Genomic DNA, 72,089 nt, shown 5'->3' with positions numbered 1-72,089 from the left:
TGTTTCTAATAATTTCAAAAAGAAAAAGGAAAGAAAATGTCTAATAGCATTCAAAATAATTATGATGTCCTGTTTACCATTTGCACAAAATCCTAATGTTACTGGTTAGTAGTTATCTATGTATGTCTCTGTTTCTTGTGCCACCAATGTTCAGCATTATACATGAATTTCCAGCTTCATAAAAAGACATTGGTGCCCATATTCTTCTCTCTAGTTTTCCTCTCCCTCCCACGGTCCTTCTTCTGTCAACTACCCTTTTAAATAATCAAGATTACCAATTTGAACTCTATTCTCACAAAACAAAAGGCAACTTTTGTGTTGTTAAGCCTGTACAAGTACTCAAGTTATGTTCTAGAAATATTTTTACTTCTTTACTAATCTAAATTATATAAACTCAGGGTCAGAGGATGGTTTCTTTTTTCTCTAGGTCAAATGGATTCTCTTTTATTACAATTTAGAATTTTCTTGACACCATTATGCATTTGAGTTTGCTACAAATTTAGCTATCTTGTTTTTATAAATTTTCATTAAGTTTATAAATGACACTTCTCTCCTCTCCCTCCTCCCGCTCCCCTACACCTCTGCTTTTTCTTAAAGCCCCACCTTCCACAAATCCTTTCTATCATATTGTCTATTAGAATGTACATGTTTTCCATCAAGAGCACCTTTTTAACAGAGATGAATCTTCCCCAAATATCCTTCCTTTCTAGAAACTATCTTCCTGCTCCTACTGGAATTACTTATTTTCTAGGCCTTCACTAAATATGTAATTATGGGAATACTAGGACTCCCCTTTACTGTTCTTCTGTGTGTCATCTACTTTTTCCTAAATTTCACATCTTCCTCTTTCTTAATTCCCTCTCATTTTGTTAAAAGAAATCAATTTCTACAAATTCGATGTTAAGATTTGAATGCCTTAAGTTACCTTAGTTTTATCAACACAATTGATAGTTTGGCTGGGAATAGAAATGCTCATAAGGCAATTTTCAACTACTCCTGACAAGCCCTGTCTTGATCAGATGAAAATGCTTTCTATTCGTGCAAAATGTTTTAGGTAACCAAAATCAGACAGTGATGGTCCACTCATAACCTCGAGCATCCCTTCGAACTAGACACTCAATGAATGGTGACCAGTCATCTGACCCAAAGGATGTAGGTTCTCACTAGGGACTGCAGCCAGTGTGGACCATTCTGTGCTGCCAGTTTTCAGGCAAAAGCTGATATTTGTAATGAAAGGCTTTCCCTCTTCTACCCCTTCCTCTCCTTTTTAGAGTTTTCTTCATTTCATTCTGAAATGATCTCTCTAGGAAAAACTAGCTCTGCAAGCTTGCAGGCATATGTTTTCACCTATTCTTTGGCTAAAAAGACTTCATCCTTTAAATTTTATAGTCTTTATCGATGCTTCCAAAGTGAGTGACTCATGCAAATCTGAACAGAACTGAGGGGAAGGAAAATAAGACCCTCAGGGTGGAAGTGAGTAAAAAGGGTTCAATGCTAGAATTGTTCTCATCTCTTAATTTTTTTTTTTTTCTTTTAACCAGGGATTGAACTCAGGGGTACTCAACCACTGAGCCACATCCCCAACCATAGTTTGTGTTTTATTTAGAGACAGGGTCTCACTGAGTTGCTTAGTGCCTTGCTGTCACTGAGGCTGGCTTTGAACTAACAGTCCTCCTTTCTCAGTCTTCCAAGCTGCTGGGATTACAGGTGTGTGTCACTGTGCCCAGTTCATCTCTTCGTTTCTGAAAACTGTGGTAAAATATACAAAACATTTTGTTTTTTATTCCTTTTTTTTTTAATTGTTGGTAGACCTTTTATTTTATTCATTTATTTCTATGTGGTGCTGACAATCGAACCCAGTGCCTCACACATGCCAGGCAAGTGCTCTACCACTGAGCCACAACCCCAGCCCTTGTTTTTTATTTCTTATATTATTTCCCCCCATTTCTTTATTTTTTGTCTTACTGTCTAAGAAATGACCTTGACTTTTCCATTCTTTATTTTTCCTATTATTAAGCAATAATTTCTAATGATTCTTTCTGATTTTTGCTTGCTCCTTTTTAATAGTATCTTATTCTTGGATTATGTATATCTCATCTTTGAATATTTTAACTATGATTGCGTTGTTTTTCAAGTTGTTTGTTTTTCTGATGAGTTATCTTGATTTTTCTTTCTTATTGCTGTTTTTTTTTTTTCTATGCCTGGCACTCCTAAAATTGTCTACTCATATGTAAGAAGGAGCATAGCTTTTTCTGCTATAACGTAGACTCTTCTGGTTGCGACTGCATGGGGTAGGGCAGGTAAGGCTGTGGCTGATAGACTTCACTCCCAGGTGAAAGGGGAAGGGGTTGGCCGGCAGGCTGTGCATCCTCTCAAGCTTCAGAATGAAAAGGACTTTATTCAAGACCATGCTGGTTACACTGGAAATCTAGCCTTTGCCGGTTTGTTCCCGTGCTGTTGGATGGTTCAAAGGATTGGAGGTTGAAAATGAAGTATATACATTTAGAATTTTTCCAGTATTGATGCTTTGTTTTAAATGAGTGAGCCTCAAACTATTTTCATTCTTTTAATGGAAGTGAAGACACAATAAGTATTTTTAAGGGAGCTCAGTCTTAGATAAAAGATAAAACATACTGCATGAAACGTTTTAGACTTTATCATATATTGATAATGACAGACATGAAGGTTGAAGTTTTATTTAGACCATCAAACTGGTAATTTGGTTACGTTATTACAGACTTCTTTTAAATTTTGAATGTGAATTTACTTGCAATAGGAAACATCTCACAACTATAATATATGAATGCAGAAATGGATTTAATGCTATCACTGATTTTCCAAAGAAGGGTTCACCTGTATATTATCCTTTTATTGCTGTGCAGGTAAGCATTTTGCAAACAACTAAGGTCAAATTCTGAAGTTTTTATCACCTTCTACCTATGGGATGTTGTTTCATTATATGGTATAGCTAGACCTTTTTATAGCTCAAAATTTACACCTATCACCACCACCACAATAGTCAGTGTAGTCTTGGTAACTCCAATAATTTTATGGTTCTGTTTAAAAAATGAATAAAGTCTTATATATTCAAATGACAAAATATTTCGTAGTCTTTCCACTTTTTCTCCCTTTCTCCTATCCTAGAAGTTTAATAATATTCTGAAAATATCCACTGAATTCAATTTTTCAAAAGAATGATTACAGGAATCCTAAAACCTATCTAGCATCATTGTGCTTCTGGATTGTGAGGTAGAAGACTTCAGGATGTGTTTTGTGACTTAAAATTGGTAAATTTTCTTGCCTGTTAGAGTTCTTCTACCTACTTCCTAGGTTTTCATTTGGGTGCATCCTGAAGCATATCCCATCCTTCCTTCCTCTTGGTTACTGTGCAACCTGAGGAGCAACTTATCTGGTTTCTATAGGTCCTTAGAGTTATCTCTTTCTTGGTCAGAACTGGAACACCAATCAATATAGACAGCTATGTTCCACAATTCCAGCCTTTTCCAGCAGAATCATAAGTCTCCTCTGTCTTTCTCATCCAGGTTGGACCCCTAGTTTTTCGAGATGGCAGAAACCCATGCTAGAATTCTCTGTGACATTAAATTGCTGTGAGGTCCCACAAATACTGCACAAGGAGAGCTATGGTCACTCCAGAAGTCCACTTTCTCTCTCCAGCTTGAATTCATGCTGGGCTCCTGTGTTTTTGCAGAAACCCTAATGAAGGCCCTACAGTCAAGAGTTGCAGGCTCTGCTTCACATGAGACCCATTAGCTTAGAGCAGGGAGGATCAAAGATCTGGAGGGAGTGGGGCCTGGGTCCTCCAGGGAGGTTCATACCCCTTTCTGCCTTCCATCTCCCATATCTCTTTTGGAATCTAAGGAGTGACCAGCTGTGGTTTTTGTTTGTTTGCTTTGTTTTCTTTCTTTTTTGTTGCTTTTAATTCTGGGTGGTAGCATCATTCCAGGGTAAAGCTTTCAGAAGAAACTGAGTCCCTGGCTCCCAGGAGTAAATTGCCTTTATGGACATACAAAATGTTTGTTCTCCTTTTCCTTCTGCTTTGCTACAATTTTATTGAAAATGAATAAATTATGTGCAAAGTTAGGCACATTCATGCACTAAATATTCAATCTAACAGGTAAAAACATTTTAATACAACACAATTTGAGATAAAAATGCTGTAGTTGGTCTCTTTTCTGTGGCCCCCAAGACAGGCCCCAGAGAGCCCGCTTGCCTTCTGCTCTCCCTGGGAGAGCTATACCCCCACTCTTCACTCCTCATCTGTTCTGCCCCCTTCGTTTAATACATGAGCATTCACTTACTGGATTATTGGCAATGGATGAATGGTAACCAGAGAAGATGAACAAGAAAAATCAGAAGGATAGCATCTCAAAATTTACCCTAATGTCCTTGCAAAGGCATTTGAAGATGGCTCAGCCTGATCTGAGCCAAATCCAAGCTAAGGAAGAGGTGGAGTGGGAATTTATTACTGTTTTCTGAAATACACGCTGGAGTCCCTTGCACATTAGAAGACATGTTAACACTGTACTCAAATATTTTGCCCACCCATAGGGAGCTTTAGAAAGGATGCTTTCAAGAAACTGAAATAAGGGAACTGACACACAGTTAAAGTATGAAATCAACGAGGAATAGTACAGAACAGAATGCAGAACATGGAAGATATAAAGCCACTTTAAAGAAAATTCTCTGGGGAGAACCTGTAAGTTGGTAACTTGACTGATATTCAATTGTATCTAAAGAAATAACATGAAAACCAGGAGCATGATGATCAGCATGGAAACACAGAAAATCGAGGCACTAGACCAGTTAGCAGGGCCTCAAAGCATCATCTAGGGGAGAAGGAATAGTTCCATCTGTTGGCTGGACCATTCCCTGTGTGTAGGTGGAAGCATCAGGCTATCTCAGTCGATGCCATCAGGCATTGGATTTATCTGAAGAACTCTCTTTGTTCTGGCTTCCTGCTCTCCAGGCAATCTCTGCTTATTATCTAGCTTCCTCCATAGTTCTGCCTACGGAGATGGATCTGTTACAAGGTATTCCATTCCTTACAATAGTGCTTTTTTTCCCCCCATCATAAATGAACAACATGGCATTTTGACCACTGTGTTATCTGGCTTCTACTGTAGGATTGCTAACTAAGAAGAAAGACTGGTTAAACATATATAGTGTACATGTATCCATGAGAGGTGCTTCTCACTGTGAGTGAGTAATTTGGCAGTCGGTTTTGGGGCTTCCTGGATGTGAGTCTGTCCTGGAGGAGATTAGTACACTCAGGTTGCACTTGGGTTTCTGTGCCTGGAAGGGCGGAGGTCTGATCTGGAATGTGGGAAGTTCTCTTACTAAGGACATGGCCCACTGAGCCTTGTTTCCTATGTGATAAACACATATGCTTCTAGCTGCTGTTATTTTACCATTTTTAGGCAAAGATGAAATGCTCCATTCATAACACAAGACAGTGTTGCTGTGCCCAGACTGTTCAACAGCAACATTTAGGCTTCGAAACAGAAGAGGGTCATCGTTTCCCTTTATTTAGCCTTTTAAAGTTTTACCCCAAACTCAGTATAAAATAAACAATAAGTCTGAAATTTTTAACCTAATTAAAATCCTGGGGCAGATGCATTTTTACTAGGGTTACTAATTAAGCAGGGGGAGGAGGAAGGCAAATGAATTATTTCAACCCCGAACTCAAACACTTTTTCTTCCCCTACACTCAGAGGCAAGGTGTGATTTGTACTTAGAGATGAGAAGGATTTCATCCTGTTTGGATTATGCTGGGATGCTTTTGAAAGACTCTCAGAAGAAAGCAAGAGTGGTGGAAAAGTAAATTCCCTATTTACTTTTATTTTTTGTGCAGCGAGGGGTTTACATATTTATAAACTCTTAGAACCATGCTCCAAGAAAGCGGGATTCTAATCTGAGGTAAGCAGAAGCAGGAACTTTTCAAACGGAACTGTGGGGTTGCCTGTGAGGGGATCCTATCTCGAGAGAATGGCTGCTGTTTCCATGGCAATTGCAGATTCACCTGCACACCACAGCACTCTGCTCCTTTGTTCAGAGCAAATTCCCATTAAGCCACAGCCAGCATTATTAGCAAGGCAGAGGTATTTAAGTGAGCCTGTTGCCACCATTCTTCCTACAGACCTTTTGTTCTGTAATGGATCTGCAGCTCCCTGGTGCCTGGTTGTTAACACAATAGCAAGAGGGTGCTTGGGGAAAGAAAAAAATCCCCGCCTAAAATGTTTGTGATCTAATCTGGACCAATTTTTTTCTGAGAAAGAGTTAAGATCTTTAATTTTCAAATCCAATGATTCCTAAACCCTGGTATGCCTCAGAATCCTTTAAATCTTCAAAATGCAGATTCCTAGGTCCTACCTCCAGAAAAATCTAATTTAATAGGTGTCTCGGTCCATTCTGTGTTACTATAACTGAATTCCACGGACTGGACAATTTCTAAGGAATAATGGTTTATTCAACTTATGGTTTGGGAGACTGGGTGGTCCAAGGTCAAGGGGCCACATCTGGTGAGAACTTTTTTTGCTGGTGGGGATTTTCTGTAGAGTCCCAAGGCAGCTCAGGGCATCAAATGGCAAGAGGGGTGCAAGCAAGCCAGAGAGTGCTCACCTTTATTAAAAGTCACTCTTGGGACAACCCACTAATATGTGAATGAGTTAATCCAATCATGAGGGAAGAGCCCCCACAGCTCAATCAACTTCCAAAGATCCCATCTCTCAAATACCAGTAATATTTTACATTGGGGATTATTTATAAGATGAAATTTGAGGAAACCATAGCAGTAGGTTCGAGATGGGGCCTACAAATGAATTTTTAACAGGTACCTTAGCAGATGATGGCAAGACCATACTTCTGAGAATCCCTGCTTTGGGTATTGGCCAAATTTCCAAAAGAGGGCGGAATTAGTGTCCTCTTCATGGAAGATCATGTTTCAAAGAGAGCAATTGAATCTCAGAGAATTTCTCTGGCAATGAATCTGCTGTGAATATGTTCAGGAGGATGCACATCCCCCCCCAACCCCCAGCTCCAGGCCTATTTCAGAGGTGACTCCTGTGTGCATGCTTCAAAGCGCTGCAGGTGGTACTCATGTTTTTATTCAAATGCAGTTTCTCTTTGGAGAACTGAGTAGATCTGAATAAAAGTCCTATTTTTGGAAAGGTGAAGTGATGCACTGATGGATATCTACAATGTAAAAACTCTTCCCTAAGGGAAAGCATCCTCAATTATTTAACTTTCTTATAGCAGGGGGCTCAGGAAGAACCCCAAATCACAGAGGACGGCCCATAACCACTCAGATTGCTGAGGTGTTGAGGCTTTTGTCATTTTCACAAAATAGGAATGAAAAAACTGGTTTCCACTGCAATAGGTAGAGAGTTGTTGGCAACATTTTCTGGGTCCTGACTCGAACCAACAACTGCAGGGACAGCTTTGTAAACAAATCACAATTTTGATCTGAGCACAGAAGTGCTGGGCTATTATTTCTGTCAAATGAACTACATAGAGTTGTTCTATTAAGAAGAGCAGTGAAGGAAAGTAGTAAACATGATAGTGAAGCCTGCAAGTTTTGGAACCAGCTGTCTGACCACTAATCCACGCTCCCCACATACTCCACAGGCTCCTCTTCTGCCACGTGGGAAATGACAGCTACACCATGTGGTATTGGAGAGAATCAGATGAGGTTATGCATGTTAAACCTTTAGTGAAAGGCACCTAGAAAGCAAGTTTGCCATTCTAAAAAGACTACTAAATTGGCTGACCACTTAATCTACATGTTTGGCTTTATTTGGAAGGTTAGGGAGACAATGCTTTTGCCCTTTGGACTGGAAGAGTGTGCTTTCTGGTTGCCATCTTGCGTCCATAGGATGATGTTGAAATTACCCATCATGAATCCCTTCATTGAACAAGTAAGAGCACACCAGTAGGGGTGGATTTGGTGCTAGCCATTCCTGCTTCCTACTGACCAGGACCCTTCTTTCCTGCACACCTGGGTTCCAGGATCAGATTCTTCTCACCAGATCTTGTGTCTTGCTCTTTTAATGTCCAGAACTTCTTCTCAAGCTATGCTCACTGTCTGAAACAGAGGGAGGCCACTCTAGGAATACAATGATTCCTCAATAGAATTATTTCCTCCTAGGCAGTTGAACAAAGAAAAAAGTTTTGGAATAAACCAGGAGAAACCCTGCTCTCTTTGATGCCTTCGGCTCCCTTACCTCTTCATGTGTCTTTCCTTTCTCAGACATTTATGGAGTACCTATCCTGTGTGCTGAGGTGCTTCAAAGAAAAGAAAGAAGAAGCTGAAAGAAGAAAACAATAGAACAGAGAGTTGGGGTGGTTGGGAAGGGGCCGCTGTGACTGAGAAAAGGCTGCCTCTTTGTATGAGGACTGCAAATAAGGTGGTGTTCTCAGTAAGGAGCCAGACGTGGGTTGGGATGAGAGGTAAAAAGAATTTGGAAAAGGCTGAGATGATGGTAGTGGTGTTGAGGTCAGAGCAGGCGTCCCAGAGGGCTCACAGGAGTGCATCTATGGACTGGGTGTCTGGTGGATTAGGGACATTCAAAACACAGTGCAAATCCATCAGTTCATTCTGTCACTCTCCAAGTGTTTACAGAGGATTACAACATGTCAGGTATTGTTCTGGGTGCTGGAGTTACATCAGACACCAAAATAAAGATTTCCACTCAATGGAGTTTATGTTAGCTGGGAGAACCAGAAAACAGGTAAAAAAGTAAGGACCAAGTAAATTATTTCCTATGTTAGAAGGTGTTACGTGCTATGGAAAAAAAAAAGATAAGACAAGGTAGAGCAGGGTGAGGGGAGAATCAGGAATGCCAAGTATGGGACTCTGTGTGTGTGTGTGTGTGTGTGTGTGTGTGTGTGTGTGTGTAATTTAAAATACTGATAAGCATAGGCTGTGTTAGAAGGGGAGATTGAAAGAGATGAAGGTTTTAGCCTTATAGGTGACTGGGGAAAGGGTCCAAGCAGACCGACCAGGCCCAATAAGTGGATATAGGCTCCAGGATCACTTCTAAGTAGCTCCGTCTTTGTGAATTCTATTATTTCTAATCTGAAAAACTAGCTTCATATGATGGTTGTGAGGCTCCTAGAACATAATGTATTCATTAAAGGTTATTGTAAATTTTATAATGCAAAAAAAAATTTGGGATATCACTGCGGAATGGCCTCAAGTTCCTCTTTCCTCTTGAGGGCTTGGACATCTCACGGGTGGATGGGAGCCCATCTCTGTCCTGGGGGTTTGTGAGGCTCAAGGATGTGGAGTCAGTAGCAAATGTGTTGGTGAGCAAAGCTTGTAAACACAATGCTGCTGAACAGGATGGTGGGCACTGAGAGAAATTTCATTCCAACAAAGGGAAGAAGGAAAGAAAACAAATGGGCCCTGCATTGCTAAATTCAATGGAGTCCTGGTTCCTTTTTGGGTTCCAGGTGGGAGAGCCAGAGACCAGGGAAAGCAGAAGCTGGTGGGGGGTCACATGTTGGTGCACAGGGGGCTCTAGGAGACCAGGGACTGGAGAGCCTTATCAGGACGGGACAGATGGCAATGTGGTGCTAAGGGCTGCAGCTTGAGTGGCAGGAGGGAACACAAGGCAGGACCCAGCCTCCTCTGAGACCCTCTGAACAAGTCATCTGTCTTTGTGCCCCCAAGGGAGTCCCCAGAGGATTCCCTAGAGTTCCCTAGGAGACTGAGGTGCTTACCTAGATCAGCACAAAAACCTCCCCAGATTCCCACAACCTCGCCATCCTTGCTAAGGCCAGTGAAGGAAAGCATCTTCTCACCACACCCAAAGGCAGAGGTGGGTGGAGTGTGCAGCGGACCCTGCAGCAGGCCATTTTCCACAAGTAATGCCGTTAGTGGGGAAGCAGGGAGCTGAGGAACTTCAGCAGAAGGAAGCAGATGAGGCATGCAGGAGTCTAGTCTGTTGATGGACTCGGAGGAAAGAGGACAAAGAGAGAGGTGCAGGCCTGGGCAGAGGTCCGCCATCATCATGGCCCCAGCTGAGCCATGGCCCTAGCCATGCCAGGAAGAAGGTGGTATGCTCCTTGGGTGAAGACACCGGGGTGAAGATGGCCGAGGCCCCCAACTCATACTGACCTAAACCTCACGTGTGCTTCAGCAGGAGGGGATGTGGGCTCCGTGGAAATTCTATACTGATAGTAACCCTTTGTTTACCTCTTTTCTGTTTACGACATACTTTATCTCATAACTCTTCTGATTCTCACAACAACCTTGGAAAGCAAGTGGAGCCCGTATCATCGAGTCCATTTGGTAGAGAAGAAAACTGGAGTTCTTAAAAGTGAAATGAATCATCAAAGAGTCTGGATTTGTAAGTGGCAGAACTAGGAGTCGAACCTGCATGCTCTGACTTAGTGTTTGGTGTGGGCTCATGTTTCATGTTTACTACTCTCTCCAGGGCTTTGGACTGGGGCCTACCAGTTCTGCAATGATGCCATCCCTCCAGTCTGACGCCCCTTCTTCTAGCCCTGCGAGACGAGTTCACAGTGTGAGTGCTGGAGAGTCCTGGCTCCTCTGGTGAGCCCGGGTCTGGCTGGTGTATGAACTTGAGCTCCTGCTTTTGCTCCATGCGTTGTATATATTTAGTCATGTTTGACATGATTTACGTTAGTGCGAGTTCAGGCTGTTAGCCTTTTTCCTCTCATTGTTTCTTTCATTTTCACTCAGGCTTGGATCAGGTGATTTGTCTTCTCTTCATCTTCGAATACACAGGCCTTCTCTCCTTGCCACCCCGACGACCACAGAAGATGCTATCCTTTGGAAAACCCTCTCTCTTTCCCTTGGAAGGGGCATTCAGCTTAGGGATGGACTGTTGCCCTTGGAAAAGAAATCACAGTTCTCTGAGATTTTTGACCCTTTCTCCTTTCTAAGCTGCATATTTGTTTTATTTTTCCTTTCCTTGTCTCAGTTTTTCCGTTTCCCTCCTGCCTTGACTTAAGACTTCCCCTGCTTAGGTTGCCTGAAATTTTCCTGCTGCTCTGAATCTTTCCTCATTTAATTATTTCCACCAACAGTCATAGTAACATTTTGTTCTGGTTAAAAAAAGAAAACTAGGGACCATCATTTATAACATGCAGCTCCCTTTGGGGCTAACACTGTAGGCAGAGGCCCCATCAGCTGAAGCCTGCGTTTCACGGCACTTCCGTCTTTGCAGAGTGTGTGCACTCGATTGTCACAGTGATGCAAAGCTGGCACAGAGGGAATTATCCTCCCCATTTTGCAGAGGAGGAAATGCAGGATCACAGAGTTTGGCTCATCAAAGGTCATTTGCCTTCAACTTTTGGCCTTGAACTATGATTCTGAATTTTTCATAAGAAAACCCACTGTTTAGAGTAGATTATAACAGTTCGTATTTGAGCCTTGATATTGAATTGATATTGAATGTGTCTAGGAGAGATCAGCCTGGCTTCTAACACAATTCATATCTCAGTGACTGCTCACTTGGTCCAAGAGCTGACAAGTCCTGGGAACTGAAGGTTAACAAGCTCAGCCTTGTCTGTATTCTGGGAGTGATCAGATATTGATTCCTGACTTGTTCTACCCAAGCTATAGAGTGACACATTTTTTTTTTTTGCGGTGCTGGGAATCAAACCCAGGGCCTTGTGCTTGCAAGGTAAGCAGTCTACTGACTGAGCTATATCCCCAGCCCAGAGTGACACATTTTTAAAGAAAAATTAATCATATTGCCGTCAAATTTTGTGGGTCTAAGAGCTAGCTACCTTCTATGCCTCCACTCTCATCCATTAAGTCTTGACTTGTATTTGCCCTGAGAGAGCCAACCCACTTTTGTTTTTTATGGGACATCTTGCTGTCACTTCCATGTTCCAATCACCACTCTTAGGGTCAAGAGAGGCCTTTTCACTTCCAGTTAAGCTTGATGTTTCCCCCTCTCTTTGCTCAAAGTATCCTCCTCTTTTGGGAATCTCATCGACACCCATGAACTCATCATGTTTTGCATCAGAGTAGACACACTTGCCTTCTGCTTTATGTTAACGTGGGGTTCCTGCATATTTGTTTTATTTTTTCTTTCCTCATCTCAGTTTTTCCAAGTTTCATGTATCCATGAAAAATCAGAGAAATTTTAATCCCATTTTAATTTAATAATGCTTTCTTTCAGTGGGGTGATGGTGGTGTCTAATCTTGCAGACAGAAGGAGCCTAACACAGGGATGGGTAGCTTCTTTATCTCAAGAAACATATCCTCCCACCCTACCAGAAATGTTTGCTTCACTTTTCTTATATTGCTTAAAATACATGGATTTCATACTCTACCTTGAAAAATGTGAAAATAGCTAAATTGATTATTTTTTCATTAATTCAGCAAATATTAGTTGAGCATTCCCTTTGTGCCAGATTCTGTGCTGTGTGCTTTGGGTATGCCAAGGCAAGGATATACAAGGTCCTCTGGAAGCTGGTAGGCTTATGCAGAAGCTGGATGAGTGAACAAACTGCTACAATAGTGTGAAAAATTCTATGTTGGAACATTCTAGAAGGGGGCATTCCAATCCCCTGGCAGTAGCCACAACTCCCAACCTCTATAATTCCAAATGGTTGAGTCTCCCCACCATGACTCCACCTCTTCCTGGGCTCTGACGTCACTGTTTCCTCCCCGTGTCTCTTTGGCCCTACCTGGTGATGGTTTCCAACTTTTGCTGGTCTGTGGGTACTTCATCTTCCCTGGTTGAGCCACTTAATCCTTCCTACACATCCAAAAGTGGTTCTTTCATTCAAGTGTCTTCATATGAACTCTCTTGTGTGAGTTCTATTACAGCCAGGCACCAAAACACGCAGGAGTTTTGCACAAGCAAGGAATCTGATGTTGATAGTTAATTAAATTGGTACAGGGTGTGAGGTGGACGGAGAGCAGATGAATGGCAGGGGTGGGGCCAGTGAAGACAATTCATGAATGTTGTAGATTCAGGTTTTCGTTTTGGAAGTTCTGATTGTTTCTGAATGATTTTAAGCAGGAAAGAGATATATTTGGATTTTTATATTAGAAAAAGAGACTATTTGCCACTGTGTTTAGACTGCATTGTCTAGGTGGTGTGGAAGGGGTTAAGACAGAGAGATTAGTTAGGAGATACTCAGAAGCACAAGGTAATGAAGTTGAATCAGCTAACTGTACACCTTAGAAGGCTTCCTACACCTGCAAACCATTGGTTCCTATCTTTTCAAAAGTCTAGTAGTTTTTCTTTAATTTTGGGAAATTGCCCAGTATCCAGACAAAACACACACACACACACACACACACACACACACACACACACTTCTTATAACATATTAGAGTTAGTTTGTTTGGCTATTTCTATATTTAGTTTATCTGCAACTGAAGAATTCTGATGCCAGATTCAAGTAAGAAATGAATAGGGTCCTGATGGGGTGGATGTAGTTCATAGATGCTTAGAAATAAGTGCAACTGGCTGAACTTGGTGCTTGCAACATTGCGTGTGGCTAGGGCAGACAGCGGAGTCAAGAATGACTCTTGGTTTGCCGTTTGGGAGATGATGCACCCTTCACCCGAATGAAAGATATGGAAGGAGGATCGCATTTCCCACTCCCACTGTGGGGGAAGGATGAGTAACTCAGTTTTGACAAGCTGAGTTGGAAGAGTGTATGGAAATGTCCAAGAGACACTCCAGCTATGTGGCTCTGGAATTTAGGGGAAATATCTGGCTGGAGATAGAGATTTGGGAGGCATCGGCTTATCAGTAGCCGTGAAAACTGTGGGAGGAGGTGAGGTCACTCGGGAAGAGTATGTGACGTGAAAACAGAAGAGGGAAGTGCTGAGAGAAGGCAAAGGAGTCCACCTGGGTGAGGAACTGGATAACAGAAAGCAGGGAGGGTAAAGGATCCTACCGGTCAGTTGAGCAGAGTCCAGGGTGGAGAGGAGTGAAGGAACACAAAGCAGGTTTGATGGGCGGGGGAGAGTGGGTGGGATTCAAAAGGAGATGTGCCAGTCTGGTTGAATGGTGACTCTATTGTCATCTGGAAGAAGAGGATGCGGTGGGGGTCCTGGAGTTCAACATTTCAGAGATGGAACAACTCAGGGAAGTAATTAATTAAACTCAAGTTGTGGACATGCAGGTCAAGGTACTGCGACAAAGGGGGCTGATCATGGAGATTAAAGCCCTCCAGTGGGAAGTGGTGACCCAAGTGACCGAGTGTGTGGTGAATGTGTAGTGAGGTCAGAGGTGAGAACGACAATGAGAGACTAACGGATGCATTCATGGGTTGGAAGTGGAAACAGGAGAATTCTGCCTTCCTGCAATACCCACATCAGAGCAGCGTCTGTTCCAAAGGACTCAGGAAGTGAGCCTCCTGCCCTGCCAGGAGAGTAGAGCACAGGGAAGTTCTTTGAATGGGTTGAGAATGAGATGCAGTTTGTTTACAACCAAACGAGGAATTGAAGTGACAATGACACTTAGGAAGGAGGAAAATATAAGGAAATTGGATCTTGAGAGTAGAATATGGAAAGAGATAAACGATTGGAGTTGTCTGGGAGATTGGAATGGTCCCAGGTTAACAGGTAACAGCTTCTGCAACACTGACAGAAGCTGGGTTAATCCTGTGCTCAGTCTTGGTCATTACCCACACGGTGGCCTTTGTTTTTCTCTGTCCTTCCACAGGACAACAGTGAAATCAACTGGGCTGCAAGAAACGAATGCAAACATTTGTTTGCTCTCAAGGGAGTGATTTTCACTGTAATCTAAAGAGGCAAATTTCTAATAGGAATATTCTCCAAGAGTGTTGCATTAAGTGGTAATCTGAATTTTAATACCATAAGCATTTTAAACAGTAAGCAATTCTCAATTTTTCCCCCACTTTCTGTAATCTAGTGCTGAGGTCAAATGCAAATGTGCTTTGGTAAAAACGATTTTCTAAAGTATATATATTTATACATAGTAATGATTTGTTTCAAAAAGATACATTGTATCAATGTGGTTAGAGAATCTATCGGAAGATCAGCAAGGAACATTCTTTCTTGCTAAACAATTAGGAAAGACTTAAAATAGTTATCAAAGTTGTCAAGTCAGGAACGTTTTTGTGCAATATACAAAAGGTTCATTAGCCTACTCACGATGATTTTGACATTGTCTTCTCTTTTTGTCAACTAGACCTACTCCTGTAACACCAGGTGAAAAGAATTTTAAAAAATCCTTTTTTGGAGCTTGGTGCAGTGGCACAAGTCTGTAATCCTAGCATTTTGGGAGGCCGAGGCAGGAGGATGGCAAGTGTGAGGCCAGCCTCAGCAACTTGGTGAGAACTTGTTTCAAAACAAAAAAAGGGCTGAGGATGTATCGCAGTGGTAAAGTGCCTCTGGGTTCAATCCCCGTATCAAAAAACAAAAAAAAACAAAAAAACAAAAAACAAAAAACAAAAAAAAAAACTTTTTGGAAAAATCCAAAACTCTCAAAAGGTAAGAGGTGACTGGAGGAATAGCAGAGTGGGAGCTGATGACTAAACCCCTAGGCTATTTCTACTTTGTTAATTCTGACCCCTGGGGGTCAGTTTCTGCAAATGCATCTACTTAACCACAAAAACAGGACTCATGATCGTGAACTTTGGCTGGCACTCCCTTTACAAAGAACCTTCACAGAGTTGGAGCAAGAATGTGGGGCCATTTATTATAAAACCAAAGAGAAAAAATGGTGCTAAAAGGCAGCTAAATGCGGAAGAGAACTCATTAAAAAATAATAAAACTAAACAAAAGACTTCACAATTTACTGGCAATTATTACCCAGAAAATAATGCATTATTGACAAAATCATAAAAATGTCATTGTCAATTTTCTTCATCAAAATATTGATTGGTGGCTGGGTGGGGTGATGCATGCCTGTAATCTCAGCAACTCTGGAGGATGAGACAGAAGGATCTCAAGTTCAAGGCCAGCCTGAACAATATATTTTATTAGAAATAAAAAGGACTGTGGATAATAGCTCAGCGGTAGAGCACCCTGAGTTCAATCCTCAGTACCATTAAAAAAAAAAAAAAAAAAAAAAAAAAAGACCGGTTAATAGCAGTATTTCCTTCATTAAAGACATTAAGTGTCAACTGTGTTCCAGGTACATGCAAATGTATTGTCACATGGGTTATAAAACATGGGGAACAAGAATCCAGCCATTAGCTCTGGAGAAGTTTATATTGTGATAGACAGTATTAATAGATTCATAGAAAACATTCTCTTCTATAGTATTCTATTTTTCTACTAAAATATGTATCTTAGATATTTTCCGTATCAGTACATATAAACAGAAACATCTACCTTAATTTTATTAATGATTGTATAGCATTCTACAATATGGGATTTATTTAACAAGTGCCCTATTAATGAGCATTTAGACGATTTCCAGTGTTTTATTCTTATGAGCAATATTGCACCAACATCTTTATACCTGATCATGCATTTTGCCTCAATATCTAGAAACTAAATTGCTGCCACAGATGATCCTTATTATTTGCTTTAAGAAAACTCTACTGTGAAAAAAAGGAGTTGGGGTTTTGTATTTATCTGGGAGTGTCTTGAATATTTATGTTGCAACATTGGTAGATTTTAAGGTGTTGGTATTACATGTGTTTTGTGGAAAGCCTATCTAAAGAAAAAGTCAAATGTTGAGGGAATCTCAAAACACTTGGATCTTTAAGACTGTAAAGAATGAAATAGTTTTCATCAATCTCTGACGTACTTTTTAAAGCTTCCTCTGTTTTTTGACGTTTGATTGTTCTTTTTTCAAAGGAGACGAATCTTCCACTGGAAAGAGATTTGAATTCTAGAGAGTAAGAGGGTTCAAAGGTTGCTTTGAGATCAGGAAATGGAGGCAAATGATACAGACAGTGGAGTAGAAGACCACTTTGTGGATTACTTTAGTATTTGTAATTTCTCAAATTCTCAGGAGTTATAAGGAACATTAAACATGGGAGAAAAGCTTTGGGAAAACAACTGATGCTCATGGATGATACTCTGTCTGGTATCATGGTCATCTAAGGCCTTTATCCCATCATTAGATCCTAAGATCCCTACATGTTGTATCTGAGTCATCTTCTTAACTCCACGGCACTTCATATAGAATTCAGTAATCATCATGCTGAAATGGAACTTTGTTTAAAGACAAAAATTATGCTATCTTAAGGAAACTAGTATTCCATCAGCCCAGAAATGTGGGGGGAAAGTACAAATTAAAGTCATAGGGGGAAAAACTATTTTAGTGTGACGAACTCTTATCATTTTAAAATAATACATAATCATTCCATTATCCATTATTGAATCCTTATAGATGAAAGGATAGCTCAGTCAGAACTTTCTAGAAGAGTTTTATGTGACAATCTAATACAAAAGTATGACCTGAGGGCAGATTACCATCAAAGTATGTTGGATAGAAATGATGAAAAGTGATAAAACCCCAATTAAAAAGTCACACCCTGGGTTTTATCTTCCACTCCTCTCTTCATCCTATCTTCTCTGAGAGTTGCTCTCCTACAGGCAATTTTCTTTACAGCCCATTTCCTCATCCACCAGTCACTTTTCAGATTTTCAGAATGCGTCAATGACAGGAACATTGATATTTTCTGATATTGTCTCTGACTGCTTAAAAATTTTTTTCCCCCTGATACTGGGGCTTGAGTCCAGGGCTTGACACATGCTGAGCTACATCTATGGCCCTTTTAAAATTTTTCTTTTGATGTAAGGTCTCGCTACATGGCTCGGGCTGGCTTCAAGCTTACAATACTCCTGCCTCCGCCTTCCCAGTACCTGGGATCTTATGCCCGTGTTGCTGCACCCGACTAGCCACAGGCTTTTATCTTTGCGGGTGCTGTAGATTGAATTCATGGTATTGCCTCTGCTAGGTAAGCCACTGAGTCATATCCCAAGTCCCCAATTTTAAAATAAAAGTTTTAATTAAAATAAAATCATAAAATGTATCCATTTAAAGCATGTGGTTTTGGGGGCTGGGGTTGTGGCTCAGTGGTAGAGCGCTTGCCTAGCTTGTGTGAGGCCCTGGGTTTGATCCTCAGCACCGCATATAAATAAATGAAATAAAATAAAGGTCCATCGACAACTAAAAAATATTTTTAAAAAATAAAGTGTGTGGTTTCAGTGCATAACCATCATAATTAATTTTAGATCATTTACATCACACCCAGACATACTCCATAACCATTAACAGTCACTCCCCATTTCCTCCCAACCAACGCCAACCTCAGGCCTAGGCAACTATGAATCTAATTTCTGTCTCTATAGATTTATTAATTCTGGACTCTTCTTTTTCTGTTTTGTTTTGTTTTTTGGTAGCAGGGATTGAATCTAGGGGTGCTTGATCATTGAGTCACATCTCCAGCCTTGTTTTTAATTTATTATTTTTGATAGAAGTTCTCACCAAGTTGCTCAGGGCTTCACTAAGTTGCTGAGGCTGGCTTTGAACTTGTGAACCTTCTGCCTCAGCCTCCCAAGCTGTTGGGATCAGAGACTTGGGTTACCATATCTAGTTGGACATTTAACATAAATAAAATCATACATATGTGGTCTTTTGTGACTAGCTTCTTTGCTTCTGTGCATGTTTCTAAGGTTCATCCATATGGTAGCACATGTAGTACTTCATTCTTTTTGTTACTGAATAATATTCCTTTGTATGGCTATACTGCATTTATTTACCCATTTATCAATTGAGGGACATTTGGGTTGCTTCCTTACTTTGTCCATTATGAATAGTACAGTTGTTTGTTTAGTTTTTGTATGAATGTAGGTTTTAGTATATCTTGGTAAATATCTAAGGGTAGAATTGCCGGGTCATAAGAGAACTTGATGTTTAATTTTTTCCAAAGCAGCTGTCATTTTACATTCCTGCCAGGTGTACAAGGGTTCCAATATCTCTGCACCCTCACTAACACTCATTATTCTCCTTTTAATGACAGTCATACTGCTAGGTACCAAGTGGTATGTTACTGTGGGTTTGACTTACATTTCCCCAGTGACTAATTATGCTGAGTGTCCTTTTATGTACTTATTGACCTTTTAGTATGCTCTTTGGCAAAATGCCTATTCAGATCCTCCCATTTTAAAACTGGATTATTTTTCTTTTCATAGTTGAAGAACTCCTTATGTCTTCTACATACAAGTTCTTTATCAGATATATGATTTGAAAACATTTTCTTTCATTATTTTTATATTTTTTAAAATTTAGCTTTTAATTTTTTACAAGCTGTATTTTGATTCATTGTACACAAATGGGGTACATCATTTCATTTCTATGGTTGTACACAATGTAGATTCATACCATTCATGTAATCATACCTGTACATAGGGTAATGATGTCTGTCTCATTCCACCATTTTTTATACCCCCTCCCTCTCATTTCCTTCTACATATTCTAAAGTTCCCCATTCTTCTCTCATTCCCCACCCCCCACCCCCATTATATATCGTTCTCCACTTATCAGGGAAGACATTTGACCTTTGGTTTTTTGGGCTTGGCTTATTTCACTTAGCATGATATTCTCCAATTCCATCCATTTATTTGTAAATGCCATAATATTATTCTTCTTTGTGGCTGAATAGTATTCTATTGTGTATATATACCATAGTTTCTTTATCCATTCATCTTTGAAGGGCATCTAGGTTGGTTCCACAATCTAGTTTTTGTGAACTGAGCTGCTATAAACATTGATTTGGCTGTGTTACTGTAGTTTGCTGACTTTAGGTCCTTTGCGTATAAACCGAGGAGTGGGATAACTGGGTCAAAAGGTGGGTCCATTCCAAGTTTTCTGAGGATTCTCCACACTGCTTTCCAGAGTGGCTGCACCGATTTGCAACTCTACCAGCAATGTAAAAGTGTGCCTTTCCCCCACATCCACGTCAACATCTATTATTGTTTGTGTTCTTGATAATAGCCATTCTAATTGGAGTAAGATGAAATCTTAGAGTTGTTTTAATATGCATTTATCTAATTACTAGAGATGCTGAACACTTTTTCATATATTTATTAATTGCCTGTGTGTCTTATTCTGTAAAGTGTCTGTCCAGTTCCTTGGTCCATTTATTGATTGGGTTCTTGTATTTTTGGTGTAAAGTTTTGTAAGTTCTTTATGGAATTTTGGAGATAAGTGCTCTATCTGAAGTGTATTTTTTATATTCTTGATGTTGTCTTTAGAGGCACAAAAGTGCCTCTGATTAAAGTGCCTTTGATTAAAAAAATCAAATCTATTTTTTTCTTTCGTTGCTTGTTCTTTTGGTGTCCAAGCTAAAACCCATCATTTGATCCTGATGCCCCAAAGATTATACTTAAGTTTCCTTCTAAGAGTTTTATGATTTTTGTTCTTAGATTTTGATTTTGTATAAATTTTGAATTAATATTTTTATATGGTATGGGGTAGAGATTCGATTTAATTATTTTACATGTGGGTAACCAGTTGTCCCGACAGCAATATTTGCTAAAAGTATTGTTTTGTCCTCACGGAATTGTTACACCCTTGTTGAAAAGCGCTTGATCATAAAGGTGAACATTTGTTTCTGGACTCTTGATTCAATTCGTGGATCTGTATGCCTATCATTATGCTAGTACTACATGGTCTTAATTTCTGTAACTTTACAGTAAGTTTTGAAATCAGGAAATATAAATCCTCCAGCTTGTCCCTGCATCTGCATTTCAGGATGAGCTGCAAATTTCCAGAAAAAATGCAGTAAGGATTTTCACTGGGTTTGTGTTGAATCTGTACATCTATTTAGGGACTGATCTGTGATTGTGGATGTCTGCTATGGTTTGGATGTGAGGTGTCCCCCAAAAGCTCACATGTGAGACAATGCAAGAAGATTCAGAGGAGAAATGATTGGGTTGTGAGAGTCTCAAAATGATTTAATCCCCTGATAGGGATTAACTGAGTGGTAACTGAAGTGGTAGGGTGTGACTGGAGGAGATTGGAATTGAAGTTTGGTTTTAGGGTATATATTTTGTATCTGGAGAATGGAGACTCTCTCTCTCTCTCTGCTTCCTGATGATGCAAGCTGCTTCCCTCTGCCACACCCTTCTGTCATGATGTTTTGCCTCACCTCCAGCTCGGAGGAATGGAGCCCGCCTTCTATGAAACCTCTGGAGCCGTGAGTCCTCAAATAAACTTTTCTTCCTCTACAGTTGTGCTGGTTGGGTCATTTAGCCACAGCAGCCAAAAAATTAACTAAAACAATGTCTTTTCATTTATTTTGGTCTATTAAAATGGCTTTCAACAATGTTTTGTAATTTGAAGAGTACAAATTGTGTACTTCTTTTCTTCCATTTATTCCTAAGTATTTTATTCTTTTGGATATTATTGAAAGTGGAATTATTTTCTTTATTTCATTTTCAGATTATTCATTGCAAACATATACAAATGAAATTGATTTTTATTACTTGATGTACTTTTGCTCTAAGGTAACACTTAAGCTGGTAACAGAAAACAGCTAGCTGTAGGAAATATTGTTTGTTTTAAATAGATCGTGATGATGGAATAACACATTATAGCCCAAATAGTGACTTTGTTTTGAGGACTCAAAAATGTCATTAAAAAGTGGATATATAATGCAAAGGCATTTAAACACAGCATATCCATCCTACAGAGGGTTTTTAATGCTCAAATACTGTAAAAACATGTGAATACCATTGTCTATTTCTATACATACTTAATTTTCTCTAGTAACAGCAAATAACTATTGTCATTCTAATTCTCTTCTTTCAGGTCTCAACTCAGAACTTAAATCCTCAGAAGGCCTTTCCCAACTTATCTATGTATGGTTGTCCTCCTGTATAAACACAGGAAATGCAATGAAAATTGGTAGCATTCGAATTTATTTTCTCAATCATACTTTTTATGATCTGTTAATTGTCTTGCTTAGTGTTCTCTCCCCCACAGGATAATTTCATGGGAACAGAGCCTTTCCCTGCTCAGTGTTTGTTCACTGAAGAATCCCCAGTGACTGACGCATAGTCACATAGTGGTTCCTTCTAAATGTTTTTGGTGTAAAGTGAATAAAGAGATTTTCCAAAAACAAAGACTTATCATAGAAAACCAGTAAACATGGTAAAGCAATAAACAAATGACACTGACCTCACACTTGTCTCTGCTTCCGATGTGGAGTCTTAGGTCAAGATTTACGTGTTTCACAGTTGCATCTGGAGTAGCCAACTGGGGTTTTTTTTTTTTTTTTAAATGAGACTATCTGGTTATAACAGCCTTAATCTACATATTACTTGACTCATTTATTGTTATATAATCAGTCAACATTTGAGAGAGTTACAACTTGAGGTCTTTAAAAGAAACATCAAGTTTCTACAATAGAAAGGATAGAGAGATCCTTGCCATAGTGAGAGCTAAACAGTGCAGTATTGAGTATGGGCCATGGATTTGTTTACATCACGTATCTGAGCCAAGGCTGAGTTGAACATCTCCACCTACATCTGTAATTTTGGCTGAGAACTGTCAACACTTAAGTCTTCTTAATGTTTACTCTCCTCTGCCCCATAGCCAGCACCAGTATCTAGTATTCTTTAGGTGACCCTCTGTTTTTTAAAAACAACAACAACTTTTAAAAAATCACTTCAAGAGGAGGGATGCACACCCAAAAGAATTGTAAGGAATAAGAATATGATGTGTCAGAAAGACTCACTCATTAGCTAAAGACCTCAACCCTTACTCACATCAGCCTCAAAGCCTGGATTCAAAGTTGTTTTCCTACAAAAACTCATCAGTTCATACTTCTCATGGACCTAAAAGTTGCTCTTCAACGTTGAAACTTTGAACATTAGATCTGCAACTGTCCATGACACACTTTCTGTTTGTCTCAGAAAGGTTAGAGAAAACATTAAAAAAAAAATCTGCATCTATTTAGATCCTAGTATTTCTAGTTGTCAGAGTAATTGCAACCACTTGATTGCATAGCCCAATTAATTAGACATTGTGAAATCTTTCATTGTATTCTGTAGTTTTGTATCCAGATTTATGTAACTAAAATATCCTCGACTCAATTGACATACTGGATAAAGACAAAATATTTTAAGTATTCAGAATATGCCCTACTTATCTAGGATAAATATAAGAATTTAAGAGCGTTCTGGGAATTTTGAGAAAAAGGATATATAACCTTTCATTATGAACCAGTGCATATCTTATTTGTGATTTAGAAACCAAAGGTTTATTTAGAGGACAGGGTCGCTAACAAAATGATGAACCTTAACTGAACTTGGGGGGAGTGCAGGGGGCAGACAGCAGTTCTTGCTCACAAAAATCCTATGTTAGTTTGAATTGCTGGCTCCATTTTAGTGCTAAAAGCGAAGACCAGGAAGGATAAGAATCATTCGCCACTCATAAACATTTGAGAAACCCAAGATTTTATGTTTTAGAAAATTTAACAGACCAAGGTTGATTTGAGAAAGTTTTATCCAGAGTAACTGGGAACATGATTAAATTTTCCCTAAAAGGGAGCAAAGAAAAGATAGAGGAAAGAGACCTAAAATTTCTTTGTGTCTGATGGAATTGTATTATTAATTCTGAATTTCAGAGATTTAACATAGCTCTGGGTGCATAAATGTTTAATAATCACACTGAAAGAGAAGGGATGTTTTTCTGAAAATGTTGAGTAATTTTAGTCATGGCTCCATGGAATCCTACGTGCTAAGGATGGTTTCAAGTGAAAACAAGGATATTTTTTTGAAGGTCTCGATTAATAAAGGAATCTGGAGTAGGCACTACCTTGGCTGATATTTCTTTACCTTGCCTAGTCAAGAGTTGTCAAAGTCATAGTTGCACCGTCTTTCCTGATTTACTGAATAGTGTTATTCAGTCTCTTCCATGTCTTAGAATGATACCCCCTTTCCTATGTGATTCGCTTGAATTTCATCTGTTCTATGGTGCTAGACATGGGACAGGGCAGACTTCCATCCCAGGACATAGAACAGATGCCTTAAAATGCCAGAGTTTCCAAACACTGGAAATAACATAATATTTATGAATCCCAAATAAGGAATCATAAATTAGAGGCAATAGAGGCAGGGTAATTTCTTCTGATGAAAATCCTGGTTGTTATGGAGATGGGATAGGGAAGGAAATGGGAAGAGAATTGTGAAATGTTGTAGAGGAAGAAGGGGTTACTTATTACTAGCATCTAAATGCTTATGCCCTCCCAAAATTCATAAGTTGAAACCCTAATCCCCAGTGTGATGGTATTTGAAGGTGAGACCTTGGATGGTGATTAAGTCGTGAGAAATCTTCATGAATGGCATTAATACTCTTATCAAAGAGGACTGTGTTGGTTAATCTGAATTGTAAGAGATGCCTAAGATTAAGAGGCTTCTGGATGTCTCAGTGAGGGTGTTTCTAGGAATGATTGGCATGTGGTACAGGGAACTGAAGCAGAGCCCCGCCATAAGTGTGGGTCCCACAGTCTAATAGGTTGGAGACATGGATGGACAAAAAGTTGGAAGAACAAGGAAGCAGAAGTAGACACTAGTTTGATTCCTCTTGAATGGGATCTAGATTATTGCTGTGATTGCCTGAGGACATCAGTCTCCAGTTTCTCTCTCACTCTTCCAAAGTGGACTTTGCTCAGTGACTCTCCAGGGAGACAGGGGTGGCATCGTTGATTCCTATTGTTTTGAGGCTTCAACTTCTTGGACTGAATAACTACTCATTCCTCTAGCCTGCAAATGACCATTATTTGACTATTCAACTTTTAGTTGTGTAAGTCAAACTAATAAATTCTCTTTATTATAATCCTATCTCTCTCTCTCTCTCTCTATCTATCTATTTATCTATCTATCTATCTATCTATCTATCTATCTATCTATCTAATCTATCTATCTTCCGTTGGTTCTGTTCCTCTAGTGAACCCTGACTAATACAAGACCCAAATGAGACTTCTCATCTCTTCTGCCATATGAGGTCATGGTGAGAACACAACCTCACCAGATTCTGAATCTGTTGGTGACTTGATCTTAGACTTCCCACTCTGTGAGTACTTCCTTACTCTGTGTATGGTATTTTTATTATAGTAACTTGAACAGACCGAGACCCTTATATAAGCCTGGTGGTGCATAATATATCCCCTTAAGCTAGGTAAGAAAGATTCCCAACCTAGCTCCCTTGGCACTTTGGTTTTGTGTGTGTTGCTGGGGTTTGAATTTAAGTGCATGCTAGGTAAGCACTCTACCACTGAGTTATATCTCTAGCCTTCCCTTCCTAGATTTTGAAGTCAAATTATTGATTTTGAGGTGTCAATAATTGCCTAAATCCTGAAAATCCGATAGCTCTTTGTCTCCTTTCTTCCTCCCTTCCTTTTTTCTGTTTCCCTCTTTCCCTTTCTTCCTTTCTCCGTCACTTTCTTTCTTTCTTTCTTTCTTTCTTTTTTTTTACCTCCCTCTTTCTCATCCTCTCCTTCTTTCTTTCACATTACTCAAGAAATGTGTAGGATGATAGCTATTGAAAAAGGTCCTGGGACAGATAACTATATGCATGACCCCTTTCCCAGTTATTTTTTATTTTCATCTTATTTTATTCAAAGCAATCTGAACATGACTGCATTGAGAATTCAGATTCAACTAATTTATAAAAATCATTGAATGTTGAGTGAGCTTCTCTTGTTCCCCAGGGAATCCCCATCACCCATTTTGATACACACACAATAGGACTTACTCTGCTTCTCTTTGATATGCCAGAACTTGAAACTGCTTCAAGAAATACCAATATGATCTGATCACATTTTTTTTCATGGATCCAGCTGGTAAGGAAAGACTCGATATTAGATAATCTTAAGCAAATAGACCCAATCTTTGCTTCTGGAGCTATAGTTGAGTAGCCCTGGCCTTGACCCATTAATGAATGGCCTAGAGCAGGAAAGAACCCCCAGGTTGCAGCACCTGCTTCCTAAGATGATGCATGTGCAAGCCCTTTAGAAAAGGTTTCCAGGGAAACCATATCACTTCTATTCTTTTTTTTCTGAAATTTATTAAGCACTAAACGTGCCTGCTAGTGCCTGGGGTTCTCATTTGAAATCAGGAGCTGCTAAAGAAAAGTGTTTGCCTGAAACACACCCACATACCCAGAAATCATTTTTATACTTCCCTCACAAAATGTCAGTTGCATGCTCAGCTGGGAGAACTAAATGACCTGGGTTCATTTGTGGGATAAAGTGTAGGGAGGATTAACTCCCATTGGGTGAATTGCTTTTCTTTTTTGTTACTGTGCTGGCTACAAATGAGTGATAGTCATGTTCAGATTGAGCAGTTGTGTCTTTCCAGCTGGATATTATGTACATTAAGCTAAGTAGAAAATTGGGAGTATCAGAGAATGTCTTCATGTGCATTATTTAATAAGCAAAACAAAAAAACAAAACAAAACAAAACAAAAACCTTGAGGAAGAAAATCACAGAAAAATTGGCCAAAATAGTTTTACATAACTCTATTGATGGTGAAAGATATTGAGATGCTTGGTCTGTTACCTGCCTGTGTTTCCAGTATGGGTAGATCCTGGAGCCTTGTTTCTTCCAGGTGATTCCATATCCCTGATCATAACTTATTGGTCTTGAGGTGGATTCCTGACCAAACTGAGCCACAGCTATTTCATTTGGAATGGAAAGGTGAAGGAGGTTTAAACTAGGTAATTAAACCAGAGGAGAACTTAGAGGCAGCTGTGCTCAATGACTTGCTCAACCCAAAGAAGCAAGTTAGCATTCAGGAAGAGGGAGACTGAAGAACACATAGAGAACGATAAGGCAGAGAGGGGAGGGAGAGGAGACAGAGTGGAAAGATTTTTGATGGCTTTAGTTTCTGTTTTTCCCATAGGGAGACCTGGGTGTACTTTCTGATCTAAGGTTTTGTGATACAGATTTATATCCTCAATATAAATCCCTCTTTGTTTTTCAGTTACAGTGGTTGTCTGTTACCTCCAATCAAAATACTCCTTATAGAACACCCAGTTTTCCTAGAATCAGCTTTTATACCATTTCTTTCCAAACGGGTTTGTAGTCTTACCATTTGTGAACTAAGCCAGTGCTGTGGCTGATGTTGTCTCCTATATCACTAAAGAAGTTGTCCTCCTGCACTGGCCTTTTAGTCCTGCTCTTTCCATTGGGTGTGACTAGGTAACCTACACAGGAATCCTCTTCCTTAAGCATGTGCTGGTTTCTGATGGGGGCATCATTGGGCTTTTAATAGAACTGAAACAGAACAAGTTGGCCCAACAGGGAAATAGTTGAGGAGATTCAAAGTTTTCCCAAGGAGGGAGACTCCAAGGTTTAGGGATACATTGGGGGTAGATATAGAAGAAATCTTTCAGAGTCCCACTACACCTCTTCTTTGTCCAGATGAGAATCATGAAACCGAGGGAGGCAGTCATGACTTACCCTTGGATGGAGCCTGAATTCCTATTTCCTGGATTCTTTCTCATCCTTATTCTGCTTCTAGTACTTTCTCAATGAAAAGTGCTGTTTCCTGGGATCTTTGCTTCTAGGCTGTGGTTGTAATATACAAAATATATGTGGGCTATGGTTGCCGAAGTTCAGAATGATATGCCTTATATCACATATGTGGCTATTTGTCTTATATTATTGTGATGAAATTAAAGTTATTTTTAAAGCAAATTAAAGAAAAATATGAGTACACAGGTAATACAAATGAATTTTTTCAGTAAATCTGTATGTGTGGTATTTGTCTAATTTCAACCCAAGTTAACTTGGGCTGTGCTTGTTCTGATATCCAGTTAACCATGATAACATACCATGGTCACCTGAACTTAGTTAACATGGTGTGTTGATTAACTTTTCATTGCTGTGACCAAAATACCTGACACAAACTACTTGAAAGAGGAATGATTTATTCTGGCTTACAGTTTCAGAGGATTCAGTCCATGATCAGCTAGCTCCATTGTTCTGGGACTGAGATGAGGTAGAACAGTAGAGAGAAGGGCATGGTGGAGGAAAGCTGCTGAGTTCATGGTAAGCCACAAAGAAGAAAGAGAACAAGAGAGAGAGAGAGAGAGAGACAGAGAGAGAGAGAGAGAGAGAGAGAGAAAGACTTGCAGATCTCGCCCCCAGTGACTACTTTCTCCAATTAGGTCACCTTCCAGTAGTCCTTTCAGCTATAAAAGCAATAATCCATTGATGAGGTCAGAAACCTCATGATCCTAAAAACCCCACCTCTGAACACATGAACCTTTGGGGGACATCTTAGATCCAAATCATAACACATGGGTAAGAATATGATATCAACTTAAGCTTTGCTTTTGTACCACATGCCCCCTGTAATAGGTAATTTGAATTGTCAACTTGATTGGATTAAGTGATACCAATGATTAAGAGGCCTTTTGGTGTGTCAATGAGGGTGTGTCTAGGAATGATTGAAATTTGGGATAGTGAACTGAAGTGGAGATACTCCATAAGTGTGGGCAGCACTACCCAATAGGATGGTGGCTTGGATGGAATAAAAGTTGGAAGAACAAGGAAGCAGATGCGGATGCAAGCTCAATTCTTCTTGAATGGATTTTTGATTTCTGCTTTGATCATCTGAGGATCTCAGACTCTCACTTCACACTTACAAAGTGGACCCTGCCAGTGATTCTCCAGGAGTTTCCGGAAGCCTTGGTCTCAGACTAGGGTAACACTGTTGATCTTTCTTGTTCTGGAGCTTCTGTATCTTGGACTGCACAACTGCTGGTTCTTCCAGTTCTTTAGCCTGCAGACAGCTATTGTGGACTATCCAGCTTGTGGTCATGTAAGCCAATCTAATAAATCCCCCCTTTTTTTTTTATTAAATTCCCTTTTTATAATCATATTTCCTGTTGATTTTATTCCTCTAGAGAATATACCACCTAAATCATATTTGTTACACAGATGATCCCCAAATCTACTTTTTAGAACTTCTTGACCTCTGGTTACTCTGTGATATTTTTGCGCCACTACTTCTGTCCTGGTTCATATCATTTCCAGTTTTGCCTTGTCTGTTGTAGAAATTTTCATGCCTCTGGGTATCCCTCTTCCTTATATTCTCCAACAGACTGTTTCTAGAATTATTTTTCCAAATTGTAATGAGGGGAGTAATTTTGGCCCTTGTTTCTCCTTCTTTTGAAAACAGCCCTTGGATTTTTCTTTGAGGACCCCTTTACCCCAGGGAATGGCATTTGGGTGTGCTGATCCCACCCTCTGTCTCCAGCATGGGTACTCTATTCCCCTGGTCATAGTGTTAATGTCCATAAACTTGGGTGACCCAAGTTTTCCATTGATATCCATCCCCAGGCTTTTGATGGAACCCTAGGCACAAACAAGAACAGAGCAGGCATCCTTAACAAAGACTTATCACAGGTTTCCCTCACTTGTACTCAGATGCAAATATACCTGTTCCATCCACCAGATGGTGCCTGACTTAGGTTAGTTTCCCAGAATCGAGTATTCTGAGTATCATGTGCATAGTAGACCCTGACAAAGTTCTGCTGAGAAGAGTGGATTTGGTCTCAGGGGCTTCCACAGTCATTTCCATATAGGTTTTGGTGGTACTGAACCAGTTTCAATGACTGGTTTCAGTGCTCACAGCTGTGACTTTTCACTCAGCCCCTTCAGGATTGCCTCATTAATTCTAGGTGCCTTGGAGTGATCTGCAGTGTTGTTGGTTAAAATCTAAATGCAGGCAAAAGTGAAAACATGGCCAACAAGGCCTGAGAGGTGTGTGACTGTTGGGCATAGTCTTTCTTTGTAGTTGAGAGTGAAGAGCTGTGATAGCTATAGAGAATGGTAGCTCTGAGCCTGGGACTGATTTCCATTAAATGTTTCTTGGTAGTGTCCATTTGGTTTGATGCTTGCCTTTGAAAGCATATTTGTGAAAAAACAAGAAGGTAGAAGAGAGAGAATCAGAAAAAAGTAGGATCAACATTTCATAGAACACGGCTCAGTGGGAGTTGACACTTCTCACCACCTGAGTGCCTCCTGGGGCACATGATCCAGCTCCAAGTTTGAGGAAAAAAACTTACAGAAGTGGGATTGTATGGGATATATGTAGATGCAAGTGGGATTGTGTATATATCTATGCAAAACACAAGGGCATTTAGCTGTGTCTTTGTATTTATTTGTACAAGGCAGGCTTTTCGGTCTGAAGGTTTCCTAACAAGGTAAAACTAGGACTTTATAAACACAGATTATTCTTAGGTTAGTGTCTGTAGTTGCTGTTTACAAATCCTGGTGATGTTTGTGACTCTGCTGTATCTAGATTTGACTGATTACCAAGCAGTTACTCTCTTTCAGGCATGGTGCTATGTTCTCTCATACACATTAATTACTTATTCTTCTTTAATCTTCAAAGCAACTCTGAACTGTATTAGTTATCTATTGCCATATAATAAGTTGCCCCCAAACTTAGTGGCTTAAAACTCCAATATTTATGATCTCATTTTTTCCATGTGTCAGGAATCCAGGCACAACCCATTTGGGTCCTTTGATTTGACCTTTCATATGGCTCCACTTGAAAGGATACCTGTCCTCACGCACTGATGTGGTTGTTGACAGAGTTCAATTACTCATAAGCTGGTGGCCGGAGATTGTACTGGCTTCCTTGCCCCATAGATCTGTCCATAGCCATTTCATAACCTCTATCAAGCTGAGAATTTGGGAACGAGAGAACCAAAGGATGCCAGCAAGAAAAAAGACACAGATTTTGATAATAGATGTCTTGGAAGTGACATTATATGCCTTTATTATATTTTGTTTGTTGGAAGCCAGTTTTTTGGGTAGGCCCAGTTCACACTCAAAGGGTAGGAGGTCACACAAGGCATGAGTACTAGGAGGCAGAAATCTCTGGGGATGGTATTAGAGGTCTCCCTACCACAGAGATAGAGATAATTCTCATCTACAGATGAGAAAACTGAGGCACCCTTCAAAGAAACAGAGATGATTAAGGAGATATGTACATATACATTTCATCATATATGATAACAATTCCTGTCTCTGAGTAGTATTTCTCAAGCACAGTTTGGCACCTGTTCTCAGTCTTCTTGTTTGTTTGACTTTCCTCACTCACAGAATCTGCTCTATGTCCTGTCAAATGTCCTGTCTATGTCTGTGCAAAGTATATTCCAGGAACCAGCAGCCTTGACCTCACCAGGAAGTTTGCTGGACATGCAGACTCTCAGACCTCATCCCAGACCCATGGAATCAGAATCTACATGCCTATGAGATTTATGTGCTTGTTAAGTTTGAGAAACATTGCCCTGGTGGTCTCCTTTCTAGGACTCATTGTTGACTTTGGGGGTTCACATGCTGGTCTCTGCTGGCCCTGCTAGTTTGTGGTGGAGCACATTAGGTTCTATCCCTGCACTATTTCAATAACAGAGGAAATGAAGCCTCTGAAATGCAGGTTTCTTATCTTTTTCCATCTTGTATAAACAGCAGTATAAAGTAAGAGTAATAATGGGGTCCCTCTCAATAATCTAAGATAGAACAGGAGTCATTGGCATAGATTGTCATCGACAGCAAACAATTAAAAATGAAAGTTGGTATTTGGCTCTAAAGTGAATCACAGCAAAGGTGTTCAGACATGAACCTTCCTAAATTTTATTTTATTTAGGTAGCATAGATACATCTCAAAAGTATTGTTCTCTGTGAAAGAAGCCAGGCACAAAAGATAACACATTGTGTGAGAATATTTATAGGAAGATCTAGAAAAGTCAAAACCATAGCGATAGAAAGCATTTCAGTGATTCTTAGGGGTTAAGAGAGAGGGAAGAGAATTTTCTGCAGAGACATGAAAGAGCTTCCTGGAATGATGGAATTATTCTTTATCTTGAGCATAGTGGTAAAACATGGGCATATACATTTATTAAAACTCATGAAATTGTACATTTAAAATTGATGAGTTTGTGTAAACTAATATTCAATAAAACTGATTTTATAAAAAAAAAAAAAAAGTAAATGGGAGTCAGTAGCATTGTCAATTGATTATAGTTTCTCAGTCTAATTATCTTTAGGCCCAGAACCCAGGAGCTAATTTGCATTGATTAGAATAACTCATCAGAGAAGGATGCTATTTAGAAGATTTCTTAGTATCTGATGTTGACAGAAAATGGAAATTATTTCTCCTTTGAAATCCTCCTGGAAAGATACCATACTAGAAAATTTTAAGATTTCCATCATTTAAAGTACTCCTAAAGTCATGTTTCAAGGATGAAGCCACTGAACTTTTTGATTTCCTGAGATTTCTTCAGCCTTCCTTGAAAGGGAACATAGAAATGATAGCTATCATTTACTGAGCAATGACTCCAGGCTAGACTCTAAGCCTACTAGTGTTTGATTTTTATTATCTAATTTAATCAGCGCAGACATTCTGTATAGTAGGTTCTCCTGTCCTCCCTAGTTTACAGAGGAAAGAGCTGAAGCTTTAGAGAGATTAGACAACTTGTTCAAGTAACAATTAACACTTGGATTGGGATTACCTAAGGCCAAAGGCACTTACCTACTCTTTCCTTCCCATCTCTTTTTAACTGTTCCTGCACCATCTTGCTTAGACTCTAAAATATACTGTCCCAAAGTTGCTGGCTTAAGATCCACCCTGTGTCCAAAATCAGACATCCTTACTCTGCATTTCTTCTGGATTCTTGTCTCACACTCCTTTAAATCTCCATAGATTAAAGAAGTCAAACCCATTTACTTGTTGAAAATTTGCAGATGTGCCCTGCTGTGGATGAGAAAAGGGTTAACTGCCGGAGGATGATGTTGGCTATAAATCAATTACCCATAAACTTATCTAATCAATAAAAACACAAGAGCCAATACTCTTTTTAAATGAGAGTGGGTATGACAGGTCTGGCCATACCAGCTCTGGCCTCTAACAACATGGAGTAGCCCAACTTTCCTTTATTTTATAGTCACACAGGTAAAGGGGCCCAGACTGGGAGGAGCTTCTTCTGTGATGAACAGGATAGGGTGGAGTTAGGGGAGCCATTTTCTTAGGGGAACTATGGCGGAAGCAGACAGGGAACCACTCCCACGCAGCCCCTGCAATCTGGGACATTCCTCTGTGGTAGCCAGTTCCTAGAAGCCAGACATCTGTGTCCCATGGCTCAACCTAGTCTGATTCTGTTAAATAAGGATGGTTCCCCACAACCTGCCACTTCAAGTAATTAGTGCCTGGGCAAGGTATTGCTTCAAATATGAGGAATTGTCTTCTTTGGTTTCTAGCAGAGCAGAACCCAGGAGAAGTCAGAGACTTGGCAGTGGGTTATGGCCCTGGGATATCCCCAGGGGACCTCCTCAGTAACTGCAGGGCTGGTTGTTTTCAGAGTAGGTGCTTAGTGATGATGCACAGGAAAGGTGCAGAGTATGTGTGGGAGGTACTGGGGATCAGATGCTTTGGCCACCATACACATCTGGAGATGGAAGGCACCATTCAACCATGCATCCGGCACATGACTGGAAATGGTGAGGGTGATGGTGAGCAGACCTCTGCTAGAGAGCAGAATCCCATTTTAACTCTTAAATATACGAATCAAAAGATTCTGAGCTTGATTCTCAGAAGAAGGCCCATCTGCTGTGAGAGGCAAAGAGGCACTGTGAGGGTGCTGCAAGTGTGCTCGGCACTCTTCGGTGTGTCCCTGTCCTCTAAGCTTCCAAGTCAGAGTGCCAATTGCATAATGAGCCCAGATTCAGAACCCAGCCCCCAGATGGGAAGATTCTTACCAAAGCCCCAGGAAATGAGGTTTACTCACTTGTACTAATGAGCAAATGCTTAGAAAAGAAACTGACATTCATATGAAGTGAAAATGAGGCTGTTTACACCTCCAAGGGGGACCTCAAATGTGAGCTGGAGAGCTCAGCATGGCCACAGACGCTGCAAAGATAAGAAGAGCCATGCCAGCTAAGGCATGCCTTGCTGACTGAACAAGCAGCATCCTTAGAGGCCCTCCTCCCGTTACTATGCTAAGGGAGAAGTCAAGGCCAGCCTTAGCAGTACATCACAACAGGTAGGGTCAGGTAAAGCAGGAAACTTTAACATGGTCATTTTTTAATGCCAAAAAAAAAAAAAAAATTCTGACAATAGCTTTGATGTCACTGCTTGATAATTATTGACTTCACATGATTTGTTTTGAGAAACAATTTTTTGAGCTTTTAATGAAATATGATATAGGTGAAAGAATATGATTTTTTATGCAAGCTACATTCCCTCCCCCAAATGAAAATACTTAAATTTTCTCTCCTTGATAAGAAACTTAAATAAAGAAAAGTCAAGTTCCCAAAATCTAAGAGAAAAAGTAGGTGCAAGGTTAAAAAAAAAAAAAAAAAGAAAGAAAAAGAAAAAGATTAATGCTATGGTGTAGGGAATATTCCTCAAGCTTATCTGACATTGGTCGCTGACACCTTGGTCTAAGTAAGCCAAATAGTCTGGACAGAGAAACTGGCGTAATGGTAAAGACTTGCCGTGGAATGAAGGTCTTTGCAGCTGTTGAGTCTGAGCTGGGAGCTGAGGGGAGGCCTCGCTCTGTCAAGCATCTCAGCAAGCTGTGATGTGAACTCGCCTCCGTTCTGCCTTGCCTCATGCTGTGTGCAGGAGCTTGCCATCTCCCTAGTCCTTTGTCTCAGACCTGTTGCTGGGCAGAATTGCTTAGGGATGCTTGGTTTGTTTACACTACGTCAATGTATAGTTCACCTATAGGCTGACTCTGTTATGCTTTAACAAGCGTGTTAACCTGATTGGATAATGTGTCTATATATGTCCTGTACAACCCTAAATAAAATTAGATCCGTGCCTTCAGAGTTCAATCTCTGATGTCTGACTGAGTGCACTGGGGTAGACAGACATCGGTGGTCCTCACCCTCAGCGGACTCCCATCTCTGAACATCTATGCTATGGTGCAGGCAGACCCTCCTAGACTTTTAATGCATACACAAACCTACCTTTACCTTGAATATGGTCTAGTGCGATGTTGGCCTGTAACCACCTTGTTTCATTCCTCAATGTCATGGCTGTACACAGATGTCAGTACATTCTGATCCACTTTATCTTTTCAAGGACTTCATGGTAGTCCTCTTATGGATGTAGTTTAATTAACTAATTCCCTGAAAGACTTTTGGGCTATTTCTTATTTTTGGTTACTACAAAGAATTCTGGTAACTATTTCTGATCACAAGTCTTGGCACACTTGTGCAATAATTTCTAAAGGATAAATCCTTGGATGTGGACTTGCTGGTCAGAGAATAGATACCTTCTCAATTTTAATACATTTTGTCAAAGTGCCATGCATGACTTTACTAACTCGCCCTGGTTTCAATGTGTGAAACTGTCCTTTCTTTCAAAATAGTATCAACTCTAGGTAGTACCAATCTTTGCTAAACTGATGGGGAGAATGAACTTACATTATTTTAAATTGCATTTGTTTAGTTAATAATGACTTGGGGTCTATGTTATATACATGCTGGCCACATGTATTTCCCTTATTTAAAATATATTTTGAGATGTTGATAGACTTTTATTTTATTCATTTATTTATATGTGGTGCTAAGAATTGAACTCTGTGCCTCACACATGATAGGCAAGCACTCTACCAACTGAGCCACAACTCCAGCCCCATGTATTTCTTTTTTTGAAAACTCAATATATTATGAGGATATATTTAAGTTTTAATTATTGAGTTAAAACTTTTCTTATACTAAGGATATCATTATCACATATTTTGCATGCAATGAAATATTTTTGGTAACAGCAGAAAATATCAAATAGATTTACTTACATAAACTGTTTTCATCTCTGTGACCAAAAGACCTGACAAGAACAATTTTAGAGACTGAGAGGTTTATTTGTTGCTCATGATTTCAGACATCTCAGTCTACAGATGCTAACTCCATTGCTCTGGACCTGAAGTAAGGCAGAAGGGTGTGGAGGAGGAAATGACTCAGTACATAACCAACAGGAAGCAGAGAGAGAGAGAGAGAGAGAGTTACTCTCAACAAGGACAAGATAAATACCCCAAAGGCAAACCCCAGGGATCCACCTCCTCCAGCCACACCCTGCCTACCTACAGTTACCCCAGTTAATCCCAATCAGCACTATTGTTCTGATTAGGTTAAGACTCATAACCCAATCATCTCACCTCTAAACCTTCTAGCATTGTCTCACACATGAGCTTCTGGGCTAATATCTAACATGAGTTAATATCTGAACCGTAACACTCTGATCTCTCTCCTCATCCTCCAAAACAGAAAAACTACCACAAAACTTTTAGTTCTTGTTCTTGTTTTAGTTCCCTAGGCATGCTGTAACAAAGCACCATGGAGTGGATGTCTTAAAAAATAGAAATCTATTCTTTCACAGTTATGGAAGCTATAAGTCTAAAATTAAAATGTTGACAGAGCCATACTCCCTTGGAACTTTTAAGGGAGGATCCTTCCTTGCCTGCTCCAGTTACTAGTGCCTCCAGGTGTTCTTTGGTTTCTTAAAAGAAAGAATTTAAGTTTCAAGAATATCTATTTTTTTCAATATTAAAAGATACAGAAGATAACAGATTCTTTCCTTTATTTAAATTAACATTTGTAACTATAGTATTTGCAAGTGAAGTTACATGGACTGTATTGAAGAGATGGTCTCAGCTTTCTGGGTGGGCACTTTAGCCAAGATGTGCGTTTAAGGTTTCCCTGGCACTTATCCTAAAATGAGTGATGCAGACAAGCCTTCTCTAAAATCAAATTCATTTACCAGAATTATTGAGCTGGATGAAACTGAAAATAAGCCAACAAAACCATTAAGAAATCCCAACTTCTTTTATTTCTTCATAGTGTTAAATATAATTACCATTTTTTTTACATAATCAGGGAAAGCAGAGCCTGGCATACCAAAGATAAGAAATTGCTCCAGAAACTAAGTTGTTTGAACTTATTTTAAAAATAATTAATTTCTCACAAGCATAAGGCCCTGGGTTTAATCCCCAGCACCACAAAAAAAAAAAAAAAAAAAAAAAAAAATTAATTTCCCTTAATAGCAAACACTTCCAAACTATTGTATAGAATTTCTGCATTTAAACTTTTCTAAAACAATTATTATTTAAGATTATTATTTAAGCTAGGCACAGTGGCACATACTTATTATAATCCCAGAGGTTCAGGAGGCTGAGACAGGAGGATTACAAGTTTGAGGCCAGCCTCAGCAATTTAACAAGGCCCTAAGCAACTAAGTGAGACCGTCTCAAAATAAAAAAATATGAAGGACTGAGAATGTAGCTCAGTGGTAAAATGCCCTTGGGTTAAATTTCCAGTACCCCCCCCCATTAAAAAATAATTATGTAGATATCATATAATTACTATAATCAATTTTTTGGAAGTCAAGAGTATTTTCTAGTTATCTATAACCTTGTCCTCCTACTTTCTCCAAAGCATAACTAAAGTTAGTCAAATGCAGTTCTATGGGGCTACGTCTAAAACATCTACTTTGCTTTGCTTTACTTTCAGTGACCACAGTTCCACTCCAAGAGCAAAGTTTTAGGTCCTAGTGTACAGCAATAAAGATGAGGTATTTCAGTTTCAACAGAAGCAACATTCTGATCGGGGCACTTTTTCTGCACTCATGCAGACACGGCCTACGTGTGCAAAACTGGGCACCAGAGCCATTCTTCAGATATACACCAAAGGCGTTTTTCCGTTATGTGTGACCTAGATACCCAGTGCCTCACACTCAGAAGGGCACTGAACTTGGTTTAATGTGCTGCTGTTGCCATCTCAAGTTTCTTAATCATTTTTAACAACGGCTCCCATGTTTTCATTTACACTGGGCTTTGCAAATAATGTTGCCAGTCTGAGACACACATAAAAGTTGCTTTGTCCTGATTCATTTTGCTTGTGATCTGTGTTTTCATTTGGCACTAAAGATAGAGCTGTGGGTAGTTCCCCAGTGGCAGGATGACCCTAGTTCTAGAAACTTTTCAAAAGTGTAGAAATTCTTAGTCATGTATTCACTGGAAACAGTAAGGGAAGGAAACATACGAAGATGATTTTTGATTTTTGTTTATCTGCAAGTCCATAGAGTTGAATTAAGATCTCGTTGGAATATGGAAGAATAAAACTCAATGTATATACACGTGCGCACGCAAGCACACACATGCGTATATATCAGCTTCACGAAATAACTGGTTCATTTGAAGAGCAAGTATGTATGCATATGTGCCAATAAGCTAAATATAAATCCATTCTTCTCTCCTTTATCATCAAGGTGATTATTTCAGCAATTCAAATGAAAAGCAGGATTTGTACAAGGACTGGGCATGGCTGTTCATTAGAAACACAAAGCTGTCTGTTCTAAATTAGGAAGCATCTTTCTTCCAGTTCTTCTTCAAGAGAATGGTAGGGGATTGTGGTCTAGAGATGCCATGAGATGTCTAACCTCCATTTATAAAGAGAAATGAAATTCAGTACAGGACATGGTCCTTTGTACAGGGGGACAGAGTGTGATTTTGAAAGAATGAGTTGCACTGGGTGTGGTAGCACATACCTGTAGGACCGGCGACTGCGGAGGCTGAGGCAGGAGGATCAATCCAGGCAGAGCTGGAAACTTAGTGAGACCTTGTCTCAAAGTAAAAGAATTTTTTTTTTTTTTTTTTGAAAATGGAGCTGTATGCAGCTAGTGGTGGAGTACCCCTGGGTAAACCCCTCCCCGCTACCACCACCACATATACACAAAGGATGAGTTGCCAAAGAAGAAGACTTCTTTGTAGATACCTAGGAACAAGGAAAATGCTCAGTGGACAATGAGCTACCCAGACCCTCAAAGACCATGCAGGGCTTCTTACCCTAGCTGAGTATTAGATTCATCTTGGAGTACTTAAAAAGATACTGATGTCTGGGTCTCATCTGATGCTGATTAAATTTTAACCTGAGAGTGGAGCACAGGCAAGGGTTTTTGTTTGTTTGTTTTGTTTTTGGTACTTAGAACTGAACCCAGGGCACTTAACCACTGAGCCTCATCTCCAATCTTTTATTTTTTATTTATCTTGCTGAGTTGCTTAGGACCTTGCTAAGTTGCTGAGGCTGACTTTGAACTTGTGGTCCTCCCGCCTCAGCCTCCCAAAGCTGGGATTAAAGATGTGCACCACTGTGCCCAGCAAGCAAGGGTATTTTTTAAAGTGTCCCTGGTGATTCTTATTTGCAGGCAGGGTTGAGCATCCCTTGACTTTTTCACATATCAAAGTCCATAAGGTATCTACTTTGAACATTAAAAAAATAGAAATATATTTACATCTGATTATACTTAAATGTAGACACCATCAACATAATTACTTCTATGTAATTTATTAACTACAGGTAATTAAAGATATATAAATAATTTAATGATCTCTAAGGTTAATCATGGCAAGACATTTAGGAGATGAAATTTTTTTAAGGAAGGTATTTTACTTGTTTTTAGGAAATATAGGATGTGTCAAAGCCTAAAAGTCTTTGAAACTGAGAAATGGGTAGGACAAGTAGTGTTCTTCCAAACTCTTTAAATAACAAATATCTTTCTCCATTAAAAAATTAAAAAAAAAACTATTGAGACCAAAAATTTAAAATAAGGCATTTGGAAACTAAATCATATTTTCTAGAATGCCTCCCTTAATAATACTTTTTAAAATATCCACTAAATATCTTCATAAACTAGTACTTATAATTCTAGTAATCCTAGAACACAAATTCTTTTTCAGCTGAGTTTTGAGTTCTAAGGTAAAGATGTCTTTGACGTTTTCACAGGTCCACAAAGGGTTGTGGAAGGGTGGCAATTGAAGGAGGCAGTGAGCGAAGAAGGGAGGGAGGAACTGAGCAGGTGCAGGCCAGCAGAGCCATGATGGCGACTTCCTGTTGCTGTGCTGGAGGCCACTCTAATTGTACTGGATCAAAAAAGGTCTCGTCTCTGTTTTTGGTATCCAGACCCTGGAGGCAGACCAGCAGAGGAGGGCCAGGGCCCAAGGTTCAGGATACCCTCTTTGTGCATCTCAGCTGCACACTGTAAAAGAATCTAAATGCAAAAGACACTGAAAAGACTAACATGCTTTCCTTGCTTTTAGCACACCACTGACATCTGCCAACACTGAGGGGAGGTTTGGAAGCATCGTTTGAAGAATAAGACAAAGGTTACAACAGTTGCTTCCTTTTCTCGGGGAGCTTAAAGCACAGGAGGAGAACCCACATGCAGAGTAAACTCAGATGAAAACAGGTTTACTGTTTTAACCAACTATTCTAAAGAATTTCCAGAAGCACTCACTAAGATAGTCAAAATATCAGGCCCGATAAGGATGTCATCAGTCTGTCTCAATTTGAAACATCCTCCAGCATCACTGAGACAAACGAGAAGAAACAAACCTGCAAATAAAGCTGAGCGCTGAACATGACGTCAGCAGTCAGCCATGCCAACCTTTTTTTCTGCAGTGAGGAGTTCAGCTGGGGAAGGAGCTCTGTTCTGAAGTGCCAGCTTTCACAATGTCCTGTTGCATTTTAAATACAAGTTTGATGACGATGACCTGCTGATTAAAAAGCTTTAGGACACGAAGTTGTTTTTCTTTCCAGCTCAGAATATTAGGCTGAGTGTTTCTCTCCTTGTTTGATGCCAAGAACAAGGTGCAGAAACCAGTTAAACTGCACAGTCCATCCTTTGTCTCTGCAGACTTCGATCTGATCCAGAAAGTACTTTTTGGCCTCCTCCTTGTTTCTCCCCACTGTCAGGGCATCCCGGATGTACTCGATATCTTCTTTGCTGGTTAACTGGGGCATTCCTGTCATCAACATCATGGAGAACAGGATGATCAGCAGGTTTGTGTGATGGCGAAGGGCTAGGTAGGCCTTGACACAGACATCCTGGACAAAGGAGAAGAAAATGCTGTTACTGGTGTCAGAGTGACTTCAGGCTGAAGACCACTGGACTGCTCTGGCATTTACATAGTCTCACTGCCCTGAGAAGAAACCATCACCAAAAGACAGCTCTCTGCCCCAGAAGAAAAACTCAGTGAGAACTATTTTTATCATTTCTTCAACACTGCAGTGTAGTCACATAGAAGCAGGGTGTGCCCAAGAAAAGCTAATTGATTCAGGTATTTGTTGTTTGTTATTCTACCTTTTAAATCCAATTTCCCTCCTAGGAAATTGAGGGTAGAAATATCCAGGGTCTCTGAAGAGGAATGAGTCACTTTTTGAATACCATACTGGAATCAATAAACTTTATGTAAGCAAAATAATGTTTGCCAAGAGCTAATGAAATCCAAGGAAGTGAAAGAAATATGGTGTCTGAGATTTAGTTTTATCCTTATTTTGCACTTTGTTCTATTCTAAGAAAGCAGATGAGTTAGCTTTTCACTGCCTGATTCTCGAAATTGTTCAGGGAACTTTGAAATTTTAATACAAATTCTGAATACGGAGACAGAGGGCTTTAAAAAATATGATGGCTGATGCTGCCTCAAAAAAGCTTTGGAGTAGGTGCTACAGGTGAGTTATGCCTGCTTAGTAAGCGACAGGTACAATTGTCATTCAAATTGTCCCAAAGCATAGGAAAAGATGCAAGGTTCCCAATTTTATAACATGAGAACATGAGACCTAGAATAAACAAATACACAAAAACAGGAGGAACACATTTTAAAAAAACGGTAAGACTACTGAGTCACATAGAGTAAAACTTAAATACGTGGAGTGACATGGCATGTTCTTAAGAGATAAAATTGCTAATTAACAAGATGCAAATTATTCTCAGATTAATCTATAAACATAATGAAATTTCGATAAAAATTTTTATTGCTGTTTAAACTCAGATATAGTTTTAAGTTTATCCAGAATAGTTAGGACCTGAGAGAACATTTTGAAAAAGTACAGTAATGAAAACCATGGTTTCATAGTAAATATTAAAGCACCTTATCAAAACATAATATTTGATTAATTAAGCTGGGTGCATGCCCGTGAGCCCAGCTACTTGGGATGCTAAGACAGGAGGATCACAAGTTTGAGGACAGCCTGGGCAACTTAACAAGACCTAGTTAAGGCACAGAGGGCAGCCCATTCTGAGAGCTCAGGAAAAGTCAGTCCTTTCCCTCTCCTTCCGTCTCTTCTCTGCTTACTGTGAAGAGACTCAGAAGTCTCTTTGGACTGTTCCTGCTGCAGCCCAGGCCTCAGCTGTCCCCTGGCCACAGCCCCAGTGCATTAGTGCTCTTGCATTCTTAATGACTCCACTGATGTCCGGAAATCGTTTTCTTTTGCTCCTCTGTAGTTCTTGGTAATTACAGAGGCTAAGTGCAGACTTCACCTCAGGCTAGAGTCTCATTAATATGCCAAATTGCGAGATTTTCACACAGGCTTTGTGGAGATGCCTTTCCATTCTGAATTAGAGTACATTCTGATTTTTAATTATTTTCTATCCTCATACATACTGGGGGCTCCAGGCAAATCCCGTGCTGGGTGAACCCACTGTGTGGTCAATTTCTTTTTAATGGAAAATTTTCATGGAGGAAAATTAACCTGAGGCCAAGTTATTACCACACCAATCCATAGGTGCTCAGTAAATAATTGTTAGATGGTACCATCCTGATTCCTTCAGTACCCAAAGAGACGCATTAAGGGAAAGGAACTGTCCTGCTTCTCTTAAAGACCCCCTCAACCATGCAAATGACATTTTTTGTTTTTATTTTTGTGATGTTAGGGATGGACAACCCAGGGCCTCATACTAAACTACATCCCCTATCTATATGAATGATAATTTTTAGCTGTAATGTATTTGGCTAGTTCTGATGTTCACACACAAGGGTCTCTTATTTGAGAAAGAAAAACTTCCTCCCCAAGTTTAACTATATACCCCTTACTTGTTAGACACGATGTCTAACTGACTGCACAGACTTAGAGATTCAGAGCAGATTTTATTTTCCTTTGCTTAGATTAAGACTGTGGAGCAGTGGTTAACAGCAGAGTCACACCTTGGTGTATAAGTTCAAAGCTTGGCTTTCTTACTGACAAGCTGTCATCAGGCAAGTCACTTAACTTCTCTGGGCCTCAGTTTCCTTATCTGTAGAATTAGAATAATAGCAATAGCAGTAACAGCATTCATTTCATATGGTTGTGGTAAGATTTAAGTGCTAGGTAGCTGGTTAGCTATTACTACTAAATACTTTGCCAAGTTGCATTATTGAACACACACACACTTATCAATGCTAAGAAGGTCACTTTCCCATCTAGACCATCTGTCCAAAATGTCTCCTTAGATGGCAAAGATGTAGGGGGTGAGGAGGGTCAGAGTGGGAGATGAGCCTCAACCCACTGAGTGCTGGGGGCAGGGTTGACTTCATGCTGGCTCCCTGAGGTGGGTGGGATGGAAGCCTGGGGCACCTGGCCACATCTGCAGCTGGTTCTCTTGCCTGAGGAGCCTGGTTGAGCACCTGCTCCACCCACTCAAGCCCCAGAAGTTTCATTTCTGTCCTCTGAGTTCAGCCATAGCATCTGTGAATCTGGCCTGACCATACAGCTTGGGCCCAGGGGCCTGTGGTTTGCGGGACTGTGAGGATGTGGCTTGGGAACTCAGGGGAAAATCCAGAACACAGAAGTTACTGGCTGTCAAAACAGAATTTTCCCTTTTGCCAGGGCTGCCTGTCCTTGACCTCACACATTCCTTTCAACTGTATCTTGAGGCTCTGTATAATTGAGTGAAGAAGAATAGGTGACGGAAGAATCTGATTTGGGGGACTTAATGTACTTGTTAATGCGAGTGAATTATTATTAATGTCATTAGCTGGAACACTCTCCATTAGTAGCTAGTAAATAGGTCAAAACCTATGTAGTACTTTGCTCTTAATTTCATTGTTGATTTAAATGCCTTAATTCCAGCAGCTAAGTACCAAAAGAAAGGATTGTTTTTACAAAGCTATCACCCCCATAAATTTTGGAAACAAGGGAATTTATTCCCATTTCAGGGCCCCACCTTTGACTTGATTTGCTAACTGCCCACTTATCAGTTTGCTAAAGAGGAAGCAAACTACTTCTATACACAATCTCCTAGTTTCTTAACCACTGATGAGCCATGACTGCCGTGGACTATCCAGGATCATAGGGAATATCTTTTCTTACAGTAAATCCTCCATTCTCATCTAGAAATGAAGCGGAAATAAAGTATTCTTGAACATATATACAAAAATGAAGAAGTAATATTAGAACCATAAAACAGAAACTCTAGGGAAAGATTCTGAGGCTGAGGGGAGAGCGAGCTCACAAAAATTCGTCAATGAAAAAAAATGTTCCCATCCACTTACTTTTGCTAATGTGGCTTCTGTCTGCCAAAGGAAGGACACAGGAGAGAAAAAAAGTTTCAGTCTATAGTAAAGGATTTTATTTATTTATTTTAAAAATAAAAACCAAGACATTGACTAGCCAATGTCTTTGGGAGTCACTTTGGCCAACCAGAGAAGGTCATTGATTAGTAGACCTAATAATGCAGGAAACATCACTCTCTGGTAAATCTGAACTAGAGGGTGCCCAGCACTTGACCATGCACTTGTTGAGTTTGAATTAGGATTCATATCTTCAAAGACTCAAAAATGATTCTGAGACTAGCTCTTTGCCAGGGAAAGTACATGCTGTTATTTCAAATATTTAGCTAGAAACTCATTAGAAACCCAAAGGCTACAATTAAACTGTTCTATTTCAGTCAATATTCAGAATAGCCTATATGTAGGGGAGTGTGTGTGTGTGTGTGGGGGGGGCATGGTTTATGTGTGTTATATATATCTTCCAGTCTTGCTCCAAAAAGGATTTAAGGTGAACTATTTGGATAGATAAAAGTCAAAACAACATCCGTGAAATCAGTGAAAGGTGGATGGAGAAAGGAAAGGGAATAACAAAGGAAATGGTCCACAAAGGCCAGGAGAAAGACACTAATTTAAAACCACATGTCACAAACACTGTAGACTTGTATGGGTGGTCTTCAAATATATCTCTAACCAAGAGGAAACTCTAATCTGTAACTTCATCCAATGCTTAGAGGATTTGTATAGGAGAAGCACCACTCTTCTAGAAACCAAACTCAATAGAAAATTCACCAGGGCATTTATGAAGAGTACCACTCTGTAATGTGGCAAATGAAGTCCTCGATCATATTCTCATGACAACAAAAAATTCTCTAAAAGAAACTAAAATCAAGAGGCTGATGCTAGGCGAAGGATTTTTCTTCATTAGTGTTTAAAAGTAGTAGGAACTGAGGGTGCTGCATGCTGGTCCATTAACCTGTACATCCAATCCAAGGCTACCTCCAGTCTTGGATTCTTATCTTTTCTAGAATAGCAATCAAACTCAATAAACTAAACAAGTCCTAACAATCTGACAAGCTCATGCAAGTCTGTATCTGGCGTTGAATATTCAACATATTCGACCCCCTAAATATATTCAAACCCCTAAATGTAGCTGCTGCTGAACCCTCTGGGCAATCCACAACACAAAGTGAAGTACTGAGAGTCTCCTTCCTGGGATTGAGGAGACCTAACTAGTGGGCCAGGGTAAAAAATTCCAAGAGTGAATTCTTAATCAGCTCAGCACATTTTGTGTAATGTGACAGATGAACTTGTCATCTCCCACTTGACCTATAATAGACCTTAATTAGAATAATTGTGGTTAATCAAATGACATCGTTGCTTTGCTCTGCTCTCCACCCCCTAGTCTGGTCCATCACTATTTTAAGTTGGATCCAAAATTCCTTTCTTGACTCAAGTTCTATATTACACATTCCATAGATACCTATGTTCCCTTTGTACTGGGGTATTGTACTTTTTCTTCATAAACACTGCTTGTGTGTACTTTTCTTTATGCAGTCACTCATGTTGTTTTTTCTGCCTAGATGTTCTTTCTCTTCCCTGCATCTGCCTGACAAAATGAAATTGAATTCAGCCCCAAAGAACTGTAAAAAACACTTCCTTCTCTGAATAGTCTTTTTCTATCCTCCAGTGCAGGATTAATTGCTCCCTCTGCAAACCACTCTTAGCACAAAGTTATGCATGTCTAGGTCTTGCTGCATTCTGGGGCTGTGCCTCTGCCCAGCAGTGTCTGGCACACTGTAGCTAAGCTACGAAGGTGAGATGGACGGATGCTTGATGTGCAGTAGCCAAGGTCAGTCTTGGGTAAGATTCACCTCTTTAAAAATCAGGAGAAACTGGAGAACAGTTATATCTGAAGGGGATTTAGCTGGAAAGGTACCTTGCCTTTTTGAGGGTGATACTTGACCCTTCTTTGTGCCTGGCACAGCTCCTGAAATAGAGCAGGTATTTAGTAAGTGTATGAGAATCAGTGTTCTCTTTTGGATGTGGTGAACAGGGCCTGGTGACTGCAACAGGATGGAGTAGGAGGTTGGGAAAGGCCAGCTGGCAGGTTACAGGCTACAGGTTACAGTTTACAGGTGTGCAGACTTCCACCTAAAGGAAGGGGAGACGGAGAACAGGGAGTAATGGTGAGTGCCTGCAGTCCTTAGAAGAGTGTCAGGTGGTGAGGTCTCTGTGGTCCCTGGGGCTCGCCTTAGAAGGGGATGGAGCCCTAGTCCTAGAGGTAGGCAGGTTAGGCTTCTGGTTGAGGAACTGAGGCACAAACAGAGCAACCTGGGCTCCAAGGGTGGAAAAGGCTATAGTAGAGATGGGTTAGTTGGGTAAAGGGTCTTAAACTTAAAAACTTCCCGAGTCAGGAGCTGGGGTTGTGGCTCAGTGGCAGAGTGCTTGCTTAGCATGTGCGAGGCATTGGGTCTGATCCTCAGCACCACATAAAAATAAATAAATAAAATAAAGGTGTTGTGTCCATCTACAACTAAAAACAAACAAACACTCAAGAAAGCCCTTCCTGGGTCAGGACTCTGCAAAAGGACTGGGCAGGCAGCTGAGCCTGGAGCCTGTAAGTGCAACCTGGCTTGGTGAGGAGACTGTTGGCACTGGAAACAGGGCGGGGTCTGGTCAAACTGGCAAGAAAACTATCATCGGTCTAGGTTAAAATAACACCATAAATAGACTCCAGACCTCTCTCCCATGAAATGCTTCTTAACAGTGACATCTAGGGGCAAGCACCATTTAGGGACATTCTTCAAACTGCCTGCTTTGCACGAATGTGGCTGCAAATGTTACTCACCTCACCTGTGGACCAGATGTATCTGACATACATGTGCTTAGGGTCTACTGTGTGCAAAGAACATCTTTTAAAATAATCGTTTTAAAGAGAATAAGATGTTCATGCTCCTGGAAATCTGTCCCCTAGTGGACGCCCCCTACATGTGTGTACTCTGAGTCCCGTTCTCTGGGTATAGATTACTGTCCTGCTTGTGGGGGAATGTAATATTTATTTCAGTAAGGAAATCTCTACACAGGTGTGAATAGACATCCATAGACATCCAATGACACTTCCATATTTGTGTTATTTAATAAAACACTCAATTGCATAATTAGGGTTAGTTCCTCATCCGATGTGTGGATGTGTTGTTACCTGCACTGCGAAGTCTTATTAACTTCCATGTGATGGTAGCTTGTCAATCAGTGCCAGAGTTACCATTTCATAAATTCAGAATCCAGTGTATGGTAGGGAAGGAAGACACCCCGGAGGGGTCCTGTCTGACTCCACTCCTCCCTGTGCAGAAACTGCCCCTTCCCATTTTGCTCCTTTACTCAGCAAGTGTTTACTGAGTCTCAGGCTCCACATAAGGGACACAGGACACACGTGGCCCTGCTGCATGTAGCCTGTCTGGGAAGGGAGAGTCAAACGGTGAACAGGCACAAATACTATAAACTGTGATAGTGCAGGAGATGAGCAAGGGGCTGTGGCAAAGCCTATCAGGAGGGGACCTAGGTTGGAAGGCTTCCCTGAAGAATGGCACTTAAGTGAGACTAAAGGCCAGTGAGGGCCTTCTGAACAGAAAGCCTGACCAGTGAGACCACCTGGGGTGGTGGAAGATGCAGAAGGCTGTGACTGACATGAGGGGTGAGGGGAGCCAGCAGAGAGGGTGGTGGGCTGACCACGAGTGAGGCTGCAGTGGGCAGGCCCCCTGGCATGGGACTTGCAGGCCAAACTTGCATACTCAGATTTTATTCAAGGTGACAAACTACCATTACATGGAAGTCTGAAGTAAGGGATTAACAAATCAAGTTCTTAAGTTCAGTTGTTCAGAAAATCCTGATTATCTCCAGCCTTTTAAAAGACCAAATACTACTTAATAGAATGAAGGAGAAACATTGAAGCGGTGGGACAACAGGATTTTGATAGTTTACTGATATTTTAAAATACATTGCTGTCTTTCATTTTTAGTAAAGAAGCATTCACTACTTTAAAACAGAAAAAAGCCAATGAATAAATACAAATAAATGGGAAATAATGTTTCATTTGTTGTTGATATAAATGTGTTTGTGTGCCATATAGGTTCTACAACTGTTAATTGAAATTTAGAATTAAGTGGTCTAAAGTAAATTATTAGCAGGTTAACAATGGTTTACCTTTTTTTTAAAAAATATCTTCAGTAAAGCTGAAAATTTCCTAAAGAAAATTTATCAAAATTGTCATCACTATAATATGTCAGTTTAATACCCTATGTGTAGGATGCTGCAAAAACTGCCAGGTACTCAGGTTCACACAGTGGGCCTTGGTTTTCTCTAATTCTAGCTTGTTCCTGAACTTACCCCTGTTCAAGAAGTAATTTATGACTACAGTTCCAGGCTAAACTATCTACCTGGGAAAGGAGAGATGAGATAAAGCATAGCCTTCTTCTTTCGGTTCCCTTACTTCCTGTATTGCTGACTACCAGCAACCCATGTTTTTAATTTCTTCGTGGCGAAAGCTCACCTCACCCTCAACAAAAAGTGGGTCAACTTTTCTCCACCCTTTTAACAGATTAATCAGATAAACAGTATGTCTTAATTAACTTTCTAGGGTCAAACTTAGCAACTGACTGGAAATGAGGACACCTTTAATTCAAAATACTGGGTACAAGGTTTCCCTAAACCCGGCTGCTTATTATATGAGATTATGAGACACTGCTGATAGAGTTTAGAGAGGCGGGCCCTGAGCAAGAATAACTTCAATTCAAAAAGGAAACATACAACTTGGAAAGAGAAACCCCTGGATTAACAGTATGTGAATGAAGACAAAAGAAAAAGAAAAAAAAAAACTGTCCAAGGTCAGAGTTGAACGATGAAGAAAAGTTGCTGGTCTTTGTGAATAAGGAAACTTTGGAAATTCTGTGTGTGTATAATTTAACACACACAGCTGGTTCAGCCTTTTCTTGTTGTGAGGGAGGAAGATGGGGGGCAAGAAGGGAGGATGTCAGAGAAGGGCGTAAGGAAGGGGAAGCAGAAGGTGGGGTTTGGACTCCGCCTGTTGTTAACCAGGACATGTCACTTGGTCATGTTTTACATGTTGCCTTGTTTTGAAAACTCTTTCTCCATTTAAAAGTTTTCAGAGTCTGAAGACTCTGGCAGTGGCTTACCGAGTGTCTGCTCTGGTCTAGGGTCTAGGCTAAGCATGCTACCTATTTCATTTAAATAATCCCTCCCTCCCTCTGTCTCCTGCCTGCAGATGTGAGCAGTTTGCTCTGACAAGTGTTCCTTGCCGTTGCCACCCAGTGCCCTCACCTATGCTCAGAGACATGGGGCTGCCTGAACCTGGGCAGGAGCCCTTGGAACTGTGGACTAAATAACCTTTCTCTCTCTCTCTCTCTCTCCCTCTTTAAAAATATTTTTAAAGTTGTCAATAGACCTTTATTTTATTTATTTCTATGTGGTGCTGAGAATTGAACCCCGTGCCTCACACATGCCAGGCAAGTGCTCTACCACTGAGCCACAACCCCAGCCCCCACTTTTCTCTTTATTAAAAGATAACAAACAAAAAAAATAATTCCTGGCAAAACCACATGAGGCAGATCTGATTCCCTTTTCAGATGAAGAAAGCAAGGTTCTGAAAGGGAAAGTAATTTTCATTATATGCAGGCTATTAAGAAGCAGGGCCAGGATTGAGACTCAAGTTTGTCTGTTGCAAAAGCTATCCTTTTTCCCACCATGCTCTGCTCTGCTCTCTATCAGTGTTTAAGGCTGAACATGGGTACATTCACAGGCACTGAAAATATAGGACAGTCCTCCCAAACCTAGGTACATCGAAGGACAACAGAATTCACAATGATGTGTTTCGGTGGTGCCCACTGACTAGGTGTTGCTTTAGTGAAAGAAGTTTTAACAGCCTGAGAAACAAGCCTTGGTGACAAAGGATATCCAAGAGGACAGATTAGATAAAATCTCACTGCAAGCTGGGTATGGTGGCACAAGCCTGCAATCCCAGATGCTTGGGAGGCTGAGGCAGGAGGATTGCAGGTTCAAAGTCAGCCTTAGCAACTTAGCAAGGCCTTAAGCAACTTACTGAGACCTATTTCAAAATAAAAAAAAAAAATTAAAAAAGGGCTGGGAATGTGGCTCAGTGATTGTGTCCCTGGGTTCAATCCCTGGTACCAAAAAAAAAGAAAAAAAAAATATATATATACACTCTCACTGCAGATGGGTGTTGCTTTGGGTGGAAGTTGCCGGTAGGGGCAGGAAAGCTTTCCTTGGCCTTCTCACACCAAAGATCTTTTCATTAAAAAATGTTTTGAAACTGAAAACAAAAGCAGCAAGAAAGAGAGTCAAGGGGAGGTACTTGCTGGGATCTTATGGGTGACTTGGGCACTGTGGGGGTCTACGGGGACATCAACAGCAACAGGATAGATGGGCAGTTAGCCTAGGGAACATCACTGGCAAAAGGAAGAGAATGTACATACAGAGAAGGAGAGCCTGTTGATAAGGTGAAGCTCTCAGTTTGTTTGGTTCTCTGAATCACAGTTTATCACTGCTGTGTTTGTACAAAGATTGTCAGAAGAACCCCCTTGCAGGAAAGTAGAACTGAGTGTTTTTCCCCTTTAAATGGTGAAATTCTTCCATGTTCTTTTTTTTGAAGCATTTTGTCTTCCAGTAAGTTGTCAAAATATATGATTTTTAACTTTAAGGAAAAACAGGACTGAAATGTGTCAAGTCTCTGGAAACAGTCTAAAACTCAATTGAGTTTATACAGGAAAACACACTGTAAAAACCCTAAGACCATCTGGCCACAGAGATCTCAGTTTCTCTGACAACACTGCTGGAACTGTGGGAGGGTGAGTCTTGTAATTACCAGATGGAACACCAGCCAGAACAAACAAGAACACACAGGTTATAAATCAATACATCCGAGTACCTGTTCCACTGAAGTTCAAGGCCCATGTCATCTCCCAAGGGTCACAGTGGACTCAAGAGGAGACTCAGGAAAAGGACTTCTCCCAGGGTTGTACAGTGCAGATCAAACCAAGATTAAGACATGCCATGGGGGGTGGTCATTTAAAGGCAAATGGACATATCAAATCGTGGTTCTTTGTTTTGCATTTTCCATGAACAGTTATTAAGTTTGCAAGTGCAAAATGTTCTCATTCAGTAGTTAACGCTGGGTACAGACTGGGCAGGAATGAGAAAGGAAGTGGAATCTGAACACTCCCAGGGAGATGGTAGACTCGTAAGGGAAATAGGACAAACCAGAGTTGTATGTAGAACCTGTGGTCAAACCGATGAGATTTCCAATGAGAGAAGGGACTATCCTTTCAAAAAAACAAATACGAAAGCAAGATACACACAGTGACACAACAAGAATTCTATGCTAGTAGTGTGATAAATACACACGTAGTAAAAACCCAGGGAGCTCACAATTGTTTGAGTGCCCCCAAAAATATTTCAGTATTCAATATTCACGTTTGAATCTTTTGTCAGTGTCTTCAACAGATCAATATCCAAAGCCTAAATTTCTCACCAGGCATCCCTCCTTAAAGCCTCTCTTCAGTACCAGCATCATCCTGGAGCTCTGTATTTGCCAGTCCCACTGTTTATGGAATATTTTTACTTACTGATAGGTTTTAGGTGGGAGGATAGCTGAGAAGCACTGTTTTGCACTTGGGGAATGAATAGAGGTGACAGAGAGGAGGTAGGGTTGGTCTCACTAGAAGGGGATGGGAGAGAGGCTAGATGAGCCTCCAAGTCGGGTGAGAGGTGAAGGCTGAACAGCTGCACACACCACCTGCTTGTTTGGTACTCTCAGTAGGAGATAAAGAGGGAGATGACATACCTGAAATTTCTGGAAGTGTGGACTTGTTTTCTTTCCAGAAGTTCCCATCACAAACAAGAAGTCTGGGGTTAGCACAAACGGCACTCTCTCTTTATTAATGCCCAGGAAACTTTTGTAATTCCCAAGAATGTGCCCAAAGTCAATATGAAATAAGTTTCCTTAAAAGAAAAAAAATCTGACATTATTATACCAACATACATGCTTGGAAAAACACTTTGCTTCTTGAGATAATTTTTAAGTTGCTTGAAAATGAGCTATCTTGGGTTAAAGCATCTTTTACATGTCTTATTATTCTGTCATATTTTCGGTCTTCGCAGGTGTGTGAAAGTAGTAACCACAAAGAAATCTTTGAACCAAATATGTTTGTTTTTGATATCTTTATGGTATTCTCTAGATGACAGACAAGTGGCATTAAGAAAATTAAAAATGATCACCACGAAATTATTCTTAGAAATAGAAATCAAAACTCTCTGGCTAATAAGTCACCATTATCCCTAAGATTCCCTTATACCTTCACATAACTCCAGATAGCCTGATATTGCACTCTGGCTTGTACTTCCAAGCAGCACAATAGAAATAAATCACTTTGAATCTCCTTTGGGTCAATATCTACCACCACATCATTTCTTCTCCTTTATTTGATCTTCTATCATTTCTGTAGTCCAAAAATGCATTGCCTATTTTGTATTTTTTTGCTCTTCATGGGGAGTAAGCAATTTGCCCCCTTGTTGGGCTTTTTCCAGAATCTATTCTGAAATTGGTTCAAATTACATAAAGAAAAGTCTCATGGTGTGGTGACCACTACTGGGCACTGTTAGACTGGACAGTGAACTGGCAAGACGGGGTGAGTTAGGCAGAAAGAACTTTTCAGATTTATTTATTTATTTGTTTGGTACTGGGGATTGAACCATTGAGTTACATCCCCAGTCCTTTTAAATTTTTTATTTAGAGACAGGGTCTCATTAAGTTACTTAGGACCTTTCGAAGTTGCTGAGGCTGGCTTTGAACTTGCAATCTTCCTGTCTCAGCCTCCTGAGTCACTGGGTTACAGTTGTCCGCCACCACGCCCAGAACGTTTCAGGTTTAAGGGTATTTCAGAGGTTTTTGTTTTGTTTTTACTGTTTCTGTGAAATAGCTGATACTGTTGATCACCCCTACCTTCACTAGCTCCTGAGATACCCTACCCTACTTTTCTAACTCTGTCTTTTCCTCCTTTACTCAGTCCTCAGCCCTCAAGGTGGGTGGTGTCTGTAGAGTGATCACAGCACTAGTGTCCCTACATAATAATAAATTCTAAATCTGTGCTCTGGTCTTGAACTTGCTTCAAAAGTTTCTCTGTGATGGGAGGATGGGGGAAGGGGGTGGGTATGTTTAATGAGGACAGCGTTTTAGATGGGGAAGATGAGAAAGTTGTGAAGATCGATGGTGGTGATGCTTGCACAACAATGTGAACATGCTCAGTGTCCACTGAACTGCACACTTAAATGGTTAGGACAGAGAATTTTGTTATGTGTGTTTTACCACCATAAAATAAGCTATTCTGCAATAGATAAACTCACCTGTCTCTGAAATCATAATATTGTCGTTGTGTCTGTCGCCTATTCCAAGAACAAAGGTTGCCACACAGTAGCCTGCACAGGAATAAACAAATCTCTCCACTGCTGCCTGAAACTAATTAAAATGAATTTGAATATTAATTGTCTTCTAACTTCAAAGAGCAGCATGAATCTCTTATAAATGACTTCTAGAAAGACACTGTTCCGGGAACCATTTTTAGAGAACAAGTTACTTGCACCTGATTTCATTAGCATTATATCTAACAAGTGCCAACTTTGACATTGCTCTGCTTATATTTTAGGTGAAGATTCAATATATCACAACAGCACAAGGGGGACACATGAGTCAAAGGGCAACAGAAATTTAATCAAAGGGTTTGCTTCCTCTCCATGCATCACTTGCTCACAAGAATGTGGAACCCACAGTAATTTCTTCTTCATCAGTGAACATGTTTTGCTTGTGACCATTTATGAGTATGCATGGGTTCACAAATCCACATGTATAACAGATTAATAAGTACTGCTAATTATATTTCCTCCCCAAAAAGCTGCTAACCATGCAAATGAGAAGTGCTAATCCTGTGCAGTAGAACTTTAGATGACAGCCAAACAGCCCAACCACACAGCTTGTGAGGGATTCGGCATATGCACTTCAGAGGATGGTGGAACTGACATTTTCTGCATCCATAATTTACCATTTGTATTAGAGTGCAGTGGTAAATTATAAATTATGTTGTTGGTTATGTGGTATTTCCTAGGTAGGAAAGAATTTATACGTGGTAACTAAATCTTTATGAGAACAAAAAATAGCCATAAAAAGTGCTAGCAGATGATTTTATGGAACCAAATTTTATACAAAATGTGCTTGGGAAGCAAAGCAAAAGATAATAATGCTCATGGGGTTGGGAACTGAGCATTTCTGTTTTATACAGATGTGCTATGTCATCAGGGAAAAGTCCTCGAACCCCCCACCTCCTCACCAGTAAAGGATTCAACAATACATGGGGATGCAAGACCCTCGAAGATCCTCTGGAAACCTGGAACCACTGCTGCTATATAGATGACGTGTAAGGGGCCTCTGCAGGGGGAGGCCCAGCTCACCTTTTCTTCAAGGGGGCATTTTTCTTTGAGCCAGTGATTCAGGACTTCGTCTTTGAATGCACCTGTGTTGCCCACTGTGCTTTGCTGGATTTTGGCAATTGTTGTGGCATCTTTCACGATCTCGATCATTCCTACATTGAGGATGAGGAGTTTGATGGAGATGGGGGCTTAGTGCCTCCTGAGCCAGAGGGGGAGTAAACTGTCTTTGTTGAATGGGGGGCAGTGGGGTCTTTTTTGTTTGTTTTTAAATAAATGAGAGGGCTGTTTTCCAGATTTGTGCTGTTGTTTTTAAAGAAAGTTGAATGGGATATTCTTGCAATATCCCAGAATGAAAGGGAAAAGGGTTGGTTTTGATCAGCAATGAATAAAGGCATTTATGTGCTGAGAATAACCCACCTCACCCAGTGATCTGTGCCTTTTCCTTTATAAATTACAGGGTCAAATGTAAATGGTTTTGTACTGTTCTCATATCAGAAACTTACATAAAACTATGTTTGATTGAAACTAAAATCTTAAATGTCTATAAAGGTACCCAAGAGTAGAGTGTGTAATAGCTTTAATAATGTGAATTCTGGAATTTAAAAATAAGTGACAGATCTTTCTGTCTAATTTTAAATGTTATTTGTGAGAGAAAAATTTAATGTGTAATGAAATGAGTTAAAGTTTAGAGGTGAAGTAAAGAGAAAGGAACAAGTTCTTACTGAAATCATTTCCATGTACAGTCACAAGGACTTGAATCATGCATTCATGTATTTTCAACATATCCGTATTAAATTGAGAGGCACATTCACCAGCCTGGGAACATTTTCTTCTCCTTTATAGGGATGATGATCCTAATTTTTCAGTTATTAAATGCCTACACCAAGGGAGCTATGATCTTTTAAAATTAGCTGAATGGTATATTCATCTCCTGAGGTAATCACATACCTATTTTGTCCCCAGTTGAAATGCAACCATATGGCAGGAGGCACAAATCCAAAGATTCAGTCTCCCAAATGGACTCCATGATTCGTAGAATCTGGGCATCAAAAACAGAAAAGATTCTATTATATATATATATATATATATATATGTATATATGTATATTTACTTCATATATTTTTATTCTCCTTAAAAAAAAAAATCCAGCAGTCTTATTATCTGGTAACAAAATATCTAACTAAATGTAAAATATATAAGTAAAAACTACTTTTATTGATCACCTTGGTACTCTAAAATTTCCCCTCATTGCACATCTATTAATTTCAGTGTGAGATGTACTTTGAGGAAGAGGATAAATGAATTTATTCTGGGGTAGGTTTTAGCCCTGTTTCATTATCTACCTGTTCAAAATGTTCTACTCTGTCATGGATACTTTCTCACAACAACTCTAAAATCCTGACACATATCTATTACTCTAGTATCCATAAGACATTCAGGCTAAACCTAAATAGCAATAACAACAATGATGATAATAATAGCTGACATTGATTGGTGTTTTTTTTAATGTGTGTTTCTTGCATTAACCTTATACTGGGAATATGATTACTAGTACTGTTTTGCAGGCAAAGGAACAAAGACTTAGAGAGACTTAAAGAACTTTCCTTAGCTAAACTTGCACCTCAATAATAAAGAAAAAGACTCAAAAGACAAGGGTGAACTTTCCCTCAAAATGGGAGAAATAACAGACCAATTTTTGTGTTTTTGAAGTGCTTGTCTTTGAGCAATTCAAAAAATTCTACAGATTAATCTGAAGTTGAATCAACCTAAAAAGAATTGAAAGATTTATTATTTGTTTTCTTTTTAAAAATATTTCCTGGAGGGAGACTAGTAGAGGAAGGGAATCAGAGTGAGTGAGGACAGAGAAAATGGGAGGTACTGGGGAATGAAATTGAACAAATTATGTTATGTGCATGTATAAATATATCACAATGAAATCCAAGATTATGTGTAATTATAATGCACTAACAAAATTAATAAAAAAACAATAAGGGAATTAGAAAAATACTTGTTGGATAATACTCATACCTTTCTTGAAAGAAAGCAAAGAAAGTGTATTATTGTTTCCAATAAGTAAAACCAGAATCTTAGAATTGAAAACATGACCAGTTCTTAAAAAGCTTACTTTTAAGTCAATAGAATTTCTCTATTTAAAATAAACCATATTAAGTTTTAGAAATTGTTACCTATACAATGTTGATACCTTGGCCCTTCAGCTTTGCCACAATACACGTTCACTCTCTTCACTTACCTGCATGATTTCTTGTCATCTGTTCATCTTCTCCCTCCTTCCCATCCAATCAATTCTCTCAAGTTTGTGTGTGTGCATCAGAGGGGAGGTATCTAAAGAGAGTGCCTATGAGTGTGTAGATATGTCTATGAATTAACTGGATGCTGAAGGTAAATGTGGTTCCACTGGATGTTACCAAGCTCTAAAGGAGGTGTATGAAAAAGAGGTTAGGTAATGGAAGTGTATCTGACTTCTTGGGAATGTTGGATATTTATCTTCAAGAAATGGATAAAACTGTGATGCTCATTAGTTTGGGTATCTAATGTTCCACAGTCATATTCCTCAAACTAAAACTCTATGTTATGTAACTTTTGAAGAGTGTTAATCATGTGAAAGAACAGAATGGGAATGAAATTGGTAGCAGGCATGTTTTAGATCGAATATAGAATTATTTTTTCAGATACTTGAAAATATTTCTTAACATCAGCATACCTGTAAAATAAGCATGTCTTGGCGGAGATCATCGCCATGTTTGAAGATGATTCCGATTGTTTCATTGGAGAGGGCTGTAGGATCGGCACATTTAAACTCAAGCCACAGGGGCTTTTTCTTGGAGGCCATTACTTTACATTTTTCAATCTGTAAGAAAGCAGTCACATTTTCCTACATGCAATGCATACGCACTGTGGAGACACGAATTCTCTTGCAAAGCCTCACTGAAAATAACCAGGACAAAGTCTTAGGTGGGAAATTATTTTCAGTCTCTGGATAAAAATACAGATGTTCTCACAAAATTCAGAAATGCTTTTTGAGGGTAAATTCACCACACTTCAGTCAATGGTTTTAAACTGTATTCCAAGGAAGCTCAAGGGTCTCTGGAGATGCTGATGCCTTGAGGTGACAGATACTGCCCTGTCCTTCTCCCACAGGACACTGGTACCCCCTATTTAATTCAGAGCAACTTCACTGTTATCTGTTTATGTATTTGGCATCCCTCTAAGATTTAATTTGAAAGAAGAGTTCTAATACAATCACAGTGTCTTAAAAACTATTATTGCAGAATCAGATGCCCAGTAGGCCAAATATAACAGGAAGTCTAACAGGAATCAATGGAAAATTTGGTAATCAAGTACAACACTCCTCTCTCATCCCTCCACCCAACACACTGAAACAAATTTAAGGTAGGGGAAATGTGATTTGGCATCATTCAAAAGCCAAAACCAAAACCAAACAAACACCATAGGCGTTTTAGCCAAAGGTGAATTCATCATGGATCAAAACATTTTTTAAAAATTTTATTGGTTCTTTTTAGTCATACATGACAGTTGAACCCACTTTGATATAATCATACAAGCATGGAATATATCTTATTCTAATTAGGACCCAATACCTCTCCTTCCCCTTCCCTCTTTCTGCCATTTACCCATAGTTATTTTTATTTATTTATTTATTTATTGTTAAATTAATTATTTATGGATGTACATGGTGGTGAATTCACTGATGTGGTCTTTAAAAGAAGCAAACACACTTTGAAATCTGTATTAACATATCATAATTCCCACCACAATTCTAAATGAAGGACAGTAGACAATGTCATAGGACCAGTTTATTAGTAACTGCATATAAAATTAATCAAGCACGGGAGAAAGGCTCTCCTTTCTCTGAGGTTTAACTGTAATAGGAGTTGCTGTCCTGTCACATGCAGCTACGGGACTAGGCAAAATATATGAAATAACTCTTTTCAGACATCGGGTGGCAGGTAATGGAGGTCTGTGACCCCTGAGAGAAGGAAGACAAATAAAGTGAGCCCTGTTATTACCTCAGTTTACTGCTCAGGGCCCTTTTGAGGCTAGAAAACAGAGAAAGGCAACTGAGATTGAGTCCACAGGCTAGCAGTCTAGAACACAACTGAAGTCTCACAAAGCGAGGAGAGAAACAAGGAGAGAGGAAAAATATCAGCTGAAAAAGTACCAAATGTGATCGGTTATCAACCCCCAAGTCAAAGAAGTTCAATAGTCTCTAGGAGATTCAACATGAAGGAGACACATCATATTCGATTTTTGAAAACCAGTGATTAAATAAAATCTTAAAAGAAGCCTAGAGAAAAATAAAAGACTTATATACAGTTAAAGAACAGAGACTTATCATCAGAAAATATGCAAACCAAAAGAAAATGTTATGAAACAACAACAACCACCAGTCAATCTAGAATTCTGTATTTTAGTGAAAATATAAACAAATGCTGAAGTGCTGAAAGAATTTATTAGTAGCAGACCTGCAGTATAAAATGTTAAAGGTTAAAAGGAAATGATGTCAGCTGGAAAGTCTGGGTCTATGCAAAGCAGTGAAGAGTACCCCAATGATAACATGTGGGTAAATATTTTAACATGGCTCAATCTTTTAAATCTATTTTTGTTTAAAGCAAAAATAATAACAATGCATTTTGGGGTTTATAACACTTAAAGAAGTTAACAACATGACAAAAAAGTACAAAGGATTGGGAGGGGGGTTAATGGTAGTATACTGCTGTAAGATTCCACATGTACAAAATGTGGTTTGTTACTTGAGTGTAACCAAGGGTGTGTGGTGTCCATGTGAGGTCAGACATTTACATTAATGCAAGAGAAAAGAGAGCCTGTATGTAGACCTACATATAATATGGTCCTTTGATATGTGACTTGAAAGAACTTTTTCTATAATATTTCTTTAAAAATATCTTGATTACTGTGGTGGTTATACGGTAGCATATGTTTGTTAGAACTCATCAAATTATACACTTAAAATGAACCAATTTTATTGTATGTAAAGGATACTTCAATAAGCTAATCTGAAACAAAATGGAAGGGAAATTACCTGGTTTTGAAGCTTTCAGAAGCTAGGGATTATTGGCAGAAGCTCGTCCATGGACTCTCCAGCTTTCCTGTCTCTATATGAACATCAACTTTTAAGCACTGTACCCTAGAAAGCATGCCAGATGTCGCAAGACATATAAACCACATGTAGACATCCAAGTGATACCTACCACCAGGGTTCCTGCTTTCAGACCAGGATCATACGGAACTCTAAAGCTTTTTGGGAGATTAGCATTCTGCAGGGTTTCAAGCTTTTGCTTCAGTTGTGAAATAACTGTAATTGTCAAAAGCACACAAGAGTTATATGAGTTCAAGAAATTACCAACACTATCTACAATGTTTCCTGAGGCCATATTTATTTACAGTATTCTGTATATTTGTTTTCAGGTAGAGCAGGAGAAAAGCAGGTAGAGTCCTGCCTTTGAGGAACTAACCACTTAACGTGGCAAGACAAGTTAGGCTTGCTGTGAGCAACACAACCAGGTACATGTTTCACAGCGGGGGATGGAAATATGTGAACATATGTGGGAGAGCACACACATGCCATACAGGAGATGGGAGGAGCTTTTGAGGGTACTACCAAGGATTCAATGTAGCATGTGAAACTGAACTGCCATCTGATTTGGGGAACAGACATTTGAAGACAACATTAAGTAGTTGGTTAAGGTTCTGTAAATTCTTTTCAAAAGAGGAAGTTATGATGTGTGTAGAAGATGGGACAACCTCAAAATTTTTAAGGCAAAATACATACATCAAAAATTACTCTCTGGATAGCAGAGAGGATGGAGGCACAGACATAAGGTTAATGTTATTACCATTGTCATTTTTAGGAGATAGCATTATTGGTGTACTGGGAAAGAGTCAAAGGAGAAAGCAGATATTTAAAATATTCAAAAGTTTAAAACATCACTGGGTAAATGAATAAGTGTCTGTTGTGAGCCACAGGGATAGGTCTTGGTGTAGAAAATCAAGAGATATTTCCTGGTTTCTAGGTTCATACAGCTTATCAGGTCAGAAAGATGTGTTATGCTATCAAAATTAGTCAAACTCAGAAACTCAAAGGTCGAACGTTTTCTCTCATATGTGGAAGCTAGAGCAAAATAAAGGAAATGGTGAAGGAAAGATAGGATATCATAAAGAACCAATCAAATGCAAACTAATAGATGAGCAAAAGGAAGTCGAGTAGAGAAACAAGGGGAGAGGAGAGCCTCTTCCCATTTTTATCCCCATTTATTTTTTACTTCTTATTCTCACAATGCCTGGAACATAATCAGTTGCTAATGAATATTTATTGAAAAAAAATGTTTAGCACTGCATCTCAAAAAAAAAAAAAAAAAAAAAACAGAAAAAGAAAAAGGAAAGAAAGAAAGATGTGTTAATGACCATGATTTAATGTGGTATCAATTTAACCTATGGGCCTATAGAGAAGAAGTGGTTAATTTTCTTAGGGCAGGAAAAGAACTTCTTAGGGTAGGGATAAGAGGACGTTGGAAATGACTTTAGAGAGAATGTAGCCTGCGTGTGTGTATATACAAAGGATTATATATATTTACATATTTTATTATTATTATACATTAGTATGTAATATGTTACATATACTAATATATAATTAATATATTATATTATTAAATTATAATTAAGTATAACATATATTACATATTATAATTACATATTATATATAATATATAACATTATATGTTATTATATACATATAGAACTCTGAGTTATATATATGTGTGAAGAAATGTAAAAATATTTAACATAGCTCTTCCAGAATTTGTTACTTTAAAAGATCGAACATTTAAAAATGATATGTACATATTCAAAGTTGGGGAGAAACAGGTAAAAATTTGAAAATAACTATTCTTTTATGGTGTGAAGGTGTTTTTAAAAATCACATCCTAAATCTCCATAATGATTTTTAATTTTCAAAGATTTTAATGTTTGTTATTATAACTTCATCATTAACAATATGTGCAGTTTTTAAAAATCATTAGCTTGTAAGAGGAGAACTTGAAATTTGCTTACTTCATGCAGACAAGAGAATAAAAAAATGTGTTCTTGGCTGCCTTTAGGAAACTAAAACTTGGCTTCCAGAAAGAAGAATCATAATGATGCTGGCATTTGGAGATGAAGGTATTTGGAAAGAGAACTGGGAAAATACAGCCGCTGTACCTTGGGAACTGACGTCATACTTTTCAGCAGAAAGTGATTTAATATCAATGGTGACTTTTTGTAACATCTCGATGACTTGGACCTGCTGGGCAAAGTCCTGTAGCATGGCTGTACCACAGCCCCTCAGATAGGCTTCCAGGATCACGGCGAATCTCTGCTGATAGTGCCTGGACTGAGCTATCTCGCTTCTCAAGAACCAAAACAAGAAGTGACCAATTCTTTTGTTCTGAGGTGGGTACAAGAAGGTTGAAATTATTATGACTAATTCTCTAGGACTATGGGTCAATTCTCAGTGACCTAAAATGTCACACTATTATCAAGGTGGAAATACTTACCCTTAAACCACGCTTCAGCAGAAATCTTGCCAGGGCACTGTCATGGTATGGTTCAAATTTTACAGCCTGAAGGAAGAACACATTGGTATTAGTAGGATTATATTCTGTGGTGGTAAATCAGGAAAAAGGAATGGAAAAAACAGGCACTGTGCTTTAGTGGGTCTTTATGGTTAGGGTGATGAGAATCTGATCAGCCACTTAAATTAAATCCATTCTTCTAGAAGACTCTTAGGACCAGAATGAACCACTTGCTTAGGATCACAGAGTAGTAACAAGTGGGATTAGAGACCAGATGTCTTAACTCAGAGTCACGTGCTTTTAGTAACTTCAGAGGTGAAGAGGCAGGGGCATCTGCTCCATTAGGGGTTGACCTGATTCATGGAAGGGTAGAGCAAAAAGATGGAGATGGCTAGAAGAAACCCATGAAGTAGAAGAAAGGAGACTTCTTATAAAAGAGGACAGTGGCGATTTGTGCATTTAAAGAGAAGAGTATTTTTTAGATGTGAAAATCCTAAAAACCCTTTAGCTTCTTTTTTAGCAACTCATGGCAAATCACTGAGCTGTCTCACAGGTTCTCATTGCAAGTAGAGAGCAGGTCTAGATCAATCCACACAGAACAATCACCACCTGCTGCCACACTGTGTATATACGGAGTTTTTTCTTTTTCTTTTTTTTCCCCCAGAAAAATAACTGCTCTTATGTGCTTTTTCAGGTTGAGCTTGATTTTCATTTTTAGCATTTAGTATTTTTCAGGTTGTTGGTTGATTTTTTTTTTTTCGTGTGCCTTGTTGGGGATCAAACCCAGGGCTTCATGCATGCTAGGCAAGCATTCTATCACTGAGCGACCACCCCCAACCCCTAATGTAGAGAACATTGACTTAAGTGATAGCGCTATTGCTGAAGAAAAGAAAACCAATAACATGTAAAAAAAAATTAAATTACATGTTTATTAAATTATTTGCTTTACTTTTTGATAGGCTTAAAAGTTCATAATTTTTTAAAGTCAACAAATATTGCCAAGATTATTACTATATATACAAAGTTAGAAGGTACATGTGTAAAACTGAAGAGGTTTAAAATTGAGTATCTCAGAGTATATTCTTTTTATAAACAGAAACAATCTATTTTTTTTCCAAGAACAGGAGAAATTCCCATTGTAGTTTATATTTTGGTGCCTGGAGTTTTCTTGGTAAGATTTATAATTCTTACTCTGGTTTTGCAATTTGGAAATGATCAATACTAACTTCATAAAGTTTCAATTATATCTATGCTTTTGAAAATGTTTTTCATGGGTGTGGTCAAATAGGTGCCATTATTAATAGCTGTATCTAAGACCTTAGTTCTGAGAATGTGGTTATTTAGCCACTAGTACTTACTTTAAATACATTTTAAGTTTCTAAATTGAACGTGAGTCTTTCTGACCTTTGTGTTTCACTTCTGTAAAGTCAGCTAGAAGACCATTTTAATTAGGAATGAGTCATTTAGTCTTACGTGAAAATGTCTCAAATAGTTTTACAAATGACTACTCTTCTTCAAATTGAAGACCACAAATTCAATGTTAACATAACTTATTGACCTCTTTCATTTAGAACATTGACAAGAAGAACACTATTTATCCTCTAATTTGGAAAGTTTTACTTATAAAAATATAATGAAAAATAATTCATAGTAGTCGAGGGATTAGAATAGTGGTTATGAAAGTTTGTTTCATGTTAGATTTGTCACGGAGAGCTAGAAAATTTAAGTTCCTTTAACTATTCTAAAATTCTCTACTGTTATGCCAATATCTGAACTAGTGGGCAGAAAAAAAATGTATAAATTTAATAGATGAAAGGTAGGGCCAAAGGTAATGTTTCAAGTATCTGACTAGTGGGAAGGTGAAGTTGAAAATATCCAAAATGCTTATTAGAAAATTCTAGGGACTTCCCATAAATATTTATAGTGATTAGACAGTTTGGAGTCTAAAATTTAGCCTGATCCTAAAGATCTTGTGGCAAATATCACCTACTCCAGACTATGCCTGGATCCCTCAGTTGAAATTAAGCATCCCTGCTCCCTTTTTTCTTGTAATACTCCGTTGTTTTTCCTGAAGCATTTGTTACAATCTGTTATGAAACATGTTTGTGTGTGTACTCATTTAATGTCAGTCTTCTCAGTATGGGTTGTTGAATTAATGAATGGATGCATCTGGGCTCTAAAATGACACTTCTATTCCATTTCCTTTATTTCCTTATCTTTTCAAGCAGCAAAACATCATTTGAGAATGCGATAGTGAGCACAACAGCTGCTCCTTTGGTCTTTAACTTCCTAGCTAAACCTCAGACACCTCACTTGAGCCTCTCAGGACCCCAGGGACTATGAAGAGAACTGGAGTGGAAACATACCCCTGGACCTGTCTAAAGAGAGGAGCTTTCAAGACTCCACCCAGCTATTTGAGTTATTCTATGAACTGCAGTACTCTTAGCAGTGGGGAGGATCTTTTTAAACTCAAACTCTTTAGGGGCAGTAAAAAGGGCAGGGCTTGGAGTCAGACCTCCTAGGTTTGAATTCTGGTCTACTTCTTTCAAAGTATGTGGTCTTGGATTACTTAGCCCCTTTGTTCCCTGATTTTCTTATGTGTAAAATGCAAATGCTAATATGACCACCATCACAGTCTTTGGGAGAGTTAAATGAGATGATACATAAAAAGCATGTTAATCACTTACAAACTTGACACAAGAAAGCATTCAATAAGGAACCTATTCTTAAAATAATAAATGAAAACAAAGTATTTCTACTGGACCAATTTTCCTACAAAACAAAATATTGTACTAATGTCTTTAAAATGCTTGTCGGCAAACCCTCGAAGACAGTAAAATAGTAAATGGAAGAGTTTACTGCTTTTTGAGGTGGCTTCATTAGGTCTGTTTTGACCAATCATGAAGCTGGGAACAAAGGGTATCTGATAACGCCTGAATGGGGTGCCTGTGTACATGCAAATAAATTCCTGAGGACAGTTTCCTTGATAAAGCCAACATCCCCTACCTGTACCAGCTGTAGAAGGTAATGCAAAACATCATCGTCCTCCAAGCTCTCCAGTTTCTGAACTGCAATGGCTCTAACGTTTTCATCTGAAAAGTTGCAGTCCAGAAGTTGCATTGTTAGACCAACATCCAAAGCACTTTGATCCCAGACCTCCCTTCTGGCTAACAGTTGGTATGTTTTGGCCACAATTTCTTGCTGTCCCCATTTCACTGAGCTAAATAGCTTAGGATATGCTTTGGGATGCTTCAGGCTTTCATATCTAAAATGCCAGAGCAATTCTTTGTCCTCCGCTGTGAGGGGATTAAGTGGATCAGTGGCTATGATCGCCTCTAGTTGCTTTCGAAGCTGGTTGGGCATTTCAGCTCGAACTCGGTCGCCTTCGGGGTCAGGACTGGGCCGATGCTTAGGCAGGGCTATTGGGTGACAGTAATTGTCCAGAAGAATGGAGATGGACATTGAGTTCTCTTTGTCTGGGTTGGTTGCAGATGTCAGCTTGTCAGCATTAAAGCTCTCTTGGTCTTCTCCCTTCCCAGATATCTGCCACATGTGGAGCACATATTCTCCATGGCGCAGGAGGAACCTGTGATCTATAAGCAGCAGATTCACATAGTAAAGAAGCTGAACTTTGCCCTTGGACTCAGAACTGGGAGTCTCTGCAGAGGCCTTGCCGGACAGCGCTGGAGTTTTGCCACAGAAGATCTGGAGGTTCAGTAGAGCCCCTTTGGGCAAGTCTTTGATTTTGATACTGAACTCAAGCCATACATTCCAGAGCACCTCCTCTGTGAAGGGTTTGGGGCTGGTTCTCCTTTGACAAAGGACTTGCTGCCCATGCTGGATATTTGCTTCCACGAAAACAGTGAGGTCTGCATTGCGGGGTAGGACAGGGATATCGATGCCTCTGATCTTGACCCTGAACTTCCTGTCACAGTCCCACAAGGATACAGTAAACACACTCTCATGGTCCTTGCCGTGGATCGTCAGCTGCTCATGGTAGCCAGTGACTCCTGTGCAGTCATCTACCAGTGGCCACTCTTCTTTCCTCACCTCGTCCAGAGCTGGGTCTGGAGGTGTGTCAAGCACTAGGTGAATCTCTTCTCCATTCTTAAGGCAGTGCCTCACCCATTGGAAATTTTTGATGGGCGTTTCACCAACCAGGTACTCATCCCGGCCACAGACACGCAGCACGAAATCCTGTTCGTTTTGACTTTCGGGGATATCCATCAGTGACTTCTTTTTGGCCATCTTGGTGAAGAAGCTCTGGAGGATGGCCCCGGGGGTGTCATTGGCTGATACCTTGATGGTCTGACTGGTGGTGCTGCGATGGATGACAATGAAGATGCAGTTGTTGGCAATCTTCTTTGACAGATACTCTGGGAGGGGCTTGGATGTCACCCAGGGGTGCATGGCGTAGAGCCTGGCATCGCGACTTGCCACCTCTGCCATGCGAGGTGTGACCAGGCGGCGGCGTGTGAACTCCAGTTCGTCGTCATGCACGTTGCTGACGTCGGTGACGTCGTAGCCGATGAGGGCAGTGAGCTGCTGCTGGAAGGCCAGCGTCTCCTCGGAGGGCGCATGTCGCGGCACTACGTGGATCTGACCTGGGCTCTTATTCAGCATCTTCCAGTACCGCAGGCAATCCAGGGTCTGCACCACCTGGTACTTGTCATAGATCTCATACCACTGCCCCTTCTTCTGGTAGAGCAAGATGAAGTGGTCGGGACCCAGCCTGTGGTAGAAGTCCGCGGCCACACTCGTCTCCATGGCACGCAGCCACACCTGGGCTTTCATCTGCTCCACGTTGCCGTGGCCCGCCACATGCAGCAGCGCGGTTTCGGGAATCTTGCTGTCGCGCTGACTGGTGGGCATCACGAACTCTATGGGGATGAGCTCCATGGAGGACAAGCTGGCCGCCTCACTGCGTGGCTTCATTCTGCGACGCCTGCGGAGGTTGTCCTCTCTCAGAATCACCGGCTGTTCATAGTTCTCCAGCTCCATGCCCTGCACGGTCTGGGAGCAGAGAAACAGAGGCTTCGTCAGGAGACACGTCTTACCCTTTCCCTTTCCTACAAGATGGCAGAAGAAAAGGTGTAGTAGATTGACATGCGCCTGAGGACACTGAGGACCCAGAGGACCCTGAGGACCCAGAGGGACCACGTACTTCAAGTTGGATGCAACACAATTTTTAAGAGCTTGGGTTTTGAAGTTAAGGCGCGTGAATCTTGGTCCGGCCACTCACCATCTATTTAAGTGACTTGGGCTATTTAATCTCTGAGCCTGTTTCTCTAATGGGTCAAATTGGTTGGAAATACCTCAGGGGGTAGAGGTGAATGTTAAATTAGGTAGTATAATTTTTTGTATGGACAGTGGGCAAATGGGAATTCCTCAGTAATTTTCTCTACTTTGCTATGTGTTTGAATTTTTTTAATTAAAAAAGAAATATGCAAAAGAATAATCTAGTGCAGATCCTGACTTAATCGTTCAAAATGGTAACAGTTGTTGGGCATACTGAAACATACAGATAAGTAAAATAATACAGTTAAGGATCAAGTTCTAGTTTACAAGGTACAACTGAAACATTTCGCTTTGAAAACAAGCCCTTAACTTTGTCCTTTGTTCAGTCTCACACTTCTCCTCTAACCCAGACACCTTACCCAACATCACTTCATGTTCTCTATTTTCAAACAGTCTAGACCAGCTACTCCCTAGTCAACTTCCTGTCTTTCTTTTTTCTTTTCTTTTTTCCTACCTCACCTTTAAGAATAGTAGTCATTTCATTCATTAAATTCAAAAATACCAGAAATTGTAAAGTAGTAATCAAGACCATTTAAAGGTCTACAAAATTTTGAATTACAAAATGTGTAAAGGTTGTAGCTATCCACCCTTTTAGATTAAACTGCCTTTAGAGTACTCTCCCAATATAAACATCTAGGTACTTTTAACTCTGTACCAATCCACTTGATCTGGCTCTGCTTTAGATAGTGGAGGGACCCCAGAATGGGAGGCAGGATTTCTGGACTCCAATCATCTACTATTTTGGCCCCAAAAGATTACTTAACTTTTCTTTTGCTCCAATCTTTCATCTGTATATCAAGAATTCACAAATTTATTCCTATTAAATTATCTACTTTCAACAAGCATTTAATAAAATCCTCCCCTTCACAAAGCATTTAAGTATAAATATGACATATTGTAGTAAGAAAACCTTCAAATGTTTGCAATTAAATAAGTATTAAAATTGAAAGATGAATAATTAGGTATTTTAACATTTAATATCACTACCTCATAATACACTATATTCTAAATAAAAATCACTATTGAAACAAAAATTAGTTTCTCAGATCATCATTCACTCTTATATAACTAGTGTTAATGAGACTCACAACAATTTATTCCCTTAAGAAATAGTGGGGCACTTGATATACACCAAAAAGGTGGTATATATTTTTGATTAAAAGCTAAGAAAGTGAGTTTCATTAGACCTTAACTTATGTTAACTTAGTTTATCTTATTTTTAAAGTCAATATTCCCTGTCTTAAAATATAATGAAGTTATAGTTAGTAAGTAAATGAAATCACGACAGCCTCAAGCAACTGTCTCTTATGGCTTAAAACATCCATTTTGGAATTTTGCTGCATTATAGAATAACAAAGAAAGAAGAGAATTGTAAGGTATACTGATATTGACCCTAACTTGAAATGAAACATGTCCAAATTAGGCAGCATACAAATACATGGCCCTGTTCACCTCTGCGATACCACACAATCCTAGAAGATGCAAAAACAGGTTGAGTAAATACTCACTGGTTTTCTTCATGGTTGAGGTTATGAAGTTTTCTCCTTTCACGAAAAGATGTTAGAAACACTGTAAGTACAGTAATTTCTACATGCATTTGTAAGAATATGAAGCCTGGCTGGCAGAGGCTCCCAGGCCCTCCCTCTTCCTCCCAAACAAAAACAAAAAAGAATCCATGCACCTGCAAACTATTGCCGGAACTTTGTGGATATCCACAGTCTAGGTTGGACCAGACAATGAAACTCGGACGTTCAGTGGTAGGCGCATCTGAAGAACCAACAACGGTTCCAGATAAAAATATTCTAGCTGAGAAGGAAGTGTCTCTATTTCGAGTCAGACCCAACAAAAAGCAAAAAATAGAAGGAAGCAATACCTGATAGAGCAGCGGAGGTGCTGATGCTGAAGGATCATTTGTTTAATTTTTGAAAACAAAACAAATTCAAACCTACCCAGTGTGCCTCTCAACTCTTCCGCTTTTCTGGGGCTCCCTTCATATCCAGATGCAGAGGAAGTGTTGCAGTTACCAGGAAGGAAGTTTTAACCAAGTTGATTATAAGTGTGATTGCTCATTTTAAAAGTGTCAGAAATGCATTTCCTGCTATAGCACAGAGAGAGCGAGAGAGCAAGTGCGTGCATGAGCTGGAGAGTGAGCAGCATCTGCCTTATTTTCTTTTTACTCTGAATTAATTTTTCAAAAATTGTGACAGACTGAGACAAATTAAAATTATAGAGATCCAAATCTAAAATATACATGAGACATAAATAAGTGAAATATTTTTGTAGTTAGTTATAAGTAGATGAAAAGGCCTCACAGCTGCAATTGTAGATAACTCATTGGGGAGAGTTGTAAGTACTAAATTAGACCTGTTACTCTTGTGGAAATTCACATAAACCCTGGTTCATGCGACTTAACTGAGGGCTAGGGGAAGAGAAACCGAGTGATCTAGAGGACTGAGTTATCAAGTTGGGCGTTTTCAAAGGCAGTGTCTGGGAGCTCACTTCCTCAGTGTGGTGAGAGATTTCTCTATTTTTTTTTTTTTTTCAGAGCATTTAGGGCCGAAAATATCATGAGCTCAAACTGAAAGTCCTGCAGTGTGTGTGTGTGTGTGTGTGTGTGTGTGTGTGTGTGTTGAGGGTGGAAGCATACTGTGAACAATGATTAGGTTGACTGCAGACAAAATAGAAGGAGTTTGCCTGGTATCCTGGGGAAATAGGGGAGCTGAAGACTGAGACAGAGTCGGGCAGATCATCAGTGGGAGATGGCTCCTGGTTCCCCTGGGAGTAGAGAACACAGAAAAGTCATCATAAGTCATTTTTAGGGCAAGTCTATATATTCCACTTAAACTCAATTCTTTCAAAGACCCCCATGCACACCTTGATTCTGAATGAGTTCCTCTTCCTATACATCTCCTGGTTCTAAGGTTTGTCCTCCAAGTGGGGCTCTCATGGACCGCAGCTGGGCTTCAGAAATAACCAGAAGAATGGAGTTGGCCTCACAAGTCTCTTAGAAGCATGTAGTTAAGAATTCCTGGAATTACTCTGATATCAAGATAATTGGTTGTTTGACCTGATCTGTCTCTTTTCATATAGAATCCCTTAGGTCTTAACTTTTCAATAACACTCCAATAATTGACATCACAAGGTGGAATATTTAATTCAAAGGTTGCCTCTCAAATAGTTAAAGGGAGCTTAGCAGCTTCCCAAAGTATATTCCTGTATAAGAATATTCCCTTAGGAGGCTCACAGCTTTAGAAACTCAAGACTGTTTTGTTTAAATTTGGTTTGAGGGAAAACCACCACACTAGTTATCAAGTCACAATGTAGGAGCTTGCCAAGCTGTGTTTCACTGAGCGTGTGACAGACAGGTCATGGTGGTCTGTGAGTGGGAGGAGGGTTTTGAGTAGGAGGGCTAACCTCAGAGGGACCACCAACTTGGCCATTTGTGCCCCTAAACCATTCAATAAATTTCTTCCCTTGTCTGCTGACAGCAAACACACACACACACACACACACACACACACACACACACACACACACCTTTTCCCAGAAATGCTAGACTCAGGTTCCTGGGTCTCCTTGCTTCAGAAGGAACTAGTCAGTTAAGTTCAATTATGCAACTTTGTTGGTGGTTTGAGAATAAAAGTACCCTGATCTTCCCCCAATCCTAATATAACCACCCAAATTTGAATATATGTAGTGAGGGTTCCCAGGGAGAAGTAAAGGTCAATGTCTCCTTCTGCTATGTGGGTATTTACACATGCCAGGGTTGTCTTCATTAATAAGAATATTTTATTCCCAGAGTTTTTAGGTTAGAAGACCCCTAGGCCTCATCATTGTTTTGTTTACTAATATATATTTTTTCAGTGCTGGGGATTTAACCCAGGGCCTTGTGCTTTTGATGCGAGCACTCTACCAACTGAGCTATATCCCAAGTCCACTAACATGTTTCTTATTTTTCCCTTCTATGAATCTCCATGAATCTAGCATGGTGTTTTATGCATCATAGACATATAAGTCATCTTGGTTGAAAAAAATAGAGTCTGACCTTTCATATCATATCCAACCATCATACGAATGACAAGCTGGAATAAATTAGAAAACAAAAACACAATAGGAAGTGTCCATGATAGAGAAACAGATAAAGAATTAGCTATTTGTGCAGTCAGGCATGGTGGTACATGCCTGTAAATCCCAGGGGCCAGGGAGGAAGATCATAAGTTTGAGTCTAGCCTTAGCAACTTAACTTTAGTGAGGCCTTAAGCAATTAAGCAAGACTATCTCCAGAAAAAAAAAAAAAAAAAAGAAATAAAAAATAAAAATAGAAAAAAGAAGCCTGGGATGTAGCCTAGTGGTAAAGTGCTCCTGGGTTTAATTCTTAGTATACCCTCAAAAAAG

General features: G+C 39.6%; 1 protein-coding gene across 4 annotated transcripts; it reads right to left on the bottom strand.

Moving 5' to 3' along the window:
- Positions 1 to 37,200: 37,200 nt before the first annotated feature.
- Pik3cg (phosphatidylinositol-4,5-bisphosphate 3-kinase catalytic subunit gamma) lies at positions 37,201 to 69,693 on the bottom strand. Of its 4 annotated transcripts, none has more exons than XM_047562946.1 (11): positions 69,644 to 69,693; positions 65,403 to 67,409; positions 62,379 to 62,444; positions 62,044 to 62,269; positions 60,039 to 60,142; positions 57,509 to 57,655; positions 55,735 to 55,825; positions 54,808 to 54,938; positions 53,710 to 53,821; positions 52,151 to 52,308; positions 37,201 to 40,858 (listed from the first exon to the last, which is right to left on the bottom strand). In XM_047562946.1, the coding sequence occupies exons 2-11, from the start codon at positions 67,395 to 67,397 to the stop codon at positions 40,580 to 40,582; spliced, it is 3,309 nt and encodes a 1,102-aa protein (XP_047418902.1). In that variant the 5' UTR covers positions 67,398 to 67,409; positions 69,644 to 69,693; the 3' UTR covers positions 37,201 to 40,579. The 4 variants fall into 4 exon arrangements, with proteins under 4 accessions (XP_047418902.1, XP_047418901.1, XP_047418899.1 ...); XM_047562945.1 differs by having other exon boundaries at positions 69,568 to 69,661; XM_047562943.1 differs by lacking the exon at positions 69,644 to 69,693 and adding an exon at positions 69,203 to 69,337.
- Positions 69,694 to 72,089: the final 2,396 nt, after the last annotated feature.

This window comes from Sciurus carolinensis, chromosome 8, assembly GCF_902686445.1.
Source record: "Sciurus carolinensis chromosome 8, mSciCar1.2, whole genome shotgun sequence".
In the NCBI taxonomy this organism is placed as follows: Eukaryota; Metazoa; Chordata; class Mammalia; order Rodentia; family Sciuridae; genus Sciurus; species Sciurus carolinensis.
The sequence above is the reverse complement of the archived record's forward strand: the minus strand, read 5'-3'. Positions and strand labels throughout refer to the sequence as shown.

Bases quoted from the DNA above. Each gene is read 5' to 3' on its own strand.
- Pik3cg (XM_047562942.1), bottom strand. The intron at 62,270-62,378 runs GTAAGTATTTCC...TACCCACCTCAG, and splicing joins TGCTGAAGCGTGGTTTAAGG to AACAAAAGAATTGGTCACTT. The intron at 60,143-62,043 runs GTACAGCGGCTG...TGACAATTACAG, and splicing joins GTATGACGTCAGTTCCCAAG to TTATTTCACAACTGAAGCAA.